This window comes from Ctenopharyngodon idella, chromosome 3 (genome assembly GCF_019924925.1).
Source record: "Ctenopharyngodon idella isolate HZGC_01 chromosome 3, HZGC01, whole genome shotgun sequence".
Lineage (NCBI taxonomy): Eukaryota > Metazoa > Chordata > Actinopteri > Cypriniformes > Xenocyprididae > Ctenopharyngodon > Ctenopharyngodon idella.
The window spans coordinates 53884997-53957085 of NC_067222.1; the positions used below are offsets into that span (position 1 = coordinate 53884997).

A 72089-nucleotide genomic window follows, 5' to 3' on the forward strand; every position below is an offset into this window, starting at 1 on the left:
AGGCAAAACAAAATTAATACCCTTGGTTCCTGATGGTACATTGAGGTCTTTATTATTATTTATGTAGTCATCTCGGTTACTTCATGTGTTTTTAGTGATGTGGTAACTATCTGGACCTGTTCACACAGACATGAAGTTGTTGTAGAAACTCATAATGTAATAACTGCACGTAACATGTAGTACATTATTATTGTAATAAAATGTTCATAAATGTAATAATTCTCAAAAAAGAGAAAATTAATTAATTAATATTTTGAGCTTTGAAAATTATTACATTAAAAAACTCACCAAAACATGTCATGTTGTTGTAATTTTAATAAATTTAAAACATAAAAAGTATTATTCCTATACAATTAATTATTTAAAAAAAAATCTAAATCCAGTTTTAAACTACCTGCAAAATGCAACATTTAAATATTCATGCAATTGTTATTATTATTCTTATATTTTTATTAAACAATGGACTGGTATTCCTTTACAGTGCATTTTAAAATCTAAATCCAGTCTTAAACTACCTGCAAAATGCAACATTTAAAATATTCATTAAATTATTATTATTAATAAATTTCACCTCCGGACGAGCAAGAGAGTCACCTGCGGACTTCGGACGAGCAAGGGAGTCACCTCCGAACTCTGGATAAGCTAAGGAAGTCACCTCTAACCTCAGGTTAGAGCCATTAAAGGATTCTGGTCAGGGGCTGGAGCAGACAATGGAGCAGATTTAGGGACTGGAAAAGACTTGGAGCGGACTCAGGGACTGGAGCCATATCTGGGCCCCAAGACATCCCCTCATACTCCACTAGAATTCCCAGAGGCACAAGTGTGGTGGCCATTATGGCTGAGAGCTCAGACGTGGAGGCCATCTTGAAACAAGACCCTGGAGTGGTGGCCATCTTGGGAAGAGGCTCTGGAATGGCGGCCATCTTGGGACGAGGCTCTGAAATGGCAGACATCTTGATCCCTGGGGTGAGGAATTGGATGGTCTTGGGTCCTGCTAATGGAGGAAGGCAGGCAGACTTCAGCGCTGACCTGACACATGTTAAACACTTGGGAAGTGCTGGAGGGCAGAAATGGATGGATCCATTGGGCACACCTGAACTAAGGACACTAATCAAATCAGTAACCTAGGATAAAAACAAGTGGTAGGAAACTGAGAACAAAGGAGAACATGTGACTAATGAAAAACAAACTCAAAAAATTAAACAAAGTGAACCAAACATGTGACAATACTATACATGCCTACATTTAAACAACATTAGATGTAATTCAAATTTAATCCACCGGTTTTTGGCTTCCCATTCCCACTTTAACGTTGCTCACCCATGGGGAAGATTAATCTGGCCAAAAGATTTTTTTTTTTTTTTAGATGTTTATCGAAATACTTTTACCCGTGTCCTGTACTTTTCCTTTTTTTTTATAGATGGTGTACCATAAAAAATGGAGGAGGCAAAATGCAGAATTGCTTGCAATGGCAAAGTCTAGCAGTGACTCGGATGATCATTCTTCTGTTTCTGCCCGGGCAACCATCAATTCTGAGAACATTGTAAGAGAAGATTGTGCAGGAAATACTGTGGACAGTCTTGAGAATCTTGACAATCTTGATCTGGATGACCAGCATTATAACAATTACAGTGAAAGTGATGACACTGAAACAGGCTCCTCCTCTGATGAAATCATTGATTTGAGGAGTGATTTGGCACAATAGGCGGTTCAGAACAAAACAACATGGACATCTGTAGATGAGCTCTTTTCTGTGTTAAGGACACACGGACATTGGCTGCCTAAGGATGCGAGAACTCTTTTAGGAACGCCTCATCATGTAGATACACAGGACTTGTGTGGTGGTCAATATCGATATTTCGGTCTTGAGTCTGGGCTTCTGAAATTATGTTCACAGTACCCAGAGAAAATCATGTCCAGAGAAAATCATGTCCTTCTTAATTTTAACATTGATGGTTTGCCATTGTTTAAATCATCAAATGTCCAGATTTGGCCAATTCTGTGTAGCGTGAAGAGGTTTCAGCCATTTGTTGTAGCCATATTTTGTGGCAACGAGAAACCAAATTCTGTAAGGGATTTCATGTCGGCATTTCTTGAATAAACTCACTAGGCTTCAGCATGATGGACTTTCTTTCAAAGGTGAAACCTTAAATGTTAAGGTCAATGCTTTCATCTGCAATGCTCCAGCGAGAGCTTTTTTAAAGTGCATAAAGGGGCATAATGCATACAACAGTTGCGAGCAATGCACTATTGAGGGAAAATACGTGAACCACAGGGTTACGTTTAATTACCAACCACAAGAGAGGATTTTGCCAAGAACAGAAGAGGAATTCAGTAGTTTGTCCTACCCTCTCCACCAACATGAACTCTCACCCCTGGTAGATGCAGGCTTGTCATGCATACAATCATTTGTCTTGGACTACATGCATCTGGTCTGTCTAGGGGTGGTTAGACGCATACTTGTCTTCTTGAAACAGGGTCCCAGAGAGTGCAAAATTTCACATAGGCAAATTGGTGAAATTTCATCCAAACTCGAGGCTCTCAATGGAATACTCCCAAGGGAATTTGCCAGACAGCCACGGTCTCTTGCTTCTCAAGAAAGACGGAAAGCAACTGAATTCCGTCAGTTTTTACTCTACACTGGACCTGTTGTTCTTCGTGCTGTGTTGCCTGACAGCTTCTACTATCACTTCCTATCACTGACCGTTGCCATGTCCATACTGTTGGACGCTGATGATGACACGAGGAAGGCATATACAGCCTATGCCGAAGAGCTGCTGATGCACTTTTATAAAACATCTACCAAGCTCTACAGCCCTGTCTTTCCTTCGTACAATGTCCATTCACTTGTCCACATAGCAGAAGACGTTAGAAATTTTGGAACGTCTACAAACGAGATCTGTGCTTTCCCATTTGAGAACCATCTGCACAAACTGAAGAAGAGTGTCAGAAATGCAACAAATCCTGTTTCACAGCTTTCCAAGAGAATTGCTGAGATGGATAATGCCAAAGTTCACACTATACCAGCACCCCACCAGGCATCTGCGTCTACCAAAAAGAAGGACTCCTGTTTTATGGTTGCAGATGGCTTTGCCTTTGTCAAGGAAAAAAGAACAGATAAAATGTGTGTGTGTGAGGTGTACCACCTTGACAGGTTAGATAGTTTCTTTGACAGTCCATGCGACTCCAAGCTCATAAACATAGCCCTTCTAAGGGACGAAAGAAGACCAGGAAAAAGAAAGCTCATTGAGCAGAAGGAACTGAAGAAGAAAGTGGTCTGTCTTCCCTATGGGAATGGATTTGTCCTCATACCGATGCTTCATGGCAGTGAAAGACACTAAGAGCTGTCTGAGGACTTTCCAAATCTTTGTTAAAGACATGGTAATTTTTTTTTTCACACAAATGTTCTGCTTCAACGGTTGCATCTATACTGGTTTTTAATGCAGGGGTCTCCAACCACCGGTTATATTATATACACTATATTGCCAAAAGTTTTAGGATGCCTGCCTTTACGTGTACATGAACTTTAATGACATCCCATTCCTAATCCGTAGGGTTTAATATGGAGTTGTCCCACCCTTTGCAGCTATAACAGCCTCAACTCTTCTGGGAAGGCTTTCCACAAGGTTTAGGAGTGTGTTTATGGGAATTTTTGACCATTCTTTTAGAAGCGCATTTGTGAAGTCAGGCAGTGATGTTGGCAAGAAGGCCTGGCTCGCAGTCTCCGCTCTAATTCATCCCAAAGGTGTTCTATCACAGTGAGGGCAGGAATCTGTGCAGGCCAAGGTCAAGTTCCTCCACATCAACCTCGCTCATCCATGTCTTTATGGACCTTGCTTTGTGCACTGGTGCATAGTCATGTTGGAACAGGAGGGGGCCATCTCCAAACCATTTCCACAAAGTTGGGAGCATGAAACCATCCAAAATGTCTTGGTATGCTGAAGCATCAAGAGTTCCTTTCACTGGAACTAAGGGGCCAAGCCCAACCCCTGAAAAACAACCCCACACCATAATCCCCCTCCACCAAACTTTACACTTGGCACAATGCAGTCAAGTACTGTTCTCCTGGCAACCGCCAAACCCAGACTTGTCCATCGGATTGCCAGAAAGAGAAGCGTGAACACACCAAGGCGACGCCGACAAACTAGTGGCAATGAAACCAGACTGCTGGGTTGGCTCACGTCGGCAGCGTCGGCCAAGTAGCACATCCGTTCTGCACCTGCGTAAGACGAAATGCCTTTCTGAGCAGTAGCTGAACAGCCAATCAGAATAATTGATGGCCTGACGGACCGACAAACTCTGACGCCGATTCAACATGAACATTAGGTGATGTAAGGTTTGGATGCAGCTGCTCGGCCATGGAAACCCATTCCATGAAGCTCTCTACACACTTTTCCTGAGCTAATCTAAAGGCCACATGAAGTTTGGAGGTCTGTAGCTATTGACTCTACAGAAAGTTGGCGACTTCTGCACCCTGTGTGCCTCAGCATGTGCTGACCCCCGCTCTGTGATTTTACGTGGCTGAGTTGCTGTTGTTCCCAATTGCTTCCACTTTGTTTTGATACCAATAACAGTTGATTGTGGAATATTTAGTAGTGAGGAAATTTCATGAATGAACTTATTCCACCTATAGTATGTTTTAGGTGATCCAGTATCGCCTAATGTTTTGGGTGAAGAATGGCTTTGTGTTACGGCCAAGGTGGCAACCTATCAATGCTTGAATTCACTGAGCTCCTGAGAGCGACCCATTCTTTCACAAATGTTTGCAGAAGCAGTCTGCATGTCTAGGTGCTTGATTTTATACACCTGTGAAGTGACTGGAACACCTGAATTGATTAATTGAATTCAATGATTTGGAGGGGTGTCCCAATACTTTTGGCAATATAGTGTATATTATATTATAATGTTATGTTATATTGTTTTGAACCACTATATAAAGGTTCTTTTCATTTCCATTAAAGTGAAATAACTGAATGTATGAGCTTCATAAAAAATTTCATCTTAGAAGAAAATTTCATGTGGATTTTAGAGGGTTTTGCATCTGAATTCTTCTTTTATTACTTTTTATTTAATCACCTTATGAAACGGTATGTGATTAAAACTAACAAAAAGTCAAAGATCAAGAGCTGAACTAAAGCAAACACTGATCACTATAATGATAATTATAATTATATAAACAAAACATCTAAACCACTGTTAATCTCAATAAGAACGTGTGTAGACGTATGAATGAAATAATGTCAAACTGAACGGTAATATGTGAAACTGGTAATGCTGTTTGTGGAGTTTTTTAGTCCTCTGCTGAGATCTTGAATGATTTAATGTCTTCTTTTATCTTCAGTTGATTTCATGTATAGCTGAAGTCAGTTGTTCTTATGTTTCTGCTAGTCTCTTTTCTTTTTCTGATCTCTTCTTCAGTGATTCTGCTTGTTAACAGCAGATGTTTGTCATCAGTGACACTCAGTGTCTGAACTTGTTTTCATTCACTTGCCAAGTAGACTATGGTAAACTAATGTAGGAAAGGAAACAGTGGATGAGGGTGTCCTGTTCTAATTAATTATACAGTCATCACAGATTGTTTTTATGTTTGTATGCTGTACAGCAGAAGAACAGAACAATGTGGGCCAGAGCTGTTTGGAAGGAAGGTAATGCTGAAATGGAAGACGTTATACCATCCTGTTGGGTGAAGAATGGTTTTGTGTTATGGCCTGATCATGGAGCAAAAAAAGCCATCAAAGCCTTCAAACAACCTGAAGATGGATGGATGCCATTTCCTCTTTTAAAAGTAAAGTTTCAGTCAGGTACGTAATCTTGTGTGTCAATGCTTGGTGAATGTGCAATGGCAGAGGCTAAAAGCAACATGAGCATCACGCATGATGGAATTGATTTTGATGAAAGAGTATGCATATAGTTGCAATCAAAATATAGATGCAAGCAGCAATTATCGGGGCCAAACACCAGAAGCAGCATAGACAAATACAACAAGGAATAATAAAAAAACATTTTGCATTACATACACACACAAATTAATTTTGCATTACTGTGGTTATGTAATTATGTTGTGTTATATGCTGTCTTTATTCGTACAGGAACTGTAAAAGATTCGATAACAAAAAATGTCTAATTCCTCATACACTGAACCATATCGAAACTGTGACCCTAAAAAAGAGCAACGAATCATTCCCCCCAGTATATATATATATATATATATATATATATATGTATGTATATTTCTCAGTTTCCAGTCCTATATTAAATTCTACAAATTGCACACCTGTGATCAGAATGAATCTGCTTTTATTTTTTTCCCTTTATTTTTTCATAATAATGGCTTTCAGATAACAGAAAGGATTGTGAAAACTATGATTTTACAACCACTGCTGAATTGAGTTGCCCCGAGGAAGAAAAGATTTCTGAGAAGAGGCAGACAAAAAAGAAGAGCTACCCTGACTATGAAATGGGTAGGTAGTTTACTTTTAACAATCTTATTGTGCTATCATGTTTAAGTAGCTAGCTAGCACTATTATTTTATCAAAACTTAAATGGCCCCCAGCTGAGAAAATGTTTTTGTTCAAAGCTGAACAGCGCCCCTTACCATATAACAATGAAAACACAGATTGCCCGAAAGATAATGTAAATAAGTTATGCACTTGCTTTTATGTTGGACAACAGCATTTACAGTAGCTGGAAAGAAAATCACAAAAATGCTGAACACTGAAAATTCATACTTTAGTTTGGTAAATTTCTTCAGAATAAAATGTATAATTTACGCTGACAAACACTACCTGTTGGTAGTAGTATTGTTGCTGTTTTAATACATTTCTTAAGAACAACGTAAGACACACCATAACAGCTCAAAATACTATGTTGTATGATTATTACTGCAGGTGACCTCCCTGATGGTGAGGTGAATGAATGTGAAGCAGCAGCTGTTGCTGACACCCAAGCTTATCAGCAAACAAGTACGTAACGAGTTTCTGCCTTTTAATAGTGCTTACGTCTGTCTTGAGGTCATCATGTCATTCACTAAGTGCCAGCAGCTTGAAAATGCTCTTAACAATAGCACGCATTTATTTAGATCACTAGAACTGTTCTTTTCATCTTCTCTCTTCAGCTCTTGTCAACGGAGCACAGTGAAAGGGAGATTGTATCGGCTCATTGTAATTAGTGAACGTTTTGTAGAGAAATGAAAACAGGTCGCACCACGACAATTATTTGCACTTGCACAAAGTAAATTTAGGGAGACCAAAATGTTCACAATTTCAAGTCTTGCTTACTATCTGTTATATTGTGACTTAACCATTTCCAGTGGAGGATGTTTGAATGATTATTACTGCAGGTCAACAGTTAAGGGGCAGCCTTAGAAAGAATTCTCAACTACAGTCCTAAACTTAAGAAATCTTGGCCAAGGCATCATTTTCCCCCATTCCCTCATTATTAAGTTTTAATAATGGCTGTTTTCTCTTCCCCTGCAGATGATCTTCCTCCTCTTCCCAATGTGCCCAAAAAAGTTCAGAAGAATGTGATTTCTGTTTGGGGTTCGTTAAACGATTTTCTAGCTGAGCTTAAATTAAATTGTTGTATTATATTAATGTTTATTGTTCCATAACTGTAAATGGGCTTGATTTATTTGCCAAGTTTTTAGTTTTTAGTCAGCATATTTCATGTTTCATTTTTGTTTTTTTGTACCCCAGTCTAAGAGATTTAGTATATTTTGTTTTTTTGGGATTTGCCAGGACACTCTGAAAATAAAGGTTCCAAAAGAGGATTTGCACAATTGACACGTACACAGTGCAGATAAAAATGTTCTTGTCAAATCACCTTTTAGTTTATTTATTGTAACTGATCAGTTTACCAATAAGTAAAAAAGAAAGCTTTATTAGATGAGCTTTATTTATCAGATGCTGACTTTTGAGAGATCTGCTCAGGACATCGCTAGTTTGTAATATTTGTTACTCATTGTCATCTATTCTTTTTTAATAAGCAGAAAAAGGGGGTACTGTTGACATCCATCCAAGCCAAAGCAGTCCTTCTGGACCATTCACATATAGCCCCAGGAATCCCTCTGAATCCCTTTCACACAATAGTATGAATCCCAGCAAGTCCCTCTCACATGGCAGGAGAAGCCCCAACAAGACCCTCTCACACGGCAGGAGAAACCCCAGCAAGAAGTCCCCCTCACATGGCAGGAAAAGCCCCAGCAAGAGACTCTCACACAGCAGGAGAAGCCCCAGCAAGACCCTCTTACATGGCAGGAGAAGCCCGAGTCGGTCCTTCTCAACCAGCAAGCGGCAAAGTCTCAGTCGGTCCCTCTCATCACATGGCAAGAGAAGCTCCAGCCCCTCCCCATCATTTAAGAGAAGAACCCCCAATAAGTCTCTCTCAGCACATGGCAGGAGAAGCCTTAGCCAGTCTCTTTCATATGACAGAAGAAGCCCCAGTAATCCATTCTCGCACAGCAAGCAGAGGACAAGGCACAGCAAGTCTCTCTCAAATGGTGGAAGAAGCCCCAGTAAGACCCGCTCACACGGAAAGCAGAGGAGAAGCCACAGCAAATCTCTCTCATATGACAGAAGACACAGCAAGTCCCTTTCACACAGCTGTAACTGGAGTCCATCTGAGTACCTGTCAGGTAGACAGTTGAGTTCCTCGGACAGTTTGTCATGCAGCGTGTCAACATCTCATGGTGAATTCCGAAAGGACAGCAAAAGGTAAGCCTATGACTAGGAACATTGTTTACAGCCTGCATGAAATTAATTATGGATTCATACCAGAGGTATAAGAGAAACATATCATTGACAATTCTAATATTGATTTGTTAGGTAGTGTCTATAGGTTAAAGGGTTAGTTCACCCACAAAATAAATATTGTTGGTCATTTCTGACCCTCATGTTCTTCCACATCTTCAAGACCCTTGTTCATCTTCTTCCTTGTTTATATTTCTAATGAAATCCTAGAGCTTTCTGTACCTCGATTCCAGCAAATACAACTACCACATGCCCCTGAAAGGTTGTAAAGACTCAAATGGTTTAAACAGAACTGATTCGAGTATTTGTTTGCATAAATACAAATTTTCCACTTTATTTAAAATTATATTGTCCTGCAATGCATGTTCATAAGCATATCATGATGCATGTGTGAGAATGTAAACAGTGCACATGCATACATTCATGAGAGCACAATGACACATGCATTGCAACTCTCTCAAGATCCATTAATGTACTAAAAACATATTTAAATCAGTTCATGTGAGTACAGTGGTTCAATATTAATATTATAAAGTGACAAGAATATTTTTGGTGCGCCAAAAAAACAAAACAAAATAACGAATTATTTAGTGATGGCCGATTTTAAGACACTGCTTCAGGAAGCATCGGAGCGTTATGATTCTTCTGTGTCGAATCTGCAGTTCAGAGCGCCAAAGCCACATGATTTCAGCAGTTTGACACGCGATCCGAATCATGATTCGATATGCTGATTCATTGTGCTCCAAATCTTCCTGTGCCGACTCGCAGATATGATCCACTCTGTGTTCTTGTGTCTCTGGACCAGATCAGACTGCTTGCGTTGCGGTAGTACATTTGTTTTTTTTTTTACAATTAGTGCAATTCAACAAGCTTTTTGTTTCAAACACATTGTTATCATTGTTTTTACTTCCATAGGTGTGTGTGAAACAAGCCACAACCTATTAAAAATATTTGTTGGTATATTGATGTTCCCCTCATAATTGACAGGAGTAGAAAAAGGGGTTTACAGTGAAGCCACAGCCAGCATCTGAGTAGACATCCACATAAGCTCAGCAAGAGAGTAAGGTCGATGAGTGCAGATGAGGACAGGGAGAGATCAGAGCCTGCTAACTCCAGTATTTTCCAAAAGGCCTCCACACCAAAACATAAGACATCAACCTTTCCTCTGTCAGAGGAAAGTAAGTAGTATTGAATACTGAAACTGAATTTTTTTTCCCCCAGACTGCAACCTTGTGGTTCATGTAACCCGCACATTAAAGGAGTTATTGTCCAACCTTATCAACCCTAATAGCATCTGTTTTCACTCCCCTTCATCCTAGAATTCCAGAGGAAAGTACTTCAAATGCTAATTGACATAAGAGATATGGCAAAAATCGCAATCAGAACAACGGATGGGACTTCATTCATTGTGAAGCCAGCCAACAGTGTGAACGAACTGCAAGAATTGGAGTCTCGTTTGCAAGATAAAAATGAAAGAGCAGCCTTGGTGAGTTTTATATGATTAATGCAATCAATGGCTGCATTTACACTGCAAGTCTTAATGCACAGATCCGATCTTTTGACCATATCCATGAAATTGATTTATATACAACGTATAACTCAAAAACAAATTTGTTGGCATTATGCGAAAACATATCTGAGGATGTATCTCAGCAAGGCTTTATCGTATTGACAAACTTTGTATGTGCCATTGTCAACTCACCCTGACCACACCACATCAGTTTGGTCACAACAGATTAGATTATTCTCCTCTGTGTTTATTCAGAACGTTTAGATCATTAATAAAGCCAGTCTTGTTAAGTTATTCTTACAGACAATTTTTGTTATTCTTTTTAGCAAACATATTTGAGAAGAATTGGAGGAGCTGATGACACAGACATGGTGAAAAAATCTATGTCTGCGTAAGTATTTTTTGTTCCAGTCATTGCATTATTTCATCACCATAAGGTTCTATCTGACATTTTTTGAAAAAATGTAATTATTTTGAGACATTGAGTTAAAATTGAGTTAAGGATGTGCAAAAGAACACTTCTGATTTGATTTCACTTGAACACTCTTTCCAGACCCCTTCAAAAAGACAGTAGCTTTGTCATAGCACTACTGACTGAATTATACTGTGGTTTAAAATATGCAAGTGGAGTAAGGTAAAACTGTGACAGTGGTATTGTAAAAATAAGTGTATTGTAAATGAGTGTATGATAAATTTTCACAAATTATGGTGTCGTGAAGATGACATGTTTGCAGGACATCAAAATAATATAGCACATTAAAATAATTGAAATTATAATAATTGAATATAATTGAAATTATAATATGACATAAATTGCATTAGTATCAAATCAGGCAGATGCGTTGCTGGTGGCGGCTTTAAACGTATAAATAATCTCACCCTTAAATAGTTTCACAACAGTTTCACAAATTTCACATGTTTGTGAACATACATAGGCTACCTGAAAGAAATGCACGGGATGGATCCATCTAGGGCTTTTTTTTTCGCTTCTCATCGGATAGACAGCAGGTGTATTTTCCCGGGCATAGTTGTCAGAAGTCGTCAGCCAGCAGGAAACATGAGGTGGGGCGGGGCGCGCGTGCGTGTGGGAATGAATGGCGTGTCGCGGAGGGAGGGCTGCTGAACTCGACAAAGTCGACCTGATGTATAGTATTTATTATTATTATTATTTTATTCAGTAAATATATTTTGACAGGGAAGCTGTGCGCAAACAGGAATATTTATTCATTTATTTAAAAAAAAAAAAAAAAAAGGCACCCCAGAATAAAGGGCACTTTCTCTCAAGGAAGAAAAAGGGCAGGGGCTCAAGCCCCCTCTTATGTCTATGTGTGCACGTGCCTGTGAAGCGGTTCACATGACATTAACGAGAAACCAGACACCCCAAAGAAAATCATATTTGCACTGTCTGAATTGTTTATCCTCTATATAGTACTATTCGTCATATAAAAACTGTAACTGTGTGTAACAGATTTAATTTTGAATCACCTACAATTAATAAACGTGGAAAAGTTCAGATCAACACAGTCTCAGCTACCGTTTATTTTTTTCTTATATTTGCAAGTGTTTAGGCGAACCCTCGGTTTGAACACAGCTTTGAATGCTTATACCACTGTTTTGGAGCACACTGGCTTATAGATAGTATCAATATGTTAGTCTTGAGGTTAACACCCAAAAAGCTTTAATTTTTGATTTCACAGGGACTTTAAAAAAAAAAAAAACATTAGTTTTGCTATGATCAAATTTATTTTATTCATATTTTAGTCATATTCTTTTTACTGTCTTGATGTTTCATTAAATGGTTTTAATTTTTGTTTTATAGAACTATCTCAAATGGAGTCATGTCAAAGATGAATATGAAGGGAAAATGTGGGAAACTGCCATTTTCCCAGTTTCAGCTCTGTCAGACCATATGTGGTAAGTAAAAAAATATTATGTGATGCGATCTAGAAAAACCCACCACATGGGGAAATTTTACCTATTTCACATTGTTTTTATTTCTTTCATAGCTTTCTTTTATAGCTTCTGAAGTCAATTGATTGCTATGGTAAAACAGTTTTAAATGAAAACAAAAGTACAACCGTCAAGTATCACAAGTAAAAGTCACTTTACTGTGGTAAATTACTTATATTAGTTACTGTACATGTAGAAGAAGATACAAAATGGTCACTTTGACCCCACTAAAGTTAATGGCACACATGGCTAGAAAGCTGCTGTCAGTTTTTACACACGAGTGAAGATTGAGGCGGCCATTTGAGGAAACTTCATCATTGGTCCTTCATCTCTGGATGTGAAATAGTCCATTTTAACATTGTTTAGAGCACTGACATCATCAGGTGTTACAATCACCCCGACGTCGTGGTGGTCGACCTCTGCCACGGGGTGCTGGTCTCTCCGGATGAGTGGCATGGAAGGTGTCAAGCAGGTTTGGGTATATCATTCCTGGGGACGCATGAGCGTTCCTTGGGACCATAGCCCTCCCAATCCACGAGGTACTCCAGGTGACCACCACGGCGCCGGGAGTCCAAGATGTCACGTACCAGGTAAGCAGCTCCGTCATCCAGGATGAGAGGAAGGGGGGGTTCCTCGGTTTCGCCAGGCTCTGCGGGAAGAGAGACAGAAGGATGGTGAGGCTTTAACAGTGACGCGTGGAAAGTAGGGTGAATTTTGTACTCAGATGGCAGGTGTAGCTGGTAGGTGACAGGGTTGATCTGCCAAACGATGGTAAAGGGGCCAATGAACCTGGGACTCAGCTTCCTACAGGACAGGCACATCCTGATGTCCCTTGTTGACAGCCAGACCTTCTGCCCTGGCTGGTAGTTAGGGGCGGCGGAGCGTCGAAGGTCAGCCGTCATTCTGTGCCTGCGTAGGGCCCGTTGGAGCTGATGGTGCACAGAATCCCAGACCCTCTCGCTCTCTTGGAACCAGTAGTCAACTGCTGGTACATCTGAGGGTTCCCCAGTCCAGGGAAACAGTGGGGGTTGGTAGCCGAGTACGCACTGGAACGGGGTGAGTCCGGTGGTAGGCTGATGTAACGAGTTCTGGGCGTACTCGGCCCAACCCAGGAACTGGTTCCAAGAGTCCTGGTGGCCGTGACAGAAGGTACGTAAGAAGCGGCCGATCTCCTCAATCTTCCGCTCCGTCTGCCCGTTCATCTGGGGATGGTAACCTGAGGAGAGGCTTACGGTCACACCTAGGACTTTGAAGAATGCCTTTCAAACTCTGGAGATAAACTGTGGTCCTCGGTCTGATACGATGTCCTCAGGAATTCCACAGTATCTGAAAATACAGTTAAACATTAATTCAGAAGTCTCCATAGCCATAGGCAAACCTCTCAGAAGGATTAGACGACATGACTTGAGAATGAGAATCTCAACACAACTACAAGTATACAGGTACAGTTGTCTGATACTGGAAGGTCAGTGATGAAATCAACCCCTAGGTGTGACCATGGGCAATTGGGAACGGGCAGAGGCTGGAGTTTGCCAGAGGGAAGATGGCGAGGACTCTTTAAGATGGCGCATTCCTTGCATCCCTGCACATACCTCCTGACGTCAGCTGCCATGTTCGGCCACCAGAAGCGCTGTTTCAGCAGTGAGAGGGTTTCATTGACCCTAGGGTGGCCAGTGCCCAGTGACGAGTGAGATGCGTGAATGAGGGGAGTGCGCCGTGTCCGGGTGACGTAGAGCAAATCTGGTGGGCAACCCGGCGGAGTGTTGGTGGAGGCATTGGACTCGGGAAGGGTCTCTTCAGACCAGACAATGGGATTTATAAAGATCTTCTCCGGCAGAATGGATTCAGGGACTTCAGGGCTATCATCAGGACCATGGATGCGAGAGAGAACGTCAGCCTTTACATTTTTGGATCCTGGACGATACGTGATGGAGAAATTGAAACGGGTAAAGAACAGAGCCCATCTTGCTTGACATGGGTTTAATCGCTTTGCATCTCAAAGATATTCCAGGTTCTTATGGTCGGTTAAAACCAGAAATGGATGTTTGGCTCCTTCGAGCCAATGCCTCCACTCCTCGAGGGCGAGCTTGATGGCCAAAAGCTCCCTATTCCCGATGTTGTAGTTCACCTCCGCCGAGTTGAGTTTGCGGGAGAAGAAGGCTGCTGTGAGAGGACCGCTCCCACTCCGGTTGTTGATGCTTCGACTTCCACGACGAAGGGCTTGTCGGGATCAGGATGTACCAGGAGGGGAGCGGTGGTGAAGGCTTCCTTGACTGTCTCGAAGGCTTGGGTGGCGGCTGGTGTCCAGGACAGAGACTTTGGCTTACTGTGTAGGAGATTTGTGAGTGGAGTGGAGATGATACTGTAACCTTGAATGAAGCGTCGATAAAAGTTGGCAAAACCGAGGAATCTCTGAAGTTCTTTTATTGTTGTGGGAATGGGCCAGTCCTTTATTGCAGAGACCTTCCTCTCGTCCATCCGGATGCCACTGCGATCGATGTAGTAGCCAAGGAACTGCACTGAGGGCTGGTGGAAGGTACACTTCTCTGCTTTCAGGAACAGGTTGAACTCCCTCAGGCGTTGCAGGACCTCCATGGTGGCGATGGTCGGCCAAGCTCCGGGAGTAAATCAGGATGTTGTCGATGTATACTAAGACTGACTTGTGCAGGAACTCCCGGAGCACCTCATGAATGAAGTCCTGGAATACGGAGGGGGCGTTGACAAGTCCATACGGCATGACCAAGTATTCGTAGTGGCCAGTAGGGGTCACGAACGCAGTCTTCCATTCGTCCCCCTCACATATCCGGATGAGGTTGTACGCGCTGTGAAGTTCCAATTTGGTGAACACAGTGGCACCTCGGAGATGTTCCAGTGCAGCGGGGACGAGAGGAAGTGGATATCAAAATTTTATTGTGATTTTGTTGAGGGCTCTGTAGTCTATGCAGGGCCACAAGCCTCCGTCCTTCTTCGCCACAAAGAAGCCCAGTCCTCCACGAGATGACCGTGTTGTGCTGCTCCAGCCATGGGCGCCCTAAGATCACGTCAGCGGTGGATTCCTCCAGAACCTGCAGAGGGAGTTACTCTATGTGGAGGATGCCGACTTGAAGTTGAATGGGGCCGATGTTGTAGCGCAATTGTCGTAGTGGTTTTCCGGCTGTTGTCTTGAGTTGGAGCTGGCGGCAGAGGGCTCCGGAGATGAAGTTCCCGGCTGACCGAGAATCGAGGAGGGCATTAACCGGAAGACAGAAACCGGCAGCAGTAAGGTTTATAACAGTGGTAAGTTGTTTCATCTTATTTATTGAAGGAATGATAACACTCACCATGGGACGAGCTGGGCGAGTGGGGCATTCAGAGATGAAATGCGCAGATTGACCACAATATATAATAACATGATATAATCTCTCACCAATCGATGAATCCCAAGCAGGTTTTCCAAAGACTTCCTTGAAGTGAGCGGTGAAACTGGAGAGAGACTGGGTGATAGGATTTTTTTTGTGACTAGAGCGTCTTGCCATCTAGCTGAGAAATTATACACGCTACCTTAGCGTGATCATCGGGGTACAGGTGCGGTTGCATCTCCAGGACCAGCGAACACTGCAGGAAAAATCCGTTGCAATCCTCCACCGAACCAGAGAAGGGCGCCGGTTTGGCCATGGGACTGGCAACCGCAGACAGTGAAGGAGAGGTGGCGGTGAATGCGGAAGTGGACGCTGGTGCAGATGCCGGGGAAGTGCTGGTGAGTGCTCGCCGTAGAACATCTACGAGTTCCTGGAAGGGATCCGGGGTGCTCATCCTGGCTGTTCAGCGGTGTTGGTCCAGTCTTCGGTTACAATCACAGAAGGGGACAGCGACACAGGAATACTGGTAATATAGTTTATTTAAACAACCAGGATGGCAGACAGAGTGCAGGTGAGTGAATGCAAGTAGATACGTTGGCAGGTATGGATGATGAACTGATACTTGACTTGTTTTGCAGGCGTGGCAGATCGATGGCAGACTTGAGACTGAGCAGACACAGTTGAACTCACGGAAGATGAGGAGAACACAAGGAGACGAGGGAACGCGCTGGAGACAGGTGAGTATCTTCGGAGGAGTCCTTGAGGTAAGCATATAGGTAAGTACTATGTGCAAACAAGACCGGACAGTGACTGATTGAAAGCGTGAGTCTTTTATGGTGCTGCTGATGAGGGTGTTGATTGAAGTCAGGTGTGCATGGTTAGTACTCTGGTGATGACATGAGCTGTGTCTGTGTGAGTGTAGAGCCTGGTGTGTCTGTGACATCAGGATTGAACAGGATCATTTAGCAGCTCAAACTTTGTTGTTCTTACATATGAGAGAGACAAACTTTTCAGCTTGCCACTATAAATCGGTATATTCTGCACTAAAATTCATTTTGCCAAGATATTTTCAGATATTATAGACAATATGTTATAGTAGAATAATGTAGTGAAACCCCGATTTTAAAAAATTATTTTCCTGAAAACTTCCCAGTGTGACATCCGACGGTTTTCCCAGAATAAGAGTTGAACAACCCATTGATATTTATGTTTGAGTGTTAATAATTTGGGTAGTGGTAATCCAAATGAAAATTTCATCAATTTTATTTGTCATATAACAAATTTTAATGGTAGTTAAATTTGTTTTTATGCCTTTCATAGTGTTTTTTTTTCTCTTTCTTTTTTAATGCATAATGTTTGTGAACATTTCTTCTTGTCACCTTAATTGACTTTATGCACAGAATGTTCTGATGAAGTTCTGCAAGCAATCTCAAAAAATTCTGGTTAAATGTCACTTGCTGGTATGGCGGTACTGTTCAGAGATAGATTTAACAGCATGTACTGTTTAAATCCTTTGTTTAAACCCAGAATCTAGTCAGTTAGTAGTCAGACTAAGCTCCTCTTCTCTTTTATTGAAATCCTCCGACATTTCTCTTTAAAGGTCAATGGTTACTCTTCTGCCCAAATTGATGTGTGTAGTATGCATAATAATAATAATAATAATCATAAATGATAAATCATAATGATAATCATTTTGAGTCATTGATGTTGACCCAAGGTAGATCCTGAAGGCAGCGAGCGTAGAATGACATATCACATTAGCTGACAGTTCACTGGAAATGACTGAGGTGGCTTATCGAAAACAAGGAAGTAACTGTGCATAAGGCCAATTGTGATCCTAATAACTTTGATAAAGTTGATCTGAACTGTTTTGATTTTTCTCTTTAGATGCAGTCATCAATACACACAACACCTCAAAGACAAAGATTTTGGACACCATGTCCAAATTCTTGAAATATGCACCAGAGAGGATGGGTGGTGGTGGCCGTAAAAACACTCCTTGAAGACTATCCTTTTTTTTTTAATGACTGTTACTAGAAAAATTTATAGTTCTAGAAAAGTTCCTAGAAATTAAAATTCCTTAGTTTTACTTACTTGGTTTTCTTTCACCTACTTGTTGAGATTTTAGAAGGTGAAGAAAACAGAATACTGGTCAGAAGTTTGGAAATGGTAAGATTTTAGTATTTGTCAGTGTGGTAGTTTATGTATTTTTGTTTAAACACAGACCTATTGAGCAAGTTTCCAAACGTTTGACCAGTCCTCTGTTATCTGTTTATACACACACACACACACACACACACAGATATACTAAAATGATTGCTAAAATAGAAGGGGTGTACTCACTTTTGTGAGATGCTGTGTATATATATATATGTATACATGGGCGACATTTGACTCGCGAGGTGGGGGGGCAAGATTTTTTTTTTTTTTTTTTTTTGCAGGTACAAAACGTCTTTCGCAGAAATTTTAAGCAAACAAGTTTAAGTTTGCTTTTTGTTTATTTACTCATTTATTTAATAATTCACTTAATTTTATTATCATGGGAAATTACATGAACGATATGTGAATCAGTGTTCATTATTTTGGTGATAATGAAAAATGCCACGTCGCAATATTGAAAATATTTCCATTTTAAACCATGAAGTGGAGCCAGTTGATATCACACAATCAATGTGCAAACTTTGCGTGAGAGTAATGCCGGTGAAGAAGTCTCAAACGCCAGTCATTTAGGCCTGTTCACTACAGAAACTGAAAGTAAAAACTATGCTTTTGGCATCAGATGCTGCAATAATGGCGCATATTCTCTTTGAGACAATGAGAGATGAATCTAATTTATTTTATTAATATTTCCCTTGTGGCCCATAGTGAGAAAAAAAAAAAACTATTTTTCGTAAATCGAGAAGTATTTTGTGTTAAACAAGTTTTTCTTTAAATTTCTTTTCTTATGCAGTGATGCGCTATGATATTGCGGGGCAAATGAATTGCAATATTAATTTAATAATAAAAGTAGCATAACAATAATAAGAATTTAATAGCTCTGCATGCCCGTCCGCTTTATGTGTCACGATCACCGTCTGTTCCTGTCAGTTCCTGGACTCCATTTCCCATAATCCTCCCTTCCAATCACATGCACACTCCACACCAATTACCAATTGCCACACACACCTGCAGATCATTACCTGGACTATTTAAGTCACACACACACACTCTCTCACCGTGAAGTCTTGATTTGCTACGGTAGTCATTTCTGAGCGTTATTCTGTGGACTGATATCTTGTTATTACCCGGACTGTTTATTATCTGTGACCCTCTGCCGCCTGCCCTGAACTTTGCTTGTACCCTGGACTGTGATTGTTTGCCGCCTGTCTTGATCTCTGCCTGTGACCCGTCTCTGATTCCTGCTGCCAGCCTCGACCCCTGCCTGTCCCTGACTACGGTATTGCTCTGCCCTTTCCTGTACTGCTGCTGTGTTTAATAAAGCTGCTTATGGATCCACACACTGTTGATCCATCATTACAATATGCCACTGTGAATGGATAAACCGCATTCGGGCACAGCATCAAATCGATTAACAGTTTCATCCAAATCTACATGCATGGACCATTCAGTCTCATGATGTTTCTCATGTGTTTTCAGTCGGCGCAAGAAAGAAACGTTTACTAGACTGTGGACTAGCTTTGACTCTCTGAACAGTGGCCATGCAGACGAATTTTTATGACCATGGACGGTGCGCGTGTGTATGCGCCGAACGCGTCTTTCCAGGCTCATGGGTCAAGGCATTATGTTTGAAAGGCTCGTGTGCTCTGGGGACAAAGGAATATATTTTAAAGACTTGCGTGCTCAAGAGACTTGTGTGAAATGGAGGGGAACGTGGGAAATTAAGTATACTCGGGCCTTAACCACTCCAAATTAGTGGACTGGAGCTGACGGATCACATGTCGCCCATGTATGTATATATATATGTGTGTGTGTGTGTGTATATACACACACACACACACACACACACACACACACACACATTTACCATAATTGACCAGAGAACATGAATGGAAGACCCTCATGACCCTCCGATGTGTCATAACTGAGTAGGTAACATTTTTAGATGTCTAATTTGAATTTGGTGTACTAAACTTGTTATGCTACATCTATAAAAAGAGTTCATTGTTGTGAATTCATTTTGTTTATCTTTTAGAGATTCACATTTTCTGATGGAATTGCCAAGCATTAAGTGTTTTTACATTTTTAATATTTATAATTCATTTAATTATATGTGCAGTTTAAATGAATTAAGATTCTTTAAAGGAATAGTAAACATTAAATTCCTGATTTTAAGTACTTTTCAGTGATCCATTTCTTTCCCTTTTGTAGATTCACCAAACGTCTGGTTGGCAATTGGCAATTTGGTAAGAGATTGTTTTCTGCCTCACTGTCACTTCTTTTTTCTAGTTGATATTAACATATTTTTTTTTTTTTTCCCGATTACTGAATTGAATACAAATGTACTTAAGTTTTATTTTAATTGATTTACTTAATACAAAATATACTTAGGGTTCTGTATTAAAAGTGTGATGTTTCTCCATATAATTAGTAATATATGGAGCCCCCAGGGGAAACAATATAAACCTGCACTGGAAGAGACACGCTAAAAAAAACAAACCACAGCTCCCTCAGCTTAACACAATTTGTTGACTGTTTCAAAGATTAAATCATGATCTTATGATGACTGTAACCATAACTGACATATCATTTCATTTTTTTTCTTTTCAATTCCTCCTGGGGGCTTTGCTTTTGAATAATTGATTTTGGTTTTGCCATTGTAAACTTAAATAACATCAAATAAGTGTTTTACAATGAATAGTGTTGTTGTATAGTTTGTTTTGTTTCCGGTCCAACTGTAACTGTTAAATGTAAGTATTAAATGATGATATATGTTTTTATTTATACACAGTAGTTAAGAGAGTGGACAAGTGAAGAGAGAGGAGGGGATGGCACCAGAAAGGACCTTGAGCTACGACTGTCTTGGGTCACCCAAAGCACAACTACACTGTGTCCAAGCACTGAACAAGGCTTTTCTCCTTTACATATTAAATGTATTTAATTTAAGGCAGGGTTTTATTTTTCCTGCATAGTGAATTACAAAGTGGCTGTATCTTGATGCTTGATGCTATTGATGCTGTCTCCAGTTATTAACAAAACTCAGGCAGGCAGTCACATGCTCCGATACCCCTTTTCCACCAACACAGTTCTGTTGCAGGCTCCTGGCCTGTGTCCATTCTCAAACTGTTCTACGCACCTCCACTGCACAAAAGGCAGTTCCAGGTCAGAAATATCTGTACCCTCCCTCTTCGACATCCTTCGCCAGTCATCACATTCACAACCACCACAGTCAACGCAAGTCAAGGACCCTGGTCCACAGCAGCAACCATCTTTGTAGGAAGATCAATACTGCATTTCTTGATTTATCTTTAAAATTGACAGTTATGGAGTGCAATCCCTCTCTAGACGGACTGAGGTCTATCGGTCTTACAAAATACTGTCAGACACTGCATATGATGTTCTCGAAATAAAAAATAATTATTAAAATACTTAAGAATTTGTGCTTATAAAAAAAAAAAAAAAAAAAACACTTTTTACATCTAGTTGAAGGTATAGTACACATGAATGTGGGTACATAATACAGATTTTACTTCTGCATCATTTTGAACTAGAAAAGCCTTGATTTAAGGTTTTTAATATTACCTCTAAACATTGCAAAGTTGAGATGTTTATTTGGTTTATACAGTATTTTTAGTGCATGTATAATAATTATTTAGTACTGTCATGTTAGTACAAACTCAAACTAGATTGTAATTTAATGTAAAATAGTGTATTCATCCATGTTGAAGGTAAGAGGGTGAAACAACGTCGCATTTTCAACGTTGATCCAATTTGCAAAACCGAAAGGTAATCCAACGTTGATTCACCGTTGAAATGCCGGCTGGGCTATAAGACAATACAACATTTACTGTAGGAGCCATACAATTTACTGGTGACTTAATTTAAAAAACTGTTCTATTGTGCTTCTGATTTGGCAGTGAAATTCGCCGACTTTGGGTGCGTAAGATGTGAAGGATTCTATGGTCTAGTTAGTATTTTCACCCCATAATGGCGGCTGCGCTACCTGAGCGCCATCTAGTGGCTGTTACCCAAAAGGTATCTCCTCTTGGGTTCTATACTCTTTGACTGAATTTAGTCTATAAAGATAAGTTAAGTGTTATATATGCGGCGATATAAAGTTAAGGAAAGTTTTATATGTCTACCTCAGATTTAATGTTTGAACTGTACATCAGCATCGGTGATGCAATGCATTTTTTTTTTTTTTTCAAGAGCAATTCAAGATGATTTTGTTTCAAAAACATATGGCATTATTTTACTTCCATAGGTAACTTATTTATATTTATATTATAAACACACAAGAAGTTGCATTCATTGCATGCACATGGTCTCAATCTAAATGCTACAGGCAAAACGTTGGAAAAACATTTATAATTTTGCTGCTTCAAGGAGCAGACTTGAGGCCAGATTTCCTAACAGCAGCACAAACTCTCTTCTGGTGTTAAAAAAAAACTACTTTCAGGATTTACTAAAGACACGCAGTGGAAAATTAGCAGTGAAAAGTTTAGTTGTTTTTGCGGCTGAAGCATTTGTAGGATTTTCCTGTTTAGCTGCAAAATTTATGTGAGGAAATTATTTAAATTAGTCACGCAACACCATTTACTAAGATTTGTGCTAATCCATTTACTGGTATTTGTCAGTAAATCACCCACAGAAATTTCCACTCCCATTAACACTTTTATGGATTCGCACTCTAACACTAATTTGGCGTTCAGTAAATCTGGCCATAAGAATTTAACATGTTGATATGTTCCATTGCTCATTAACAGCTTGACTAATTAGCTGACTAGTAGTAACTTATAATTCAGGAATGTGAGGGAAAAAAAGTAAATTGACAGGATTTATTTGATTTAACTGTACAAAACACTCTGAGATGTGGTCACTTCAAAATAAGTTCATTTGATATTAAAGTTATGTGAACAAAATTATGTTTGTGTTACTTTATTGATTCATATCGCACCGGTGTTCACATTTTCAGTGAGTATCAGAGAAATGTTCTTTACAGATCCACAACTAAACATGCATTTGTGAACCTGCTGAGTATTTCATTAAATCAAAGCGCGTATGTATGGATGTTTTTTCCAGTTGTCAGAAGTTTTTGAGAAAAACTGATGTACTGGAAGAAGTACAGGGGACATCAGCGTCACTAGAGGGAAATTACGCATGTTTTTGGGAAACATTTGCTATAAGTGACTAACCCTAATCTCAGAAGACAACCTAAAGTTGACCTTTGCACTTTATAATGAGGACTTTGCGCATTTTACGAGAAGCCCAAGAGGATTTGAAACCACAAAGTGTCATTGACTTTCACTAACATTCCAGACAGCACTGTGTGTGTGTGTGTGTGTGTGTGTGCGTTTTTGTGATTTATGAGACCACAAATTTGTATAATGACATGGGTATTACACTGGTATTACGATGTAAACATGAAATATGAGGACATTTCATGAGTCCTGATATTTAAAATAGCTTTAAAAACATACTAAACAATGTTTTATTAAAAATGTAAAAATGCAGACAGTTTTCTGTGATGTGTAGGTTTAGGGGTAGAGAATGTACAGTTCGTACAGTATAAAAACCATTACGCCTATGGAATGTCCTCACTAATATAGCAAAACAATGTGTGTGTGTGTTTATGAAAAAAAAATATACTCTCAGTAAACTAATAGTTTAGTAGTTTTATTCTGTAAGTATACTTATTAGTTTTCTTTCAGTGAACTTTAAGGGTTAAAATGAAAAATATCCCATAATTTACTCACCGTCATCACTACTGAAACTGCTGGATTCATTTACTACAAGATCAAATCAACAGGTCTGTAGAGCTGAGAATGAGCCACTGATATAAAACTGTTCCAGTTATGGAAAAATAAACTATAAACATCATGGCATTTTGTTTTTCAACTAATTACTCTTTATTTTGATAGAGAAGATCCTAGTACCACGTTAATGATGGTAAGTTTTACATTTATAACAAATTACAGCATTTCTGTGTGAGCAAACATCTCTACCAATCAAACACAATGAAATACTGAATAATCAACCTCAGTAACGTGAATATTAATCACACAAATTGCAGGTGCTTGTTCTGACTGGAAGGAGCCTCATCATGGAGAAGCACAAGCACACGCTCTTCATGACACAACTATCACACACAGTCTAACTCTTCAACTGATGTTTCACAGTAAAACACAATTAGTTTCTGGCTAATATTTCAGCACCTTCAGGCAAGTAATGATGGCATTACACACATGCATTATTCAGTTATTCTTCCTCTCTGATCATTTCTTCTTTCATTTCTGCTTTTGCTCTTCCCACTGTGCCAATTCCTCCACTCGACCCATCTCTTCCCCCCTCCTTCTACATCTTCCACTCTCTTCCTCTTACCACTCTACCACCTCTCCTTCTAAAGAAAGTGGCAAAACACTCAAAGTACTTGGCTCACTGGGGGAAAAAAAGATAGGTAGTCAAGTAAAACATAAAAGATTTTTCATGGCTTAACATTACATACATATTGTTGGGCAAGCCTAGATAAAACACTACAATTACACAACAGAGTTTTAAAGATTTATTAAAACAAAAATAAATGGAGCAACAACATTTTATTTTAACAGGAACAATAAAAGAACAAAAATATGGGGGAAGATGCCTCACTAAGAACAACATGCATTTATTTTATATATTGTAATTTGTATTGGAAATAAAAGTTTAGCATGTGAATGATGTTGATGCATCAGCCAATGTGTTATTATTGGAAATAAAGAGAAATATTTGTTAATTTAGTTTTATAGCACAAAACATTGAGGAGCGACACATAACAGATTTTGTGTATTTTTAATTAAAATGCATTCAAACATACTCAAATAGCACTCCATGCTTCACTATTTCTCCTGCTTTTCTGAACAGGAACAGAAAAAAGCTTCAGGGCAACAAAAAAACCCTATTTCAGCACCATTTCTCATCCAGTCAATATTATCTATACAACAAAATGAAGTAATACAGTAGTAAAAATAATAAATACATAAAAAGGTGCAAAACTATTCAAATAAATTGGAATTGGTTTCATATGATTAGACCTTATATACCTATTGAAGCAGCCATGTTGTATATGCAGTTCCCTTTCGAAGGGAACTTCAACTCTGCGTTGAACACACTTTGGGGAACGTTACCCGTGACCCGGTGTCTGAAAGCCAACTATCCAACAACTCCAATCTCTATTGGCCGGCGACAGCCTATGACGTAATATGGCGCGACCCGGAAGTATAAAAGGAGCGCCTGGAGATGCAGTCAGTATCTTTTTCGTCTTTCGGGTCTGTTCTGTCTGATCGCAACTATATCGACTCCGGTAAGGGATTCTATAATATGCCTTACAAATGTTCAAGAGAGTGTGTTCATCCGTGTCCCAGGTTTTGACACTTGATATACACATTTCTGGGCGTTGAGGGTGCTGTCTGTGTGTTTGTCTGTTATTTACTCTGAGCGTCTCCCTATCGGGACGCTCCGTTCTCGTTCGGCACTCTTCCCGAGGGAAGAGGTGTCTGCATCTGCACCTGGTGATTCTGGCCCCGTTTGTACTGAGCCAAAACGGCGGCTGCAATCATAGGGCTTGCAGGTGAGCTCGTTGGGAAGTTTGAGAGAGTTGTATTCTCTCTCAACTCCCCCGGGGCTGATGTGGATGAGTTGTTGGATGATGATGAGGTCCGTGTTTGACGTCATTGCGTCCGGCAGCAAGCACTCCTCTGGCTGCTGTGTATGCGGAGCTGCTGGTGTTTTTGGGACGCACTTTTCGGCGGGCTGCAGCTGCCGTGAGAGCGCTTTAAGAAAGGAGCCGCGTGTGGACGGCTCGACGAGCAGTTCCTTTCTGTCCCTGAATGCTGCAGCTCCCATAAACTTTTCATTCCTTCCTGATCTCTATGTTTGAGATCGGGAGGGCATGGAAAAACCCCTAGCCATTATTATTTCTGTCGGCCCACTTTTTTGGTTTGATAATGAGAGGATCTTTTAGGCTTAAAAGAACCCTAGATTCTATCCTTTTTCATGTAAAAAACAAAAAAGGAGTATTAGGAATCTTCGGTCTTTGAGCTGCAGGAAGATGAGATGGGTCTATATTTTATGTTTTTAAAATAAGACCTTGTTTTCCTGTATAGTTTTTCTGAGCATTTAGTTAGTCAGGAGGCTGGTCCATCTCAAGCTGAGGCTCTGAGACAGGGCCAGAGGTCCAGTATGGCCGCTCGGGCGCCTCCTCCTTTCGGAGCAAGGTGCAGACACGGCTGGACTCGAGGAGGAAGAAGCAGGTTTTGGAGGAGGTGATCGATCACATACGCCAGTAGTGTCTGTGATCGATTCCCTCTCGTTACGAGGGCGACTTTGCATTTGCCCTCGCCCCTTCTTCCTCCGCCTCCTGAGTTTTTGGTTTCATTTTACATGCTCAGGTGCTTCTTAAACAGTCAGGCTGACGGCTGGGCCTTTGATAATATTTTTCTAAGGCTGCCTTCTGGCTTGATAGTGAAAAGTGCTTTTAGGCTTAAAAGAACTTTTGATTTCATCCTTCTTCATGCAAGAAAATAAGGAGGAGAAATCTTCATTCTGCGAGCCGCAGGAAGGTAAGCTGGGTCTATATTTTTATGTTTATAAAAAGTGTTGACCTTGTTTTTCCTGTATAGCTTTCCTGAGCATGTAGTCAGTAAAGTTAGAAGGGGTTCTTTTTGGCAAAATAACTGAATCATTAGGTTGGCTAGTTTTCACATGCAGGCCGCATTATGGCCGCTATTTTGTAGCCTCCTATGTTAGAGTAGCTTCTCAGCTAATACTGTTAGTTTGGTTTGAGTTAGCACTCGTCACTTCAGTTATTTGTGTGCAGGTTGGCTTTAATCGGCCGCCTGGCACTATTGGCTTGTAGTGCTTCATTTTCTCCTCATATCTGAGAGGATTTAAAGTGAAGCCCAGGCTTTGCTTGTGTAACCCAGGTTACCAAGAGCCCTGTTAATGTAAAATAGAAAAAGGAATAAAAAAAACCCCATAACACTCGTGAATATGTAAATCAGTACTTTATTTTAATAACATTTGTGAAATTAAAAATAGGAAAATGCATAAATTCAAAAAGAAATAAAACTAATTTGAAAAATTATTCAAATAAAACAATGTGAAGATTGGTCCAATGAGGAGAGCGAAGAGTTAGCCCCGCCCTACGATCGGAGCTGTGCGAGAGAGAGAGAGGACGAAGCGAGAACGCGCGATGCGAGAGAGAGAAACAGTAGTTCCGACGCGGTCCTGAAAAAGAAGAAGAAACAGAATTAGAACACATAAATTAGCAGTTGTGTTAAGAGAAGTAACAGATTTTTAGAGAAAAAAATGTGAATTGAACGTTGTCAGTCGATTATCACGGTTGATGCTAGCGCAAACTGTTACAGAGGAGAGACAAACTTCCAGAGGTTGGAGTTTTGCCTGTCTGGAAACTTCATAACTAGAAAATTCGAATTCTCTTGCTAAGTGAAGTGATTAAATCCTCAATTTCAGAGGTTGTTTTGTATAAATGTTCTGTAAATGGTGTTTAACCATCAAATGCGGTTGTATTATGTGCAGTAGTATATAAAAGATGTATAAAAGCTAATCCTCTGTTTAAAACGGGAGGAATATCGGGTGGATGTGTTAAATAACTGATGTTCAGATTTAAAAGTTATTTTAAGCAGTTTACAAGTGTTATTTTAATGGTTTTTGTTGTGTATTCGAGCTATGAGAAATGGCTGATCGTGACGCACATGTGATATGGGCAGAAGAGGCCTAAGAGTGTCATTTGAAAAAATGCTCTTAGCATGCAAATTTCAATGTGTTAATGTTAAATGAACATGGAGTTAAATATGTTGAAATGTTGTTTATTCGCAGATTAACTGCTGTAATGATGTATATTTTGAACGGAATGTCTAATTGTATTTTTGGCCTTGTCTTTTGCAAGGTTGGGTTTTTTTTTTCTGTCCTTCTTTTCCCTATCTTCTGTTTTTCCATCATCCCTTGAGTCGGGTGCAACATGTTTTCTGGAACCGGACGATCGTTGAAGAAGACTTTGAACTTGAACTGTCCCTGCATTGCACTAAGAGACTGCGAGCAGGAACTGGCGAGCCATGCCCATATAAGGATCGAGCTACGAGAATCAAGAAAGTGGTAGGATTGTGCATACGCTTTTCCTTCGGTTTTTTTTCTAACTGAACTGTGTTGCTCAGAACTCAATTGCGGAAGAAGGATCTCGTGTAAGCAGCACTGAACTGGAGCTAAAGTTTGGTGAAACCCTAATCCACATTGGGACTGTTATTGTGAGCAATAGGCAATAGATCAACAGTAAGGTTGATCTATTGTAAATTTTTTATTTTCTACTGATTTTTTACTCTCAAATTCCACTGTTCTTTTGTTTCATTTAATTAAGTGGTTTTATTTTTGTTGTTGTTGTTTTTCTGAAGAACAAGAGTGAAAAGGGTATTTCGAAGTGTCATTTGGAAGAATTGTATTCATAGCCGAACTCAAAGTTATTCTCTATATTAAATAAGCCAATTAAACCAAATTGAATAAATATGTGAAAAGAAACTCTATGCCCATATTAGCAGAGTAAGAGTCAGTTAACTTTATTAGGTTGAATCTAAATAGCTCAAAAGGAGATAGACAAACAAATAATAAAAAGTACTAAAACTAAATAGAAAATTTAAATATATAAGGGTTATAAGAAGAATACATTTTTTTTTTTTTTTCATTTATTTTATTCTCCATTACCCCTTTTTGATCACTATTTCCCTTTTTCTTTTTTTTTCCCATTTGTTTTGATGATGTATTGAAACTTTGGCTTATTGTTGTTGTTTTTTTCCTTTCATTATTGCATTATTAACATTCTCTTTAATACATCTTACCTGTTTCTAATGCAGCCAGTGTTGTCGTCATTTCCTTCTACCCTTGTTGCTGACACAGTCTCTTGAGCGAGCCTGATCTTCTAGTCACTGGTCCAAATTTAGAAACGGTGTATTCCTTTTCCGCTCATTTCCATTATTCATTGTTTGAGAGGGAGGGTTGCACTTGCGCCGCGACGCGAGTTACACTTGGCCCAGTAGGCCATAGCTAGCGGCTAGGCAAGAGCTAGGTTAGGTGTTTGTCTATTACATCACCCTTATTATTACTATCCCTTGTAAGGTTGTATAGTTCCTAGTTCTGGCCTCCTCCTGAGGGAGTTGTTAGGCCGTATGCCCATTTCCCCTCCGCTATTCTGTAGGTGCTATGGCTGAGGTTAACAGCTAAGGTTATAGGCTGTTATTAGCCTTCCTGGTGCTGTTTTTCCCAGGTGGGTTCTAAGCCTTGACCCTACATACATAAATATATGTGAGCTTACTCTAGTGCTGCCACAGGTTAGCACCTGGTTCCGTGATAGCAGGCTGTGATTAGCCTCTATCTAAGAACGCGGTGTTTTGTTGTAGTGCCCGGTTAGGGTTTGTGTTTCACTGAGTGCATCACCTGTTGGATTGCACACTCAGGTTGAGTGTAGAGAGTCTTATTTCTGGTTAGATTTAAAGATGATCTCTGTTAGCTCCCAGTCGATCATGACCACAGCAGCTGTTTTACATACACTGTAAATATTGTTGGCTCTTTATTAGTAGCCTCTTTCTAAGTACAGCTTGTATCTCGGGCGCTGTTGGTTTACGATCGCGAGTTTGCTCACGTATCTTAGCACTGCCTCAGGCTTATGCTCATGTTTGTTTGAGGTGGTAGGCCTTGTAGGCCTCCATTAGACCATGTTAGCATATTTTTTTGTACCATGTAATTTTTGGTACATTGCCTGTTGGAATGTGTAGGCTTAGCTCAGGTTGTGGTAGCTAGTTACCCACAATTATTTTGTTGGGTCTAGAGCTGGTCCCCTTTGAGCTTGGTCCCCATTTATGACCACTGGCTGGCGCCACATGTTGCTAAAAGTAGTAGGCCTTGCCAGGCCTCCTTTTCAGTTTTCATGTTGGCACAGTTGTGTGTTGGTTTCTATATGACTCATCACCATGGATAAGTCATGATTGCCACTAGCTGACGCCACGTGCATACAAGACGTAGGCTTTATAGGCCTCCTGTGTATCATGTTGGAGTTTGGCTAAGTACTCCTCTCAATTTGAGAGTAAAAGGTGCTTTTACTGAGTACATTTCTGAGTGGCTTGCCTCTCAGGGTGAGTTCTTGTATTAAAACCACTCTGCTGTTCGGTTTTTATGCATTTACTTCCTTGAGCATGGTCTCCTTTAGCTCTAGTTGAGCTAAGTAGTTACCTTGTTTATAACTTGGTTCTATTTTGCTCCTAGAACTTCAGTGGCCGCTAGCTGACACCGCGTGTGACAGGTAGGCCCTCGGGGCCTCCTTTGGGAACATGCTGGCATGTACCATTTACACTTCTTTACTAAGGAGGGTAAAGGGAATTTTATGCCACTGGTTGGCCAGGGCTCCGGGTGACTTATTAACCTCCTTTGCAGTTTGGTTATTTGTCCCGCCTGGAGCTTGATAACACTGCCATGAGCTGATGCCACGTGTCTGCTGAGGTTATAGGCCCCACGGGGCCTTTTTTAGCGCATGATGGTGCATGTTGTACTCCTCTTGCTTTAAAGAGTAAAAGGTTCTTTTACCGAGTACACTGCTCGTTGGATTGTGTTGGATGGACTGTTTTGTGGGCACTCACAGTTACTTAATCACATGGTTGGTCGTGCGCCCAGCATGTTAGGTTTCAGGTGAGTGGCCTTATAGGCCGCCCTTGGAATACCACCATGTGGTTGAGTTTTCTGGTGTGATATGTAGTTCTTTATCTAGAACTTTAGTTATGTTGAAGGCCCCATTCCGGCCTCCATGACTATGTGCCTACAGTATGGTCTGTCTGTTAGGTTGAGCTTCGTACTTCCCTTTGGGTTGACTGTGTAATTGTGCTTAGCTCCCTAAGCTGGTCATTGGTTGTAGACTTCTATGGAGTCTCCCGTTGAGATCAGCCCCAGGCTGGTTTGTGCTCCCCTGTATCAGGGTTTCTAGCGCACAGCCTCCTCAGTGCATTAGTCAGACAATGAGTAGATCCTAAGGTGAGTGGATTATACTCCCCTCAATACGAGGGTTCATAGCACTGAGCTGAGTTCTGCTCTCCGGGATGCCCATCTCTACGCGTGGGTTTGAGTTGCTTACTGTTCATTCACAGTCACTCTTACCTGCTCTCTTCTCTGAAGAATGCGTTACGGAGATTCTGTGTAACAGACAGGGTTGGCCTAGACTAGGTTTGTCCTTCGTCAAATCAGTTCGGCCTCCCTGGTGCCGCTGAGGGTGACTTTGTTCCCCTCTAGAGACTTTTCCATGGAAATGCTGGTCCCAGAAGCTCTGAGCAGCCTTGGAAGGCTTTCTGTGGAAGGCCTCTTTTAGGCTCAGCTTGGGCTGTTGGCCGTAGGGAATACTGTCACTGACAGCCTTGCGTGACCCAAGGGTGAGTTGCTTCTGGCGTTTCTCTGAAACTGCTGGACGTTTGTCTAGTCATCTGGCATGCACTCTCCTTCAGCATGGTGGCGTGGGTATATCTTTCCCCAACGTGATTTCAATGCAGAGTTGAAGTTCCCTTCAAAAGGGAACCTCTCAGGTTACGTATGTAACCATAGTTCCCTGAGAACAGGGAACGAGACTCTGCGTTGCCCTGCCATGCTTCGGGCTGCAGAAAGCGGCGATGCGGCGCTTTTCAAGTCTAAGTACCTCAGGGAAAAACGGTGTTCATTGTGGTTAAATTGCACTTGTTTAACATAATGTAAGTAAACGGCTGACTTATTGAAAGTTTAAACAATGTAAATCGATGAGAAGATTTTGAGAGTCGGCTATAAAAAGATGTTTAATCATTATTACTGAGAGCACATCAAGCTAACGAACAGATCGAGACACATCAGCTTGTTAACACTGTTTTATTTAACGGAGACGTTGTTGTTAAGCAGTTTAATGAGATTAGAAAACTGAATCGGAATTAAAACGATTTTTTCCTCTTTTACCAGTGTTAATGTTTAGTTGATATTTAGTTGGCAACACAAGCTAATAAGTATGCATCAGCTTGTCAGTGTAGCATTAATAGATCGATCATCATGACTAATGTTTAAATACTGTTTTGACATTAATTTGCAGGGACTGATGAACACACCCGCGCCCTCATCCAGTGGAGAGTGGCTAATGAAGCCCTCTTCACTGGAAAACAAAATGCTGCCATCAAAGGATTTGAGGAAGTATAAAAATGAGGTAAACTGTATTCAGGTGCTGTTGACAGTGAAAGTAGTACATACTAACACTTTCGGCAGCTTACTGTGTTCTATTTTATGTTCTCTTTTATGTTTTATGCTTGATTTAAAATTTAGAGGGCAAAATTTCTGCCGCTCAGGTCAAAAGGAAGTGGGAAAACCTAAAACAAAAATATAAAGTAAGATTTTTTTATAAAAATAGTTATCCCCAAAATGTGAATTCTTTCATGATTTAATTATGCTAATGTTTGTCCATGTAATAGTAATGCAGTAATCTAATGAATATTATTGACTGTTTTCGGTATTTTGCTTTTACTTCTTTTTTTTTTCTTTTTTTTTTTCTTTTTTTTTGTAGGATCTTAGATGTCCACAGACTGGTGTGAGCACCGAGGATGGTGAAGTTACAGCATCATGGAAATGGTGTGCTGTCTTGGATGACATCCGGACCAGATGTTGCTGTAACCTCACCTTCCTCAGTGAGGTCAACATCTGAAAGGACAGGGAGGAAAAGGAAGGACATAGAGGAGCTGATCTACCAGATGGAGGAGAAAGAAGCAGAAAGAGAAATAGAAGCGGTTTAAAGGGAGGAAAGGCGATGGAGAGAGATGTTGGAAAGGGAAGAAAGAAGAGAAAGAGAGAGACGAGAGCAAGAGGAAAGATGAGAACGTGAGGCCAGGGAAAGAGAAGAAAGAAGAGACCGAGAAATGAGAGAGAGAGAGAGAGGAAAGAAGAGACAGGGAGACAAAGGAGAGAGAGGAGAGGTTTCTTCAGCTTTTAGAGTTTTTTGCAAAAAATAAATAAATATTAATAGCAACTACACACTTTCTTTCCATTTATTTATGTTTTATTTATGGATTTTCTTTGTTTCATGTTGTTTTATCAAGTTTTATTGCAATGTTAATGTCCAGAGTTTAACAGTAGCTAGATTTGTCAGCTGTAAAGTGCTTAATATGTGGCATTGAGTAACAACTATTTTTAAAGCACTTATGTGCACACCGATTTTGTAGTAGTTTCCAGCGTGTTTTAAAAAAAAAGTTGACTGACATTGAGTGCAGCACTGTAGAGAAAAGACCAGACAGCTTTAAAATGTATTCATTTGATTTATTTATTTTCTAATTTAACATCTACATGAATCAGGTTGGAATCACTTTTGCATCAGGTTGTATAATAGAGTTTTAATTAACACCAAATAGAAATTTCTTAATATTTTTATAATGGTGTCAGGAAAATGAACTTCAGCATATTCAGACAAGTAACTTTAACAGACAGTTTTCAAAAAGCTCCTCAGGTTAACATGTAATCGCTTCTAGCACTCCCATTTATAGGACTTCACTTTTTTTTAAGGGAGGGATGGTTGGAAATCCAAAATTTCCCAGACAATTACCCCAGAAATAAGTAATTTGTAAAATTGAGCTCAAATAAATATAAATAATATAAATATAACCCACGAGTGACTGAATTTCAAATAATTGTTATACAAATTCACACACACAGCCTTAGGCAGTGTGACAGTGGTTGGTGGGTGTCACCTCTGGGGACCACTGCAGCTCCGAGATCCCTGTCGATTAGCCTGGGGCTGCAAAATCCCCAGTTACCATGTGCAGCTGCGAGGAGGCCCAACAGGAGTCTGGTGATGGAGAGGCTGTGCACCGGCAGAGGAAATCTATAAACGGGTTTTTCGGGTCTTAAATAGTCTTAATTCACCCTTTCACAATTTTAAGTCTTAAAAAGGTCTTAAAACAGCAGACAATCTTAAGTTCATCAGGGCAATAAATGTACATGCACTGCCAAAAATGAATGACTTTAAAGTTTCTGAGTTTTTGTCCCAATACAAATAGATAGAACAGTAAAGGTTATTTCCATATTCTAGTGTTTGGGAGTTATTCACAGCTTAAACTATTTGTTTGTAATAAAGTAATGGAGATCAGTACAAATCTAGTTGTTGTTGTTGTTGTTTTTGAATTGTTCGTAAACTTTCAAGTGTTGCTATGCCTGCTCCCTATGAATTTACATTTAGAGAACATATTGATGAGTTGTATTCCCTTCAAATTATTCAATAAACTTTGCTTAAAATGTTCTTTAATTTACCTTTATAAAACCTGCAGAAACGAAGGATGCACACAGTTGCAATGCACCTCTTTCCATCTACTGCTACTGCACTTTTCGCATCACAACACCCCGTGGGCTGTGCCCACACACACACCTAACTATTTTCAGGATCCTCCACAACCTCTGGATCAACAATGTTCCCGTTCTGAAGCCAGAGGTTATGGAGCACCGCACGGCACGCAACAACATCCGGCACAAAGGCAGGGCTGACTTCCAGGGCCTTGAAGAAGATGAAGCGCCAGTGTGTCTTCAGCATCCCGAAGGCTCTCTCCACAATGTTGCGTGCACGAGCATGCTTGGTGTTGAAGCGAGTCTGTACAGGATTCTGTACAAGCTCTCTATATGGTGTGATGAGGCAGATGGGCGTGCTCAAACAAGGATACCCAACATCTCCAAGGATGCATTGTCCTGCAGGTGGATACAGGCAGCCAGTGTAAACGGTGCTGTTCTTCAGCACCCTAGCATCGTGCACAGACCTGGGGTAACCAACAAAGATCTCGAGGAACTTTCCCTTGTGGTCAGTGATGGCCTGCAGCTGGACAGAGTGGAACAGCTTCCTGTTAAAATAGCATGCGGCGTCACTTGCAGGTGGCTTGATCCAGATGTGACAGCCATCTAAAGCTGGAGACCCAGCCAGCTGGGCAAAACCTGCTCCCACTGCCTTCTGGTCATCCAGAGGGAGGAAAGGGATCAGCCTCCTCAAAATACGAGACTGTCCTCCAAAAAAACTAAAAAAACCTTTTTACTATTACTCCGCTAGGTCTAAAATATACTGTTCGCTGCAAACATGATGATCTTAAATTTATTAATTATGAATTTACTATTAATAAATGTGTAAAGTTGCATAAAATGGAAATACTCAAAGTAGGCTAACTACGTTACCTCAGATGGATGAATGGTTGGATTCCACAGCTGGTAAAATAAAACATATATAAGACAATACAACATTTACTGTAGGAGCCATACAATTTACTGGTGACTTAATTTAAAAATCTGTTCTATTGTGCTTCTGATTTGGCAGTGAAATTCGCCGATTTTGGGTGCGTAAGATGTGAAGGATTCTATGGTCCAGTTAGTATTTTCACCCCATAATGGCGGCCGCGCTACCAGTGCGCCATCTAGTGGCTGTTACCCAAAAAGTATCTTGGATTCTATACTCTTTGATACCATATTTGATACCATATTCATACAATATAGAACGTACTTTTTTAACGGTCAGGAAGTATGTTCAAATTCAAATGTAGTACCTACTCATGTAGTATGCGATTTTGGACGCAGCCTTAGTAATTTAGTTTTGCGGCAGTTTCGTCACACAGTCGGGTAACACATCGCTCCCAGGTTGAAAAATATGGAAATTCTCATAAATACAGAAAAATCACTGAAGAATACTAAGTGGAGCTCCACCATGAAGGAAAAATTTGCTTCAGTAAGTACTGTACTGTTAGCTTTGTCTTGAAAGAGTTAGCAAACACACTCTGAGGTAAATCCAGTTTCATTCATTATTTGCTATGTTAATATTCATCATTATCCAGGGCTCCACATTTACACTTTATCCTGGATAAGTAGCCGGATTAAAACGTCAATAGCTGCGAATGATTGATTATATTACATTAAATGTAAACAGCGATAATGGATTATTTTTAAAATAACAACATAGATAAAAGTACACCATTGACCTCTAACTCCTGTTGTAATCTGTTGAGTCCATACTGACTGTGTCTACCCACCCCTTTCCATCCCCAAACCAGGGGCGTTTCCTCCGAGGAGGCAAGGAGGAGGCGCCTCCTCAAAAAAACAAGATGAGAAAATAATCGATACTACAAAAATAAAACAACGCAAGTGTTACAAAATTTGACATTAAAAAGTGTAAAAGTCACTCGTTTTTCTAAAGAAACACTGTCAAACAGCGACACCCGCAGGTAAAGTTAAAGCGGGGAGTCCACGTCTCTCTGCCTCCCTTCAGCTCACAGAAACAAAGCAGAGCCTCTATAGCGTGCGGTGGGTTTAGTGGGGGGTAATTGAGAATGAATGGAGGAAAGTCACATGAGAGGAGGCAATGCCTCAATTGCGCTATGATTGGATATGATCGGATACGATTGGACATGATTGGTTTGTGCGATAAATCCCGCCTCCTGTTTTCATGCGCATTCTCGTCGAATCGGCCTGAATGAAGACAGTGATGGCGTTAATGGGAAGACTAATTAAAAAGTAGTAAACAACTGTCACTTACATATCACCGCTTTGTGTCATGTAAAATCAAACTCAAAATGGCCTGAAAACATGATGACTCGGGGTTTTTTAGTGAGCAATCAGCGTGGTGAAATTAAAGGTACATCTTTGTGTCTGTGACAGTGTGTACAAGCTTGATGACTGCTGAAAATAAATTGACTATTAAAAATAAAAGCTGAATATTAGTTAATAATAATATAAATAATATATATTGTTTAAATTGTTACTGCCTTTAGTTATTATTTTGGAATAAATGTAAAAATGAGTAAAAACACTAACTTGATGAAATTTATACTTGGTTTTAATAAATAGAACATTACATAGTGTAAAAATAACAAAATAGAATTGTATTTGTTCTCTATTTTTATGTAATGTTAACTTAAAATTGTGTAATAGGGACATAAATGAGGACTTTGCCTCCTCATTTTAAAACACCACCGCACACCACTGCCCCAAACACATCTTCCACTACTGCGGGTCATCTCATCTCCTGCGCTTGTTTCGCCTGCAACGAGGTGCATGTTTCTGTTTGTGTTCCGGACGATTTTAAGGTCTGGTAGTGTGTGATCGTCAGTCGTGTAGTGTATGATGCCCAGTTTTTCTCTGTAACCATTTACAAAGTCGGCAAGTGTATGATGCCTGCTGTTTAAAAATCCATTCAGATTTTAAAAGTCGTGTAGTGTATTCCAGCCTTTAGCAAGACAAAAGAGCTGATAGTCAGTCCCTCTTCACCCCAGCATCCTATTGTTATTCATAATCAAAACAGTTGAAATAGTGGACAGTTTCAAATATCTTGGAGTAACACTGGACAACACACTTTCCTTTGATCAGCACATTATGGACATTCAGAAAATAAGTCATCAAAGACTGTCAGTTATTCATAAACTCAAAGGATTTTATGATGCTCCTCGATTATTATTGCTACTTTATCAAAGCATCATTCAGCCAATTCTATTGTATTGTTCTATTTGTTTTTTTAAATATGCTTCTTGTTAAAAACCGGACCAAACTCACAAAGTTGTCCAATATTGCTGCGAAAGTTATAGGTCTTCCAACACCTAACCTTACAGAACTCAATAACAGCTATTACATGCATTGCAATTTCAATAGAACAGGGCTCCACACATCCACTTAAAGAGTATTTAGCCCCACTGCCCTCAGGGCACAGGTAGGCTATAGGGCTCTGAGGTGCAGGAGAGCTCCTTTTGGAAAAAGCTTGATTCCCTCAGTCATTACATACCTTAACAACAGACATCGCTGAGTGTTATCTTGACTTATCTCTTTTTTTGCATGTGTGTTAAAGGTGCCCTAGAATTGAAAATTGAATTTACCTCGGCATAGTTAAATAATTAGAGTTCTGTACATGGAAATGACATACAGTGAGTCTCAAACACCATTCTCAATCACTCCTTCTTATGTAAATTTGATTTGTGCAAAAGACCTCTGAAGATCAGGTGAATCTCAACATAACACCGACTGTGACGCAACAGTCGGGATCATTAATATGTACGCCCCCAACTTTTGCAATACCAGCCCATGTTCAAGGCATTAGACAAGCCAGTATTAACATCCGGATCTGTGCACAGCTGAATCATCAGTCTTTATGCAGGTAAGCAAGCAAGAACAATAGCGAAAAATGACAGACGGAGCAATAATAACTGACATGCATGATATCATGATATTTTTAGTGATATTTGTAAATGGTCTTTCTAAATGTTTCGTTAGCATGTTGCTAATGTACTGTTAAATGTGGTTAAAGTTACCATTGTTTCTTACTGTATTCACGGAGACCAGGGCCATGTCATTATTTTCATTTTTAAACACTTGCAGTCTGTATAATTCATAAACACAACTTCATTCTTTATAAATCCAACAGTGTGTAATGTTAGCTTTAGCCTCGTTAGCCACGGAGCATAGGCTACTATCAAACTCATTCAGAATCAATGTAAACATCCAAATAAATACTATACTTACATGATCTGATAAGCTGCATGACAAACACTTTGTAAAGATCCATTTTGAGGGTTATATTAGCTGTGTGACCTTTGTTTATGCAATGTATTATAGAGTTGCGAGCTTGGGGGCGGGGAGCGCGAGCATTTAAAGGCTAAATAGTTTACCAATTTACATAATGTTCTTGAAAACTATTATACCGAGCAGCAGCCCCCTATATTTATGATTAACAATCAAATGATTAATTAGTTAGAAACTAGTTGCTATGAATACAGGTGCCATCAGTTGTCTTCTTATGAATGACTTGTTTGTCACTGAGTCAGTGTTGCTGATGCAAAGTAGGCCCTTCGTTACCAAACACCAAGTAACTAAATTAGGATACAATTATGAGTCATTCGCAAACTGTTAAACATTAGTTACTTTAAAACTGACCTTCATCTGGGAGATCACAGGGATACGTGAATATTTGATCTGTTAAAGCCACAAAAGGTACATTTTCACCGCTTATTCAGTCGCTTATCCTTGATTTTGTGGAATCATGGGCTTTGTTGTCTTTACGTCTACAGCCCGTGGAAAAGAACCGGGACAGAACTCGGTCAGAAATCATGTTTATGGATGAGAGTATTAAAGGATTAGTCCACTTTCAAATAAAATTTTCCTGATAATTTACTCACCCCCATGTCATCCAAGATGTTCATGTCCTTCTTTCTTCAGTCGAAAAGAAATTAAGGTTTTTGATGAAAACATTCCAGGATTATTCTCCTTATAGTGGACTTCAATGATCTCCAAATGGTTGAAGGTCAAAATTAGCTTTAGTGCAGCTTCAAAGGGCTTTAAACTAGGGATGCACCGATCCGCCTTTTTCGCTTCCGATACCGATTCCAATACCTGGGATTCAGTATCGGCCGATACCGATCCGATATGCAAGTAATAAGAAAAGTGCTAAATTACCTAATAAACTGTATGCCTCACTTAGGGCTGTGACGGTCGGCATGACAACCGCGCCACCGCGGTCGTGGAGTGTCACCGGCGGTAGTGCGACGTGTATATAATATATAATCTCAAAGGTCGCGTAAACCGAATATTGCGATATAGATGTGTTCAGGCCTGGACTATTATCGAACATGTGAAGTTTGGAGCAGATCGGACATCGTATGCCTGAGTTACAACAACTTCCTGTTTAATGGCGTAAATCGCATACATTAGCTCTTAGCCAAGTGTTTCATGATTTAACATGTTTCTAGCATGTTTGGTACTTAATGGCATATTTAAATGTTACTGGGAGTGAGTTACAGTGTAAAGCATGCCATTTCCTGTTGCCAGCAGGTGGCGCTACGACTTATTGAATATTGGCATATAGACATCTTTAGGCCAGGACTCTTATCACACATGTGAAGTTTGGGGCAGATCAGACATAGTATGCCTGAGTTACAACAGCTTCCTCTTTCATGGCGAAACATCAGACTTTGTCAGGCTGCCACGGACACACCCTCCAGCGAAAACTCAAGATCTTTGCAATTTAACATCGCTAAGGCCTAATGATTATTTATTTATTATTATTTCACAATTTAACGTCTCAAAGCAGAGTCCTGCACGCGGGCGGGTACCCATGGGTACCCGACGGGTGACCTGCTAATATTAGATGTAACGGGTGAAATAATATTTACGTGTCGGGTGCGGGTCGGATGTGCGGTAAGCACGGTCCAATAGCCAAGATTATTTCGACTCAGTCCGGTACACAGTGATAGGCAGATGCTTCCAAACGGTGCCGTGATTGTGTTCACGCTCTGTCTGCAGACCTTTAAAGGCTTCTGCGCGACTTGCCCCTTTAGGCACTGCCAGTTGCGCTGCATCTGATTGACTGCTATAGTGATTATATTAAAGGGAGCGCACTTTTCTTGCTTTCTGTATTTAATCTATTCACATTATGAATAAAAGTTTTAGCCTATTGTTCATGCTGGTGAAAAGAGGACCAATGGTCACATATACACTGCAGAGTTTCAGAAGAGCGGCGTTTAAATGCAGAGTGAAAATATATATTTAATGCAATCAATGTTTAATACATTGGGGGAAAAATGTTCAGGCTTCATAATGTGCATTATTAATCTATAATTATTATTATTAGTAAAGTTAAAAATTAACAATTTATTATATATGCCTATATTTTTTTTTTTATCAAATTATCCAAATTTAGCCCTAGTTTTTTATTATATTATTTTATTTGAACCTTTTATGCATTTCATATTTATTATATCACCTCTGTCTATGATTATGATCTGTAAGATAGCCACCACACGCAGGAGCTCTCCAAAACTCCCTCCTTGATATCACATCCAGTGATAGTCAAGATGGAATTAGCAGACGTAAAAAAAAAAAAACGTGCTAGTGGAAATTTCAAAATAGTACACAATTCGTCGTCGAAAATCAAGTCCGACCTTTGGGAGAAATTTGGAGTTACCGATAGTGACAATAACATTGTAGTCGGCTTCACTGCATGTAAAATTTGTCTTAAAGTCTTAGCTTATGAAAGCCGCAAGACTGGGATATCGTCGTTGAGGAAGCACATTGACAGCTGTTGCATTTCAAAAACTAGTGGTACAATCGATCGTTACCTTACCAGGAAAACTGAGCTAAATGTGCCGCGATGGGAAGACAAGGATGCTGTAACTCAATTAGCTGTTAACTTTGTGTGCAGTGACATCAGATCTTTTGAAACTGTGCATGGTGATGGATTCTTTAAATTGGCACAAAGCTTGATTGACATTGGTGCTCGGGCAGGCCGTGTCGATGCTACTCAACTCCTGCCGGACCCAACAACTGTCTCTCGCAGAATCAGCAAATATGCAGAGGAGGTTCGTCAAGGAATAATACCAGAATTGCGAATGCAGCTTGGTGAAAGCAATAGAGCAGTCACTCTCGATATGTGGACAGATGATTACAGAAAAACTGGCTATGTCTGCGTTACTCTGCACTATATCAACAACAAGTGTGAGTTAATTGAGCGAGTGCTCTGCACGTCTCAGTGGAATAACAAACTACGCAAAACAGCGGACAATGTTAAGGCAGCCCTTATCAATGCATTAAATAAATTCGGCCTTGATGAATTTTTCTCGAAATTGGTGTATGTGACGGACAGAGGGGCAAATTTAGTGGCAGCACTTCGTACTGTTACACGGCTGAGTTGTGCTGCACACATTTTCAACACTGTCTTGTCTACAAAGCTATCAAAAACGTCTGAGGATGACGTGTTTGGAGAAGAAGTGACTGCTCTCATTGACTGAAATCGCCAAATCGCTGGTCACCTACTTCAAGCAGACAAACCTCCAGAATCGCCTCAAAAGAACACTCAAAACATCCGTGGAGACACACTGGAATTCTGTTCACACGATGCTGGAGTCTATTAGTAGTCAGTATGAGGACATTCGCAAGCTTCTAGAAGAACGGGGGGAAGTAGCCCGCCTGACAAACTTGAATAAAGAAGCAGTGACTGGCATCGTCGCATTTCTGGAACGATTCAAGGAAGCCACCAAAGCCTTGGAAGCATCGAAAACTGCGACTCTTCACTTGACTATTGTGTGGCTTCAGAGTCTCAAACATCATTTACAAGACTCTTCTACTGATAGCATGACAGTTTCTGCACTGAAGGAAAAATGCCTCAACATTTTGTGTACAAAATTCGAAATTCATCCCCTACACAAACCGGCCATGTACATCCCAAACTGAAAAGTCTGAAGCTACTTGAAGACAGAAGTGAAGTGACAAATGTGCACATCCATGTGCGATGTCTTGTGAACGGTGAGTGATTAAGAAGCCTCTGCCAGATGGTTGCTGGTTGTCTATGCAGTGGGCGGGACTTTTTACTTTTAGCGAATCAGTTTTGGGTTAAGGCAAATTAGCTAGTATTAATAAGCTCAACAGCCTACCAGTATTTGCGCAATAGACACCGATGAGCTGCTGAAAATATGTAATCTCATTTCTCACCGTGGACTGGACAGTTTTTCTCAACTTTTCTTTTTCACTTTTTTCTTTTGTCTAGAATTGAAGGAGAAGCGCTGAAGTCCTGAGCAACACGTGCGCTCCCCACTACCTGAAAAGAGGCTTTGAGGAGTATCGCCAGATACTTTATCAGATGTAGAAGACTCAAGTGACGAGGCGGCCCCCTCTCAGTGCCAGGACGAAGTAGCTGCGCATATCGATTTCAAAATCAAGACGACAAAGGATGATTCTTTTGATGTGCTGTCTTGGTGGAAGGAGCATGCAGCTTTATTCCCCAACTTGGCTCAGATCGCAAGATCTGTCATAGCCATCGCAGCATCAAGCACCGCAAGTGAGAGAGACTTCTCCTGTGCTGGATTTGTAATTCAGGAGCGGAGGAGTCCACTTAAACTATCAACAGTTGGTGACATTCTGTTCTTACATAGTAACCTTATGCACCTTGTGTAATTTCTCTCTCTCGCTCGCTCACTCACTCTCCCTCGACACTGCTGCCAAGCCTACATATTTTTCGTTAGCCTAATAAAGTTTAAGGTTATTATTGGTTATGACAGTAAAAGCATTTGGCTATGTTTTTTAATTTATGCCTTTTAGACCTCTAAGCATATAGCATTACCCAGTGATGTGATTTATGCACAATTTGTTCACTTGATTTTTAATTTTATATAGTTTACACAGGACAGATGATGCTCTCTCTCTCTCTTTCTTCTTCTTTGTTGTTAACATGACGGGCTGCGTGTCTATTAATTGTTCTTGCATGAACTCATAATGCGTAATGTTTATTGCTTACGTTACATGAAAAAAAAAAAAAAAAAAGGTTTTTGTCTACTTCATGTGGGAAATTTAATGCGGGTCGGGTCACGGTTTTCATGTCAAGCGGGTCGGGTCGGGTACGGAATTAAATTAGTGTTTCTGTCGGATATCGGGTCGGGTGTATTGTTAATAAAGCGGGTGCGGGTTTATCAAACATGACCCATGCAGGACTCTGCTCTCTAGGGCTGGACACATGAGGACGTTAGCCAGACTCTCTGGGATAATACCTGCTGCCACCGGTAATTTTTGGGAGCCACTCTATTACAGGAGGTGCAAGGTGTTTGAGTGGTGGAGGGAGTGGCTGATGTTGTGTTAGTAGGTTGAGTGCTGGATGTGTGAGTGAGAGTGGCATGAGTGCTGGATGGTGTGGCTGAAGGAGTGGTGGGAGTGATGGATGGAGTGGCGTCACTGCAGATAGGAGCACTCTCACCACCCAAGAAAGTAAAACGTATGTGAAACTCATTAGCACACTTGAAAAGAAATACAAGTAGCTTAGAGGATGAATTATCATTGTATTAATGTTAAAATTACCTGGGTTGTGTCCACAGCACCCCTGGACAAATGGAAAGATGCCAGCCTTGCGGAACCCAGCCTTGATGTTTTGGGCTGTGACAGCAGTGGGATAAACGTTTTTGAGGAGAGGTGAAAACTGCTTCTTCCCCACAACAAGATCCCCTTGAACCAGACCCATCCTGGAAGCCATGGTGGAGAAAGCAGTCTTCAGTGGATTGAAGACGGCAATATCCAGGGGTTGAAGGATGTGTGTGGTGTGGGCAGGCAGGCAGAGAATTTCAATTGTGTTTTCTCTGCAGTACATGATTACGTCTTTTGAGACATGTATCTCGTGTTGGTCCATGATTAAAATTAATGGTCTCTCCTCAGGAGCATATTTGATGAAATCCTGGAGCCATTTCAGGAAGAGCTCCGAGTCCATGTAACCCTTCTCCTGGATGCCACAGAGGGCGTTGGGGGGCCTATCCAGCCTATAGGCACTACTTGAGAGGCAGCCGGGGTAAATGATGAAAGGTGGAATGCTGTCCCCGGCTGCGTTCACACAGCAGTGCACTGTGATGTGCTCCCTGGTCATCTGCTGCTGCTGGTACACGTTTTCTCCCTGTCTGGCACAGGACCTTTTCCCTCGATCGAGCCAGTCTCGTCGCAGTTGTAAATGAGGTGTGGCTTGTTCTCCAAACTATGTTTGACATAGAGGGCCTCATACAACTTGAAGAAGCCTTCAATGGCCTCTGGTGTAGCACCATGAACTCTGGCTCTGTCCAGAGAATCTGCCGTCCGTGAGGTCAGTTCTGGATGGCGGGCCTTAAACCTGGCCCACCAGACATCACTTGGCCCTTTCTCCATGTTAACAGTGGTGCTCTGGGATCTGCTACTCTCTTTAATAATCCCAATAGCAAGAACTTTGACCAGAGATCTTGTTAATGGAAAGCCATGGTCCGCCATTCAGAAAATAAAAGAAATGAGGGCCTCTTCCTCTGCAGGTGTCAGGGCCGAATTAGGATGAGGGTTGTGGGAATATTTATTTTTTTTGTAGTCTTGTAGAGTTGTGTGTGGTATGTTGTATTTCTTTGCTGTTGCCCTCAAGTTTGCTCCTGCCTTCACTTCCTCAACTGCCTTTTCTAGCTTCTCCCTTGTGTATTGCTTTTTCTTTCCTGACATCTTTTGATTTAACATACTGACTTTCCTTTGAAACATTAACATTAAATTTTAATTTAATCATGTAACTTTGAGTTATATAATTACCAAATCATTTGTTGTGTAAAATCTTTTTAAATGTCTATGAAAAATGTGTGTATGAAATCTTTTTAAATGCGTGTATGAAATCTTTTTAAATATGTGTGAATATCCTATCATTGTGTTTAAGTTAACATTAAATAACGTAATGTTACTTTTTATGAAAAGTTGGCTATGAAATAACATCACAATCATTGGAGTTATAGTTCATGTTTAACTTAATTTGTTAAAGACAATTTAACATTTTTAAATATTCAATTCATGTAACTTAACATTAACTTAATTGACCCTTTATGAATAAACACCATCACTGCACGCAGGATGATGGGCAAACCTGTCTCAGACTGAGAGTGGCGCCAAACGGTAATTGCCCGCATTGACGTTTAAAAATTCCCATTTCAAAGCATATATTCAACAAAAGGTAATATATTTTAAAATTTGTGATAACATAATATTCATTTCATAAATACTATAATACTGTGATAAGCATAATTTAAATCGAAATTTACATTTTTGCTGCTCTAATTGTCTCCCCACCCAAGCTGCAGTCTGATGTGTAGCTTTCCCACCATCCATTTTCAAGCGTAGTGGGCGCACCTAGCAAACTTACTTAAATCTGACTGAAGCAAATGGCGGGGGGGCTCTCTGTCGTGATTTGGGGTGAAAGAGGGAGAAATGAAGATGACACAGATATATAGTTTATGTATGACTAGGAAGTATTTATTCAGCGATTGGCAGTAAAAGGTCATCTGTACAGAACATCGTTGTGTACGGAACATGGTTAGTCTACGTTAGTGGCCAGAGGAAACCTATGGGGACTGTCAGGAGTTGGAGCAGCATGTAGAGATTGTAGATGAAGAAGACTGGAATTATTTTAAATCAGTTTGTTAAACAAGAGATTAACTTTGTGATTTGTTTTAGAAAATGTATAATTTAATACAAGTTTTATAAAATCAGTTGTAGAAGTGTTTGTTGTTTTCAGGAAGCTAGAGACCTTTTAATGACCTTCATGTAGAGGTAATATTTCACCATTTAATTTTCATATGTAATAAACCAAGATGGAATTCATTTGCAAACTTGACATGACTTATTCCATTTAAATCAGAAGACTTAATTCCTTTAATTTTTAAGGGCAATCTACAGAGCTCACATTATATGGTTTTATGAAAAATTACTGACAGCTAACATCTGGCCACATTGTAAAGATTAAAAAAAAAAAACTTCACAAAAGATAACATCTGATCATATTGTAAAGGTTTATAGAAATAACTTTACAGATAAGTAACATCTGGTCACATTGTAAAGGTTTATAAAAATAACTACATACACTATTTACACTGATTAGTTCACAAGTTCACACTTACAAATAATCAGATAGTAAATAGTATGAGTAGTAGTATGCGAATTTGGCGTGCTGTCCGAGGAGAGGGCTCCGAGCTCAGTATTTTGGCCCGAACCCAGAGTACTCCCCCCGTATTCTGGTTAGGAAAGTAACCAGGCAAGTGTGAGAAGATGGGGTGGTGTAAAACTGTCGAGGAATATGGGTCGACTGTGTCTATATATATGCTTTCACTCATGCTGATTGGGTAGATATGTTGATTACTGATTGCTAACAGCTGGCTGAAATGACATGATGATTAGACAGATTATTTGAACGTTGCACCTCCCGAATTTTGTTAATAAAACATCATTTCACGAGTTCACACTTACAAATAATCAGATAGTAAATAGTATGCGTATTTGGCGTGCTGTCCGAGGAGAGGGCTCCGAGCTCTGTATTTTGGAGTACTCCCCCAAAAATTAAAACCAATGCAAGACAGCAGCCGGAAACATTACTGATGACCCCCAAAAATTGCATTGCGTAGGCTGAATGTGCTGTTTGGAGGGTTAGGTTGAAGGGCCGGGAGAGTTCTCGTCATATGGATGAAGACATTACTGCTGTGGCAGTGAAGGTGAGTTTAGACAGGGCTGAGCTCCTGCGGGAGCCGAGGCGACATCACGGTTCCCACCGGCAGTGGAGAGAACAGCCAGAGGAACTGAGCTCCTGCGGGAGCCAATGAGACATCACTGTTGCGGCAGTGGAGAGAACAGCGAGAGGAACTGAGCTCCTGCGGGAGCCGAGACGACATCACTGCTGCGGCAGTGGAGAGAATAGCCAGAGAATCTGAACTCCTGCGGGAGCCGAGTGAACATCACTGCTGCGGCAATGGAGATATTAGCCAGAATAACTGAGCTCTTGCGGGAGCCGAGGGAACATCACTACTGCTGCAATGATAGAAAAATTCCATTGTATTGGAATGGTATTAGTTGAGTTGGATATGGTGGCTTGCAGGTATGTGTGAGAGAACGAGCTAGAGCTGAAATTAGCTGATAGGTGTTCGTTGAGCTTCATTAATATGGAAGCGATTAAATCGGATGTAGTTCTTAAAAGCTTCTGAATACCAGCGACCAAATGTTTGAATCTGATGCTGGGAGAGGCCTTTTTGGGTGGCTGTAGTTGCTGCTCCTATGCGGAATGGATTGTAGGGTTCTAGGGAGGCAGCTTGAAGAATGTAGTTGAGAGAGGTGTCAAGGAGAGTTTTTAGTGGATGGTTTATGAAAATATCAGCTCTGAATAATAAGGTACCGGGGGATGGGTCCACCTCTGGTGCCGACAGCTTAAATTTCTAAGAGGATCTGATGTTGTTGGCAACGGGGTTTGGTTCCAAGGCTGTAGCATTTGGTTGGATGGGTATCAGTGTTGTAGTAGACAGGATGAACGGCGTTTTGCTTGTGGGACAGTGCAGGGAGGAAGAAAGGCCGGGACCGAGGCCATTAGTGGAGGCAGCCTCACACTCGGGTCAGCCCCTGGAGCCAGGGGAGGGATGAGGAGGTTAGAAAAGAGGGAAACTGAGAAAGGGAAATTGAGGCGTCTGGGCCTGCACCGTTAGCAGAGGCAGCCACTTGCTCGGGTTGGCCCCTGGAGCCTGGGAAGGAACAGGGTGGTTAGAAAAAGAGGGAAGCTGGGGAAAATAGGACGTCTAGGCCTGCGCTGATAGCGGAGGCAGCCTCACGCTAGGGTCCATAGCTGAACTGTAGACCAAAGACAAAAGAGAGGTAGGGTGAGAGATGGTGGGATGAAATGGCTGAGACAGCTGAGCTTGCTCCGCTAGTAGAGGCTTCCTCACGTTAGGAGGGAAGGCATTCACCAAGAGGGGCGGGCATTGTTGGATGGAGTGCGGCGCCGGTGAAAGCCGCGGTGTGTGGCTAAGCGGAGGGAGGAGGACAGTGGGGAATCTGAGGCAGGGCCCAGGCTTGCTGCTGCTGTGGCCTGATGCTTGTTTATAACGCATGAATTGAAGATACAAGAGTGAGGAGATGCAAGATGAAAGAGTGGCCTTGTGGAATTAATTGCATCATGAAGTTTAAGTAGCTAAGCGAAGATAGTAGTTCCAGTTTAGAACAATTTGGACTCTTTAGGAAGGTGGAAGCGAACATAAATATCCTATTGATTCCTTATGCCGTGAGGCCTGGAAATTAACTGTATTCGAGTTAAAGCCCAGAAATTCAATGGACGTGGCTGGACCCATCGTTTTATCCTGGGCGATTGGAAAAGTGAGCTCAGCAAAACTGTGCAGGGCTGAAAGATAGATTATTAAACTTACATATTCTTATTTTCTTGGAAGCAGCCTGAAATCCTTTAAACTGCATATATTCACCTCTGACATGATGGTTTAGTACTGTAAATGACAGTCATTGTTTGATGTTGAATGATCATCAAACAGCAAAGTACAATATGATTTAGATGATCGTTTGTTCTTTTAACTGTTGCTGGTTTGAGTCACAAGCACCTTCATTTAGTAAAGATCAAAAGAGACTCCTCTGTAAAAGACAGAGCTTTGCATAATAAAAATGTGCACCTTGAATTTATTAAATTGTGTTCAACAATCACTGAAATTTTTACCATGAACACACTGCTTGTATAATATTGTTTATTTAAATTTATTTTTGTTTCTTTTCTATCCAGACCTGGAAATTACTCAAATTCCATACTTTCCAAACTGCGTAGGAACCATCAACGTAATAGTTTATTCATTGGTTATCTGTCTAGATTTATGCTCGTTATAAAACAGATACAGATGAAAAGGGAACGGTAAGATTTATTTAAATGCATCAAAATAACGATTTGAAAAGAAATTTGTTTTACCAGTCTTTGCGTCTCTTTACCAATAGTGAAGCTGTGGTTGAAGTTACTTCAAAACAGAAATACATATTATGACTTAAGTTTCTAAGCAATTTTGTGGATAAATCGCAGGACAGCGATGACAATAAGTTCCGAGTTTCAATGATTCTGTCTGTGACCGTGCGTGCAATCTGAACGTCATATACGAGCATATAACAGCTGTTTACGTGTTTAAACCACAAGCGGCATGTTAATTTAGAACGGCAAACTTTTACAGAAACAGTTTAAAATGTGAATTCCCCCGATCAACATTGATACAGATGGCATAACTGTGGAAATTAATTCAGGGGCAGAAAACGAGAAGGATTTTAACTGTGCTTTTGCGGGGTTGAGCCGATGGGGTGGAAAGTGCGAATTGGCTGGGACTGAATCTGCGCTGCGGTGCGGCTCTGGCTTGCTGAAGGCCTGATGCTGGAGGAAGGTGCTCGGTGCTCGACTGCCTTGTTGTCCATTTCTTTATGGCAGGAATGATAGAATGGGCAGGACTAGGAAAATACACGGAAGGAGATTGCGGATGTTTCGACCACAGTGACGAGAGTAGGCCTCGTCGTCTTGGCATGCGGGGACCCGTTTGTTTGGGCTGACACCCCCCCCAAGATGGATCGGCGGTGGTGTTAGGCAGTGTAATTGCTCCTAGTAAGGCCAGAGGATTGTGGCAAAGATTCCTTGAGGACGAAAGATTCTTCATCAGACACAAAAAGATTAATTTCGGACATGGTGGGAACTTAGGGCGGGTCAGATGCTGTAAAACTGTTGAGGAATATGGGTGAGTCGACTGTGTCTATATATATGCTTTCACTCATGTTGATTGGGTGGATATGTTGATTACAGATTGCTAACAGCTGGCTGAAATGACGTGATGATTAGTCAGATTATTTGAACGTTGCTCCTCCCGAATTTTGTTAATAAAACATCATTTAAATCAAAACCACAGCACAGACAGACGTGGAACGCACCTACAAATCACCACTTATTCATCCTCTACATCAGAAATTATGTTGCTTAGAAGGTTACACAGGGCAAATTCTCAAAATTTTATCAGTGTTAGGGGTGAGGTTAATTGGAACTGTTGTAAGAAAGGATTTTGAATTTTTTCAGTCATATGACCCACTCAACATGGACACGTACACTGGCGATGTGCCTGGTGTTGGTGTCTTCTTCGGAGAGTTGCATGCTCTTGGTGAATGCTGGAATGACAAGTTTCACCTTCCTTTCATAGAGGAGATCGGTAATGGTGAAGCCTCTGTCTGCAATTACTTCATCACCTGGAAGAAGGTATTCCAGGAACCCTGAATTTGCAGTTATGAATTTATCACAACACCAGGTTTTGAAACACCAAACCTTTCAGCAAGATCACCCTGCAATAAATGAAGATGCAGCTTCATCAGAGTCATCAGGAGCTGATCCCCAGTGTGTAGCTGGAAGCTGTTGGTGTATGTATTAGTAAGGTGCTCGGCAAATGACTGAATGAATGGTGGTTGTTTCTCAGCAGAGTTATTTACAATGGCACCGGCTCAACGCATTGTGTTCTCATATCAGATGTAGGTGGCTTCAGATTGAGATGTGATTTTGAAGTGCAGTTGTGGTCAGAGACGGATGGATCCTCCTATTGTGTTTCTGCATCACAGTTCAGGGGCATGTGGATGTGATCATCCTCACAGTTGATCACTGATGCTCATCGATGCATCTGTGGAAATTGTATAACCATAAACATATTTTTACATTAGTAATAATACATCATGAGAATTAATATATGATTGCACCCATACTTTAACAGAACACTGTGTGAGAGAGATGCATTAAAAACGAGACACAATCTCTAACTCTAGTGTTAATACTTAGCTCAATATCAATATGAGAGATGTAGCTAGCTGGCCTGCTATCATCTGCAATCTCTGTAATTTACAGGAATAATGTAGGCTACTGTAAGACTGTGATGTACCATAATACTACAGTAAATATGTACCATTGTACTATCTTAAATATGAAATATATAGGTGGCAATGGTAATAATGCAAAATTTGTTAAGTATTTTGTGAACTGCTCATTACTAATCTCAAATGTATTCATAGAACGGACTTCACAAATCTAATGTTAGGCTAACATGCACATGGCTAGCTAAGTTAGCTTAACTGAATCTGACAACCTGTTCAGCACCCGCCGTGACTTCTTTACTGGAACATCGCAGCCGAGCCATTTCTTGGGGTAAGGGTGTTCGTCAGTCGGCCTCCCGTCCATGAAACTGTACGAACACACATAAGGGCGCTTGGGTGGGCACTTCAAGTTTAGCGCCTTCAGCCATTGCCTCGTGCTCCTCAACTTAAGGTGGTGGGTGTAAATTGTAAAGTGCACCGCAACACTCTGACCACTTAATCTAGTCTATCGTTACAGCTATAGGATTACGGCTAGCGACTAGCTTAGGAAGTACAAAACGAACGCAATGGCGTCACCCTTGTTGTCGCGAAAATAAGGTTATATCACACGCGAGAGCTACACCCTGTCACTACAAAGCCAGAGTAATCGAGCAAGCGCTTCAACCAATGATGAACCAATGGTAAGCAAGCCCTATGAGCAAGACCAACCCACCTAATTATCATACATGACAAAGAAATGTAAGAATAAATATGAAAATAAAAAAATAAAAAAAAGTTGAAATAAATAAATGTTAAAATAAATAAATCTGGAAATAAATACATATTGGAGTAAATAAATATAAAAATAAATGAATGCATAAATAAGTAAATATAAAATAAATGGAAAAATAAATAAAAGAATAAATAAATAAAATTAGAAATAATTAAAACATAAAAGCAGTAAATAATAAATTAAGGGGAAAAAATGAATTTTATTAAAAATGAATCATATTTATTTTATCAAGTCGTTTATTCATTTATTTCTTTTCCTATTATCACATTTATTTACCTATTTACCTATTCATTAATTTATATATTCACTCATTCATTTATTTATTCATTTATTAATTTTTAATTTCTGTAGGTTTGGTCCTCCATACAGCCTGGTTAAATATAGGTGAACAAGAGCAACAAGAACAACAACTTCTTGATCACTGCTGGGTGAAATGCTCTGAGTGACCATGAAGCAACAAAAAACACAGATGCTGACTTTCAAAAAACACCTGCTTCTCGCTCCAGATACAGAAGTGAAACTAAATGTATCAGAAAACTGAAGTATAAATCGCAAACACTGTATTTATTTGACGGAGCAGCATTTGAAAGTTCTCCAAATGTTTTATATAAAATCAAATTTTCGGTACATGTGACAGCTCTAAAATTAGACCCCTAAGCATGATGAAGAGAAGGTTCCATCATATTCCTCACATCTTCTCATTTGTTAATTTCAGTCACACCCACAACAACATCTCTGACTCTGGCTGTGTATTTAAAGCAGCTGCGCTTCTGGTGTCTGCTCTATAACACAAGACCAACATTAAACCATGTTTGTTCCGGCTCTGCTCACCTGTGTTGTGCTGGGAGCATTCAGTGCTCAAGCTAAAGTGGTCACCAGCTTTAATGAGTGTAGTGAGTTTTTCTACAAAAACACTGAACCAGTAGGAATGAATCCGGCTGCCAAGAAAATCTGTCAGAAGCTGGAATTTGGAGGTCCTTATTATGTTTCACTGTACTCAGTTGTTCACAGAATCCCCCTCTACAGCGCCTACACATTGGACCCTGAATGCTCAAGCACTGCTGGAAGGACAGAAAACTGGCACGTCGAGCCGCAGGTAACCATGTGCTTCTCTCACTGTCTAACATAAGACTTTCATTAGCAGTTTAGACTGCACTCCATAGGGAACAGTGCAGTTCATTGAATTATTGGTCTCTTCATACTGTTTTGTTTGATGGATGGTACTTCATGGAACAAGCTGAAAGACCCAAATATAGAAAAGAAACTATACAAACAGTTTTTGTATGTTGTTGTAGGAGGCCTCTAAAGATTAAATAAATGGGTTTTTACATTTTTTACTTTTTAGTAAATTTAATGGAAAGTTGTAATATTGCAACATTGGGCCTGTGGGGTGGAAGAATTTCTGTGATTTTACTCACTGTCTGAACAAATGTAGAGAACATCTAAGAGTTCATTTGCAGGGTGTAATGCTTATGTGGCCCAATAACAATAGCATATATATCTATACACTAATAATCACACAATAATGAAACCAGACAAATCATATTTTTATGAAAACTTATTTTATTATAAAATATTATCAGATTGTATTTACAAAACCTGATCAAATGAATGAAAAGTTTGGTATTGTGGTATACATGTTCAGTTATGGTAGTTACATGTTGTTTATGGATGCTCCTTTATTCTGAAAACTGTACTCTTTGCTATTATCTGTCAGAGCTGTGATCATGTCCTCTGACACAAACCTTCGGAAGTACTCCAGTGGTGTATGGAAGGAGATGGCATCATTAGTGAAATCCTTACCAGAAAAATCATTTTCAAGACTAATAAAATCCTTTCTCAGCCAATGATACCTGTCATGGGGCATGGTCTGTGTTCTTGAACAGCTTGGTTTTGTTGGCATGGTGTCCATATAATCATCATATGGGCAGTCATAGAGTTTTTATTATTTATTTATTTATTTTAATTCACAGGTATCTCCACATTCATGTTCATCAATTGTATCAGAGTTCCATCTCAAAGTTACTGTTCCCATTTTGGATGGCATAAATGATATAATATGCATTGTAGATAAGATGGTCCTGTCTGGTAGCATTCTGAAATTAAAAAACTGATTATTTCCAGGTATATTAATCTCAATGAAAATCTATCTCAATCATACTTATACATTTCAAAGAATTAACCCATTCAACAGAATTAATACATTCCACAGAATTCACACAATACTGTCTGGCTAGCTTATTGTGCTCTATTTGTCATGCTAATAGAACTTATATCCCCCACATTCTAGAACATTATCACCTGGGCCTCATGCAGCAAGTAGTTATTTGGGCAAACAAGCAAAGCCCAGAAAAGAAAACAGGACCAGTTAAGTATATACTTTATAAATCATAAGATATGGGTAGTTTCAAATACTGCTACACAAATAGCCTATTTTCAAATTCTCAGAAAAAAAAGAAAGAAAAAAAACATTTATTTCTTCAGTCAACTTTAACTTATTTAATTAATTTAATTTAATAATCATTAAATTTTGATTGAAACTCAAAATGGTTTCAAAGAAGACATTTAAAATCAATTTTATGTTTTGTTACTGACAAAAAAAATGATCAAAAAAGTAAATTGGTAACACGTGAGAAGTACAATTCATCCATGTAATGTCCAAGGTGCACAGGCAAATTTTGCTACCCCTTTGACCCAGTGTTGTAAAATGACAACACTGACATAACAAGCTCAAAATGTAACATGATCAAAGCATTCAACAGTATTTAAAATCTGCATGATCTAGACATATTACTAATCACAGAAAAAAATATATATTTAAGGCATTTTACTTACTTGAATGTTGATTTATTTGGTCCAGTAAAAAAAAAAGGTGATGTGCTTTGAGGCAGGTTCGCAGGTTGTGTGAGTTTATGGCCAGGTAAACAGACCCAAATCTACCATTCAAAAGCATCGCAGGGTTAAACAATAGGACTTATTAGTTGTATAAATGGTGGTCTTAAAGAGAAAAAAACATGTACAGGTATATTTTAGTAGATCTTAAACTGATGTTGTAATATTACAACAGTGGGTCTTACAGGGATTATACAGTAAATGTACAATAAACAAATGTCAACTGAAAGACAAAGAAGCTAGAAAGAAAAGAAAAACAAAAGTCTTTTATCAAAGTGGTAAAACATCAAACTAACAATCTAACATAAAATTTTTTCTGTAGATTTCCCAACCTGAATCCCAAACTGATTATATGGTCCAGGAGAAGGACTCTGATGGAAACATGACGAAAAGATATCAAGCCATCAGCAGCGACTATAGAGACACCGGATATGATCGTGGACACCTGAACCCCAACACCTTCCACTGCAAAGAAGGCCATAAGGCAACGTTCACACTGACCAATGCTGCACCTATAGATGCAGGCTTTAACCGTATCCACTGGAAAAATTGGGAGAGCATGCTGAGAAGTTTCTTAAAGAGCAGGCTTGAGAGTGATGGTGGTTCTGCAACAGCCTTCATTGTTACAGGTACAGTACCTGATGCAAATCTACAGATACCGCAAAGGGAAATCTCTGAAGAGCCCGAAAGGGTGACGGTGCCCTCTCACATCTGGATGGCTGTCTGTTATAAACACCACAGTGATGACACAAAGTCTTTCTCCTTTGGCTATATAGGGGAAAACAAGCCAGAAGGTGGCATAAGCCTGATGAGAGTCTCAGACCTGAATGATGAGCTCAGCAGACTCTATAGTGAGCTGTCAATGACACATCAGTCAATTAACATTTTTGTTGGTGATTGTTTTGGTGAAAATGATAAATTAAATGAGGTTCAGGGTATGTTTGACAAATTAATTAATCTGCCAGTGAACCAAGGAGACCTAATGGCCACAGATGTGCAGAACATGTCTCGTACGAAAAGGGCCATCGGAAGTTCCCAGCACTCATACTTCACAGTCGGAGGGTACTCATGCAGGTATAATCACCCATGTGGCAAATACGGTGAGGACTACTATTGGTGCTGGATTGGTTATGGTTATTTTTTCGACAGCTGGGACTACTGCAGCCCTCCACTGTTGGAAAGTAAAGCTAAAAATGGGGAGTACTGCCAATCAAACTATGCCTGTAACAAATATGGTTCAGGATATAGGTGGTGCTACACATTGACTGGCAATCATGACATGTGCTGTACTTACGACAGCTGCTTCGCAGCTGTGAATGACAAGACCTGCTGGTCTGATCACCCCTGTGGCTACCATGGCTATAGTTACCTGTGGTGCTACATAGATGATGAAGCCAACTGGGATTACTGTTGCAAAGACTGTGGTCAGTAGGATTACAGTGTTTGTTACAATTAATACCAAAGTATTACTTTGCAAGGTTTTGTACTTGGAGCACTTACTAACCTAGAAAAAAAAAAAATTATTCCAACGAATTATAACAGAATTAAGACTTTTTGTTGAATGATCTAAGGATTCCCTTATAGCAACCTGTGTGTTGTTGTTTCAACAGAGCAGCCATACATTTGTGTTGTGTTTTACTTACTTTTATATTCATTCACTACATTTTGATTCATTTATCATGTAATCATTTAATCATATTTCATTTCAGGACTATTTTAGCCATTTATATGCTCATTTTATTGATTTGTTCATTGATTAGTCATTTATATTGTATTATTTTACTTTTTATTTTTCCATTGTTGTGTAATCTTATGATTTTGTGGTTTCAAGTGATATTTGTCTTCATGAGTAGGATATAAAAGAATATCTCCATTTCAAGGTCACAGGACAATGTTGTGAAGCAGTAATTTTCCATTGCTATTGCTTGTGGTATAATAACACTTGTTGGATTTGTGCTGGTCAGACAAAGTCTGAGTATTGGAACATACACAACTAAGATTATTCAATAAACTCTGCTTACACATGTAATGTATTGTCTGTTTCATTCATACTCATAGCCGGAGGGCGCCCTCATGCAGAAAGTCCACAAGTGAGACTCAGAGAAGTCAGTGGCTGCATCTGAAACCGCTTACTTCTTTATCATATAGTAGGGGAAAAGCAGTAGGCGAGCGAATAAGTGGCTGCGTTTGAAACCGAATACTTTATGTAAATCAACTTAAAGAGTTACCTACTCAAATTCTAAACCATATACATCTTAAAGATGCTTACTAAATGTTTATTTAACATTGACAGGAAAATTGTCAATAAGTATTGCAGATGAGCACATCACAACATGAAATAGACATCTGATCAGAATGATGTGTGCTATTATGTAAAATTCAACAAAAAAGGACAAATAAACCATTTTCCCCTTAATATTCTACATATATAACCACTTGAGAAATGTGTAAACATGTATCCAATTTTCCCATCTCATGATTTTCCTTTTATAGGCTTTGGCCTATGTATTAATTCTCTCTTTTGAACTCTTTTGGTATTATTGTTTCAGAGTTGCATACTAGGTTAACTAAAATCACATGGGTAGCATGTTTGGTATCGATGGACTCCAACTTTCGTTTCCTATTTGGTAATTTATGTTACATGTTGCTAACTCTGTGACACATTAGTATTATAAGAATCTAGAAGGTTCTTCTCTCATACATTCAATCCAATGTCTTATGCTAATATCCTGCTAGAAACACAAAGACTCATAAAAGTTCCATAGGAGGAACAACTCCTTATTAACTTCACACTGATCACAAGATCACGGCCCCCTTATTACTGAGAAAACGCTGATGTGAAGATGATGCTGTTCTGGAGGACTTCTGAAAACCCCCAAGCTGGTGCCAGGCTCCAGCCTTGAATTTCCATTCACCAAAGATCCTCTGAATCCAACTGGTTCTTTTTCATCAAGACAGCATCAGTAAAGATCAAAGGGAGCCTCCACAAATTGCATCAGGACAGTTTTAATTCAAATGGCAGAGACATGCAAGTATCAAACTAAGTCTCATTATTTGATACATTAAGTATCTGGAAATGAAAATCTCTTAGAATTAATAAACAATTAACACTGAGTGTTCTTTGGCCAAACAAGTTAATTGATTGTAATATTAATTTTATTACATTAAGTTAATTTTATTAACTGATCCAAATATTTATAATTAATTATAACTAGTTATGATTAATTATTCCTATTTCTTTTGAGCTACTTTGCTACAAAATGTAGTGAGCACATAAATATCAGTGGTAACTTGAATCTTGTCTGGATGTTACAGGGACAGATGATCACACGTGTGTTTATCCGGTGGATTAATGATGCCATCAAAAGCTTTGAGTGACAATACTACAGAAATTAATATAAAGTCTAATTAAATCTTAAGTTGTAGTTTATTTTAATTATTGTAATTTAAACAGAGTTATTACAGCACTTTTCTGATTCTTGATGTCCGTGCATTTGCTGCAGAGCTTTTGTGGAGCAGGACCTGCAAGACAAGGTGACGGCGGCATTTGTGAACAAAAAAAAAAAAAGGGAAAACCTGAAACAAAAATATAAAGTAAGATCACTTTGTTACTTGTAATACAAAAATCAGATAATTATCAGATTGTGCTGATAAAATTACTGCTTTTGTATTATGATTTTGTTTTTTTGTAGGATGTGAAATGTCCTCAGACTGCTGTGAGCACTGAGGATGGAGAGACACAGCAGATCCTGGAAATGGTGTAGAGCCATGGATGAGACCCTCCATCACTCCTCCTGCCCTTACTGCCTCATCTGGACTGGATGTTGCTGTGGTCTCTTCATCCTCAGTGAGTCCAGAGCCAGCAAGAGCATCTAGACAAAGACCAAAGGACATTGAGGATGTGATTTTGGTCAGGTTGGTTCTGCTGGTTTCAGTTCATACAATGGAGCTTCAAAAGCATCATCAAATAATGTCATGAAGCTTCTGGAAGTCAGGCTCCACTGACTGATACTGTATGAACTGAAACTAGCAGGGCAAACTTGACAAATCACCTTTTGTGTTCAGAAAAAAAAAAAAAAAATGAACACAGGGATTGAACAGCGTGAAGGTGCGTAAATAATGACTGAATTTATATGTTTGTGTGAACTAACCCTTTATGCCCCCAAATAGAAATTGTATGAAAGCATTTATATTATAGTACCTTGAAAAAGTAAACTTTAAGAAATAAGCAGCTTTAATTAGCATTTGTGCCTAAGACACTAACAAAAAATGATTTACAAATATCACATTTACATTTGTACATTTGGCAGATGCTTTTATCCAAAGTGACTTACAGTGCTCTTATTACAGGGATGATCCCGCTGGAGTAACTGGACTGGTGGAGACGCTGCAGAGATCGAACCAGCAACCTTCTGCTGACCAGCTCAGTGGTTTAGACCACCACACCACACAAGTAATGAAGCTACAACAAAAATTTGCATGTAATTGTAAAAATATGAAATTAAATATGGCAAGAAACAGAATGCTGACATGAATGAATTGTAAAATGTTTTAATCTGTTTATTTAGTCATGCTGATGGAGAGCACTCGAATGTTTGGAGCAGACACAGCGGCAGCCAGATTGTCCCACACATCTTCTCCCACTCTTGAGGGGTTCAGGGGTCCATCATCATCATCATGATCTTCCTCATCCTCTGGATCAATGCTGTCCCCATTGAGAAGAGCAGCAGTGAGGGACATGATGGATGAAGGTGTTCATCAGAATAAAGCTGCAGAATGGGCACAGCTGTGTGAGATGGCAGCAGGACTGCAAATACGTGATTGTTAGATCAATAAGTTTGAATAAAGCTTTGTTTCGTGTGTTGTTGACTTGTATATGCATTTATTTATTGTCATTATTACTTTTATTAATTCTTTTACTTTTTTTATTAATTATGTTATTATTAGTAAATTTATATATTTTATTACTTCATGCATTAATTTATTGCTGGACTGTAAATGTAGATGTATTCACATCAGCTGTATTTGTCTAGTGTGTATTCATGCATAGCTATGTCATATGACAAAACTACATTTTGCTGGTTTTCCAAAGAAGTAAAATGAAAAGTAATATAATTAAGTTTTGGTCAGCATTTATCATTATTATTGTGTATAAGTGTTGGGGTGGGCTAGCAAAGCAATTCATTCTGGGGTAATCTTAATTTTTAAGTAGTTTATACTTATATTATTTTGAGTATAAAATCAACGGTCTTCTCCAAAGGCGAGATCTTCGAGCAGCTGTCTGAAGTCTTCTTTGTGCAGACATTGCAAACTCTGAGGAAAACTGCATTAGGTACCCAGCCGGCACATGACCGACCTTCAACGTTGAAATGTGGTTGAAATAAGGTCAGTTGTTGTTTCAACGGTGAAACAACGTTGATACAACATTGAATGCTAAACGGTTGAAGCCCAGTCAACACATGACTGAAATTCAACGTTGAAATATGGTTGAAGTAATGTCAGTTGATGTTTCAACAGTGAAACAATTATTAAATGTAAAATGGTTGAAATAGGTTAAGAAAATCACTTATAAATCAATGCTGAAATAAGCTCAGACTATACCTTAAAAAAACAAGTGTTTAACCATATTATATAATAATAATAATAATAATAGTAATAGGGTTGTGGAGTTACTGGTGCTGTGAGGTGTTAGTGCACCTGTCGCTCATATCTTTATTTTTATTGCTGGACCTATAATTACATACAAGATCAGGGAAAATACCATGGTTGTATCTTTAACATTGAACAATAATAATGACAAAAAAAACAAAACAAAAAAACAAATATGGGTTTGCATACATAATAGTTTGAGATTATATACACAGACATAAAACATGATGACAAGGTTAAATATTTTGAATACATCATAATGCATAAAAGTATTTTATTTATTTATTTATAAGCCTGAGGGAGGAAACTAGAGCTAATTCAACAAGAAAAAAGGAAAACAAAGGAGATTTATGCCACTTTTGCTTGTGGATGAACGTGCGTGCTATGATACAACACTCTCGTGCGCGTTTCGGACAACTGACGGAAATCACTTGGCCACGTCTTTTTAAACCTTGCCAATTTGAACATCCAAGTGATTTAACCATTCAGTAGTAACGTAGTATTTGGGAGCTCTTTGGGAGATGTTTCTTTGCGCTAAACCAACAAACAACGCACACACAAGCCGCCCGTATAGAGCTCGCGCATTCCGAATTGAATTGAGTTGTTTTACCTTAAACACACAATTGTCAAAATGTCCTTCTTAGTGAGTATTCACATAAACACAGTCGGTTATGTCTGTGAATTTAGTTTAATAGTATGCATCATCGCATGTTTAGCTATTATCGAATCGTAAAGCCAAAAATACACGCTGCTGTCAGGATGAGCAAGTGACAGATGCTTGGCAAGGTTTGATGGTTCTTCATCATTTTTATAAGCAAAGGAATTCCAAATATGCGTCTTCTTCTCTCAGTATTAATTATTTTTTGGCTTGTTGAGTGTGATTCAACTGCTTTATCCATTTTGTTCCGTTATGTTGTCACATTTGCCGGTTTCGTTTGGGTAGCACACTGCCACCTAGCGGTGAACTTCGGAACAGCAGCATATACCGAAATGAGCAAAATCATAATATCGTATTGTTTGAAATAAAATATATACCGGTATTTTCCCAGTACCGGCATACCGCGCATCCCTAACCCCTAGTTAATACCTAATGTATTAATATCTAATACATTAATGGGCTCATTAATGTGCAAAATCACAAGAGTTGCATTTATTTTCAATAAAAAGAGGATGACAAGCGATCATTCGCGGGTTCTCTAACTGCAAAGCAAAAAGTGATGCTCGATATTGTGGAAGTTCGGACTGGTGCATGTTTACATGAACAAACATGCTTCTTACGTGACTCGGAGTAGAAAATAATTCAACCTTACGTCTTTTTGCAGCTGCAATTTCTGCATCAATTATACTACTGACCTAAGTATATTACCAACTAAGGCGGGTGCACAACTGCGATTTTGGCCATGATTTGGTCGTCTGAGACAAATTTTATGAATCCTTAAAGATTCCTATAATCCTTGGCCTAGGCTAAAATCTGTAGTCTTAATTGCTAGTTTGACATGGTCATCGACAGCCAATTAATGACTGTTGCAATCAAATTTTACCTCTAACTAAATTGTCAAAAGATTTGGCACACAGTCCTGCAGTGTGACTTCTACGATGACCGTCAAATTGTCTTTGTTTTTCAAGACAATCCGTGATCAAAATCAACGCTAGAGATTTCTTTGTTAGCCACCATTTCAGTCCCACGTGTAATGCAGCTGACTGTCACCGAACGTGTATAGGCTGATCCCTTTAAATCACTTACAAGTGTTTTTTTCTCTTGAGAAATTTCAGATTTACAATTTTACAAAGTGTACTACCGAATTTGAGATTTTTTACCGAGGTGCTTGGATTAGCTGCAGCTGTCTGAAGAGGCCGCTTCTTTCCTGTCCATCGCTCTTTCATTCGCTGGATTTCATTGTTGGCCACAAGCGGCTGCCTTTCCTTCTTAAACTTATTTCTCAGCAATTCAAGCAGGGAATCCTGTGAAAAAAAGTGGGGAAAGACATTGTAGTTTTAATGACATTTACTTTCATGCTAACAGAGTCAGTCACATTGCAGAACCTTTGCAGCAAGTTTATGTTGTTGTATATACTTTTTGACCATCTACATGTTGGGTACATGCATACTTGCAGAATTTGACTTATAGATGTTAAAACGCACAGCACTCTTCCTAATAAAATGTTTTAGTGCCATGGAATAAAATACTAAATGGGCCCTAACTTTGTTAGAAAGTGTATCCTTGATAAAACAAAAACTGGTACTGTTGTGTATTGCATTTCAAGCGTTGTACATTTTGTCCTTACGACGCCCCGTACTGATGCTCTTGTTTTATGATGCATGCTTAGTATGCACTGAACGTCATCTATATACCAGTGCACAGACAGTAAAATTGTATTGTACAAGGTTCGTGTCAGTGTCGTTGTTTAATGCAGTACATGTTCATCTAATGGAGATGTAACAGGTAGCTCCCATAATTCATTTGTAATTATCATTATTCATTTGTAAATCTGTTATGTGACTTGCAAATATGAATTCATTTTTAATAAACAATTTAGCATGGAAACAACTAATGCAAATGAAAACTTACATATCCTGACCCAATACTTTCCCTAAGGAATGGGTGATCCGTTATCACGATCGACAGAAGTTCAGTGTACTGAAGATGAATTGGGTAGCTAACAGGAAAATCAGAAGGAGAAAATCATATTGGTGTTAGTAACTATACCAGCCAGAGCAACTACACACTGAAAATTCTAAGGGTAGCAGCACATAATAGTCGTAGTAATATACCAAGCTGCCGTCATCAGTTTGCTCAGCAAACGCTGTCTTTTTTTTTAAGGAGGGAGTACTGGAAGCTACATTCACACAGGCATAATTTTGTCTGCAAAATTCATTATGCCTAAATGGAGATATCCATTCGTCATTGAGGATTTCTTAAAAATACTGTCTAAAACTCTTGTCTTGTTCTCGTGAACTCAATCCTGTGTCTCATCTCGTGAGCTAACTGTCTCACCACACCCCTAACCCTCTTAGTTGTGCACTTCTAGGAAGAATCGTGTATGGATATATTGTATTGGCTGCAGTGCCATGAGCATTAATCAAGCTAGTAAGGTACAAATAGTAGCAACTTACATTGTTTTCTTACTGAGGTGGTCTAAATGAGTCTGAATCAATAGTTTTGTTTTACTTGCACTCTTTGGATCAGAATCTCTTCTGTCTATGGCAATTCTCAGCATTGTTGAAGTCAGTAAAGAGATATCCGGACTGGACTGTGCTTGACTAGAGTGATAACCGCTTCTTGGAGGGTGCTCTCTGCAGAGATAAAATAGAAGGAAGAAAAGGGAAACTCAACAGAGACTTGACAATCAAAAAGTAGAATAAAAATAAAACTAGCAGTTAGCAAAACACTGGTGAACAACAATGAAACAGTGGACACAGTGCTGTGTTTTGATGTAATGGGATACCGTTCTGATTACCTGCTCGTAGGTGTGCTTTTAAGTTTCTCCAACTGGGCCAGAAACAGACCCTGCTTGCGAATGACCAGTATGAGCCTCTCAGACATCCTCTCTGAGATAACAGCAAGAGTGGCTCCATCTATCTCATGTTCTGGGAATTAATTACATTGAATTATAGATTTAATTATGACAGGTTTGTACTGGGTTGATAATGAAGATTAAAAATCAAATACAAATTAGTTTTAATTTGATTTTTGATACAGTTCATGCTTCCCCGAATGAGGAGATTAAATTGCATTTGAGCATTTTATTTATCATTTGAGCAGCTGTTTTGAAACTTTGATTTATTATTTGATCTTTTTAAGCATCTGAATTTTCATTTTAATTTTGTTAGGAAAAAACTTCCATAATTGGCTGTTGCGTCACTCACGTTTGTGCACATGATATTGCGGGGCAGAGCTATGAACTACACAAAAGCTTACTTATTTTGTCTGTCAGCTCCTAGTTGTGTTAGTCGAGTCAAATATGTGTTATTTGTGACGATAAGATGAAGAGTGTGTTATTCGGTCCGCTTGTGAACTCCGAACTTCTGTTTATTTCATTTAAGACTTCTCATGCGACATCGATGCACTGTATGCTGATCAACCTTTTGGTGCTGTTTGTCCCAGGTATGTGTTTCATTTGGTTTTGTCGAGTTCTGTGTTAAAATAATATTAGTTAAGTGTTAGCCATTAGGACACGTGCTCTATCCTCTCGCATGTGCTGTCCTGTGTAACTGCGCCATTTTAGGGCAGCGTTCTTCTCTCATTTCATTTATACAAAATATGTAAAATTATTGTTACTTGAGTTTATAGTTTCTCTGTATTAATGTGAATTGTCTGTATTAGTGTTTTATATTTTATTTTCTTTATTGTACGTTTTATTTAGAATTTTTTGAGAAAATGTGTCATATCTCGTCCTGCTGACTTCTCATGCGACATCGATGTACTGCATTCTGATGCATTCTTTTGGTGCTGTTTATACCAGATTTGTCTTGTCCCAGCCAGGACCAGTAAAGTAACTTTGAGTGTCCATCCACCTGATCTCAGTCTGAATTATTCCATTCAACACACACAGTCACATATATTAAGTATACTTGGAATAGTTCCACTTTAGCACAAACAAGTATATTTAATACAACTCAAGTTGAATTTGCACTGCTTTTGGACAACTAAAATGCATTTAGTACAAAATAGGGCTGTTTAACGATAATCGTGATTATCGTGTACAAAATAAGAGTCTGTGTTTACGTAGTATATGTGTGTTTGTTCTGTGTATAAGTATTATGTATATATAAATACACACACATACATGTATATATTTAAGAAATGTATGCATGTATGTATAAATATATAAATATATTTATATTTTTATATAGTTAAATTATAAATATTTTTATAGAAATATAAGATATTTTTCTTAATTATATACATTTATGTGTGTGTATTTATATATACATATAATTAAGGTTTATTGTTGTTTTGTTCTGGTGCTAAAGTGTGTTCTTAAGGTTTTTTGGTTCATATTCATTTTGATAATTTTCTGTTTGTAATTTTTTATAGTAGATTTAGTTTTTTCAGAGTGACTGTTAGTCTGTTTTATATTTAATAACATTTCAGTTTGTGTTGTAGTTCATCAGGCAGTGCTTATTGAATTGAATGTATTGTTTGTGTTTAAGACGGCACCAGACTGGAGGAGCAAAGCTACGGTCCAGAAATACTTGCTGATGCAGACGGCCTGGGCTGGAGGAGCCGGTGCTGGAGAGGGTTGCCATACAGCAAACACTGTTTTTCATCAGAGAGGAAGTTAGCAAGGCAGCTAAGCCACGCGAAGCCAGAGATTTAGTGGCTCAAGCGAGTGGACCCAGACGTCTATGGCAATGAGAGGCTGACGCCCATCTTCATGCTCTTCACATACCAGACGGGAGTTTTGTTTACATGGTTTTTATTGTTGTGTTTTAGAGTTCTTAGTTTATTGCTGTTTTTTGTTATGCATGTATGAATTTGACTATATTGGTCTTGCATAACTAGAACAGCCATAGACATTTTGTATAGTCATTATTAACTGTTTGTGTGATTGCCACATTGGTTCTGCTTCATAGGAAAGGAGAGCAGAGGCCGTTACATGATAGGATGAGAGGTGCCACATGTGATTAAGTTAGCCGTTACACTTTCTCCAATGGTAAGAGATACAGACCCTCTTATCTCCCTATAATATACAATCTCTGGATGCATCGAATGCAGACTTGAGAGAATCGGACCATTAGAAAACCCAGAAGACACTGCGGGCGGTCGATGTACGGAAGCCTGTAAGCTTTAAACTTCTCATTCTCACTTAAGATATTCCCACTGCAAATACGTGTCGGCTCATGAAAGTAAACCTTGGTCTGTTTGGTTTGCAAAATTTTAATAAAGTGATGATAAACTGACAAAAGCCTGCAGTATTTTTATTGGCATATAACGAGTTTTCGCTGAAGGATGTGTCAAGAAACACGTTAAATCATGCAACACTTGACAGAGTGCTAATGTTTGCGATTAGCGCCACGAAACAGGAAGTTGTTGTAACTCTGGCATACAATGTCCGATCTGCTCCAAACTTCAAATGTTTGATAATAGTCCTGGCCTGAAGACATCTACAGGTGCATCTCAATAAATTAGATTGTCGTGGAAAAGTTAATTTATTTCAGTAATTCAACTCAAATTGTGGAACTCGTGTATTAAATAAACTCAGTGCACACAGACTGAAGTACTTTAAGTCTTTGGTTCTTTTAATTGTGATGATTTTGGCTCACATTTAACAAAAACCCACCAATTCACTATGTCAATAAATTAGAATACCTCATAAGATCAATAAAAAAAATGATATTTTAAACCAAAATGTCAGGCTTCTGAAAAGTATTTTCATTTCTATGCACTCAATACTTGGTTGGGGCTCCTTTGCATGAATTACTGCATCAATGCGGCGTGGCATGGAGGCGATCAGCCTGTGGCACTGCTCAGGTGTAATGAAGCCCAGGTTGCTTTGATAGCAGCCTTCAGGTCATCTGCATTGTTGGGTCTGGTGTCTCTCATCTTCCTTTTGACAAAACCCTTAGATTCTCTATGGGGTTCAGGTCAGGCGAGTTTGCTGGCCAATCAAGCACAGTAACACCATGGTCATTGAACCAGCTTTTGGTACCTTTGGCAGTGTGGGCAGGTGCCAAATCCTGCTGGAAAAGAAAATCAGCATCTCCATAAAGCTTGTCAGCAGAAGGAAGCATGAAGTACTCTAAAATGTCCTGGTAGATGGCTGCGCTGACTCTGGACTTAAGAAAACACAGTGGACCAACACCAGCAGATGACATGGCAGCTCAAATCATCACTGACTTGTGGAAACTTCACACTGGACTTCAAGCAACATGGTTTCTGTGTCTCTCCACTCTTCCTCCAGACTCTGGGACCTTGATTTCCAAATGAAATGCAAAATTTACTTTCATCTGAAAAGAGGACTTTGGACCACTGAGCAACAGTCCAGTTCTTCTTCTCGTTAGCCCAGGTAAGACGCTTCTGACGTTGTCTTTGGTTCAGAAGTGGCTTGGTACGTGGAATGTGACAGTTGTAGCCCGTTTCCTGAAGATGTCTGTGTGTGGTGGCTCTTGATGCACTGACTCCAGCTTCAGTCCACTCCTTTTGAAGCTCTCCTAAGTTCTTAAATCGGCTTCGCCTGACAATCTTCTCAAGCCTGCGGTCATTCCTTTCACTAGTACAACTTTTCCTACCACACTTTTTCCTTCCAGTCAACTTTCCATGAATATGCTTTGGCACAGCACTGCGAACAGCTCTTTCAGCAGTGACCCTCTGTGACTTACCCTCATTGTAGAGGGTCTTGATGATCTTCTTCTGGACAACTGTCAAGTCAGCAGACTTCCCCATGACTGCTGTTGGGATTACTGACCTAAACCCAGTATTTAGACCCTGAGAATGGTCATTTAATGGAATTTGAAATTAAATATTCTAATAATTTGAGATGCTGATTTTTTTATTTTGATAAGCAGCAAGCAGTAATCATCAAAATGAAAACAAATTACTTTGTCTAATAAAATATATAGAATAGAATATATTTAAGTTTTACTTTTTGAATTAAATTACAGAGAAAAAAAAAAACTTTCATGATATATTAATTTATTGAGATGCACCTGTAAATGGCATGTTTTACAGAATATTGAGTAGTTACTAAATCAAGATTAAGAAAAAATCAATTTGTTCCATTATTTTTTGTTAGTACCAGCCACAAATATCCATGTTTTTTCTCCTATTTTTAGTATGGCACAAATTTTGTATCGGATAGGCATTTTGTCCACACGGATCCGGCGTTTTCAGAAGGTGAAACTACTATTTTTTGAAACCGGGTTCCAGAGTGGATAAATCTGAAAACGCCATCTTTGCGTTTCCGTGTGTACAGCCTATCCGTATATTTTGAGAAATGATGATGTCATCACCCCACGTGTCAACCCTAGTCAGACGCCGCTAACGGCATGTAGGAAACTTTTTCCTCGTCAAAGCAGAGACCAGGAGACGTTGGGATATCTTTCAAGCAGAAGTTACTCTTTATTGAGTATAGTCATCCAAGTCCAACTAAGGCAGGGTACATTGTAGTTTATATACATTCAAGGGGGAGGGATACATAGAGTAGAGGTGGAGACAATCTAAACAAAGCATGCAAATGCAGTGCAGGAATCAGCCCATTCCCTACATTTCCCAGCCATGATCTAATCAGCATAACGGTGTCATTCAAATGCATAGGTGCTAATCCACTCAGTCTGACAGTATTGCCCATACCTTTACATTATCATAGAGACAAAGGCACCGCTGTATCTTGAGCTTTGTCCTGCCTATGGTTAGGAAGTGCATGAAGACAAAAGGTTAATGTTACAGACACCTGGGCTGCCTGCCTTGATCTCCTTAAATTGTCATTATCTTTACCTCAAAATGTTAAATACAATATACTTTACCTTAGTATTTCATGTGAGGTTATGTCAGGATGTAGGATCAGCAGATCTTAAACAGATTCTTAAATTTGTAATCCCACAGTCCCCCCTTTGAGAGTTCTAATAACTCTCACATAATACAAATTTAAACCTTCTTAAATCCCTTCTATAACCTATGTTTGTTAACAGAAGTCCCATCTGTTCTTCCAGATCTTCCAGTCATGTAACTTGTAACAGATACAGGCACATACATCTTATTCTATGTTGCGTCCAACATTTACATAAGAGTTGTTCTTTAACTTGAGTATACTGTTGACACACATATACAACACAGGGTGGTAATATGTTGTATAAACTACATGATGACACAGAAAACCATGTAGCATAAGCGTGGAAGTCCTAAAAGTCCATGGCGCCTGAATAGCTGTGGAGTCTGTTCCCTGTAGAGTCCATTTCCAACGCATTTCCATGTCTGTTCCAAGTTGCTCAGATATTGTCATGAAGGTTGTACATGGATATCCGAGGTGATGCTTTACACCAGGTGCTGCTTATGAGCCGTCATGGCATATACACATACCTGCAACACAAGAAAACAAAGAAACAGCAGACCAGCAGTATTCATGCAAAGACTTTAGTACGTTAGACCTCTGATGATCGTATAGTTTTTTCTGTCTAACTCTGATCATCATAAACTTCTAGTGATTGTATAGTGGTTTTGTTCTTCTTTTTCTTAACCTAGTCTTAATCAATTTGACACCTATAGACCAGTAAGGTGGGGATAAACTGAGAAGGGGAAACCTATGAGGAAGTCTTCACCACAGGGTTGGCCCCCGAGGCCTTATGCACTTCGGTTCTTCCCTGGGCTCCTCACTGGTCTGCGTGTCCTATTCTCTCCCTGTAGTTAATTTGCAAACTTTACTGTGCTACATCTCCATCTTCCAATAAAACATCAGTCATAGCAGACATCATAACCCATAGAGGATGGATAAGTGAACGGTGTGGCACAAAACAGCGACAACAACAATAGCAGACTCTAGATGCTTGTGTTCGTGCTGCAGAAGCTACTGAGCCCAAATAAAGCATTATTTCTAATCTTTACTATAGTTTGTATACAGCGCGCAAGGTTTATGCTCATGCTCCAAATCTTATTTGCTGCTTTAAGTGCATCTCTGTGGTAGAATTACAGCGCCACATACTGGTCTGGCATGTATATACATCGTTTTGATTCATTTCAGAGGTTTCGCGTGGACGCAGATATTTCTTGAGATGAGGGGGAAAAAAAAGATTGGATAGGGTAAGCTCCAGCTTCGTGTGGACATAGCCTTAGTTTCCCGACTAACAAAAACTACCCGACAACTGACTGTCGGCTTGGCGTGTTCCTGGCTTAAGGCTTTTCTCCAGTGTGAATTCTCATGTCGTCTTTAAGGCTTTCTTTTCGACTGAAACTCTTTCCACACTGTTGACAGGCATAATGTTTCTCTCCAGTGTGAATTCTCATGTGGATTTCAAGTCTTCCTTTTCTGTTGAAACTCTTTCCTCACTCTTGACAGGTGTAAGGCTTTTCTCCAGTGTGAATAGTCGTGTGGACTGTAAGGTTTCCTTTGTCACTGAAACTCTTTCCACATTGTCGGCAGATATATGGCTTTTCTCCAGTGTGAATTCTCATGTGGACTTTAAGGCTTTCATCACGTGTGAAACTCTTTCCACACTGTTGTCAGGTGAAAGGTTTCTCTCCAGTGTGAATTCTCATGTGGACTTTAAGGCTTCTTTTATGACTGAAACTCTTTCCACATTGTCGGCAAATATATGGCTTTTCTCCAGTGTGAATTCTCATGTGGACTTTAAGGCTTTCTTCACGTGTGAAACTCTTTCCACATTGTTGGCAGGTGTAAGGCTTCTCACCAGTGTGAATGCTCATGTGGACTGTAAGGCTTCTTTTATGACTGAAACTCTTTCCACATTGTTGGCAGATATATGGCTTTTCTCCAGTGTGAATTCTCATGTGGACTTTAAGGCTTTCTTCACGTGTGAAACTCTTTCCACATTGTTGGCAGGTGAAAGGTTTCTCTCCAGTGTGAGTTCTCATGTGGACTATAAGGTTTCTTTTATGACTGAAACTCTCTCCACATTGTCGGCAGATATATGGCTTTTCTCCAGTGTGAACTCTCATGTGGACTTTAAGGCTTTCTTCACGTGTGAAACTCTTTCCACATTGTTGGCAGGTGAAAGGTTTCTCTCGAGTGTGAATTCTCATGTGGCCTATAAGGCTTATTTTATGATTAAAACTCTGTCCACATTGTTGGCAGGTGTAAGGCTTCTCTCCTGTGTGAATTCTCATGTGGACTTTAAGGCTTCCTTTATGTGTGAAACTCTGTCCACATTGTTGGCAGGTGAAGGGTTTCTCTCCAGTGTGAATTCTCATGTGGTATTTAAAGGTTTCTTTATGTCTGAAATTCTTTCCACACTGTTGGCAGGTGTAAGGCTTTTCTCCCGTATGAATTCTCATGTGGACTTTAAGGGTTTCTTCACATGTGAAACTCTTTCCACACTTGGCAGGTGAAATAACTTTTATTTCCAGTCTTTTGAGCTCTTTTTTGTGAGGAAGCCCGTGTCGCTCTTTCCCCAGTCATGAAATGATGTTTATAATAATGTTCTTCCTCTTCTTGCCTTTCATTAAGTTCAAGACTCGCCTCTCTCAGTGCCATTAGGTCTAGGGCAAAAATAGACATAAAACAATTTAGACATTTAAAGCATCAAAACCAACAACATGTTTGTATCCTATGGATCAGGGATGGGCAGCTTTGGTACTGGAGGACCACTCTTTTGCAGAGTTAAGTTTCATCCCTAATCAAATACACCTGCCTGTAATTTTCAAGCATTCCTGAAGACTTGATTTGTACTTGATTTATTCCTGAAGAGGCTGATTTATAAAATGTAACAACGCGTCAGTTCTACCCAGACCGCAAGCGCTGTGATTGGTCTGTTAAAATCCCTCCCTTGGGTCAAAAAATTGGTGCAGAGCAATCGGAGAAGAGCGAGTGTGTGGCAAGGGGTGCGTGGTTCAGCGAGGTCTGCAGCGGGAAAGAGAGGCAGGAGACAAGCGGTGCGTAAGTAGGTCAAGTGCAAATGATAAACACCTGTGTCTCGTTGCAGTAATTGACATGGGAAGACCAGATAAAGCCACCAGGAAAAAGGAAGTGGCTGAGAGAGAGACTGACTGGACACTCGTGGAGACTGGAATTTGATTACTGTGTTGACAGCTTTATGTTGATTAAGTTTTGAGAGTGCAGAGAGCACAACTTTTATTTGTTTGTACCATATAAGAACTGAATAAACCACGAGTTCCAGTCACGCTGACCCTGTAATCTTCCTTCCACACTTTTGAACCATGTAACAGAGTGTTTTCAACTTCCATAGGAATGAAAAAACATTGTTTCAGGGGACAC

General features: G+C 39.6%; 2 protein-coding genes and 1 long non-coding RNA gene across 3 annotated transcripts in view; 2 read left to right on the top strand and 1 right to left on the bottom strand.

Annotated features, from left to right (window-relative positions):
- Positions 1 to 52401: 52401 nt before the first annotated feature.
- On the top strand, positions 52402 to 56581 carry LOC127508813 (uncharacterized). The gene is made up of 2 exons (XM_051887189.1): positions 52402 to 52756; positions 54875 to 56581. The coding sequence occupies exons 1-2, from the start codon at positions 52469 to 52471 to the stop codon at positions 55982 to 55984; spliced, it is 1398 nt and encodes a 465-aa protein (XP_051743149.1). The 5' UTR covers positions 52402 to 52468; the 3' UTR covers positions 55985 to 56581.
- Positions 56582 to 57870: 1289 nt separating this feature from the next.
- Positions 57871 to 59509, top strand: LOC127508993 (uncharacterized). The gene is made up of 3 exons (XR_007929076.1): positions 57871 to 58660; positions 58903 to 59005; positions 59121 to 59509. It is a non-coding gene; the product is annotated as an uncharacterized LOC127508993 (long non-coding RNA).
- An 8730-nt stretch (positions 59510 to 68239) lies between these two features.
- The window catches only part of LOC127508895 (gastrula zinc finger protein XlCGF57.1-like), an 8141-nt gene continuing 4291 nt past the window's right edge, over positions 68240 to 72089 (bottom strand). The window contains exon 3 of the mRNA XM_051887380.1: positions 68240 to 71353. Within this exon, the coding sequence (XP_051743340.1) occupies positions 70358 to 71149 (792 nt within the window). The 5' untranslated portion in view covers positions 71150 to 71353 and the 3' untranslated portion in view covers positions 68240 to 70357. The remainder of the gene's footprint in view (positions 71354 to 72089) is intronic.

What these genes read in the sequence shown, in the direction of transcription:
- LOC127508813 (XM_051887189.1), top strand. Translation starts at nt 52,469, where the DNA reads ATGTTTGTTCCGGCTCTGCTCACCTGTGTTGTGCTGGGAGCATTCAGT. An exon ending in ACTGGCACGTCGAGCCGCAG is followed by an intron (nt 52,757 to 54,874) that starts GTAACCATGTGC and finishes TTTTTTCTGTAG; the next exon opens with ATTTCCCAACCTGAATCCCA.